This window comes from Pyrus communis, chromosome 3 (genome assembly GCF_041283825.1).
Source record: "Pyrus communis isolate YQ-2024b chromosome 3, ASM4128382v1, whole genome shotgun sequence".
Taxonomy (NCBI): domain Eukaryota; kingdom Viridiplantae; phylum Streptophyta; class Magnoliopsida; order Rosales; family Rosaceae; genus Pyrus; species Pyrus communis.
Window position 1 is genome coordinate 18,688,689 of NC_142567.1, and position 72,089 is coordinate 18,760,777.

Here is a 72,089-nt window from a genome sequence, read left to right on the forward strand (position 1 = left end):
CAATCACCGCCAACCTTGCTCTCCTATTGCTCTCTATTTGTTGTTCAAATTCAAACCTTAACTTAATTATGGCTTAATCCTTGTTAGTAGCATAGGTGATTGAATGGCTAACGAGATTGAAGAGATAATAAAGTGACAAAGTGAAGGAACGATTGAAGCTTTTGGGTATGTTTATAAGCTCTTTTATTCTGAGGAGAGGTGTGCGGAGGACATGGAATTGTGACAAATTGGATTTGCTTTACTAAAAATTTTATTTTAAAGTAAACTCGAATTTTATTGTAGTTTTCTCACATGTTATTCAAAAGCAAAACTTACGTTTTATTTGACCCATCACTAAATTTTCCCTTCCCCACTTCTCTAAACTTTTTGTTTTCGTTCAATTAACTCTTTGCCTTACTTTTCTATTGGGAATGTGGTGTTCTAACGTTGCGTTGTGACATTATAACATTACGTTGTTAATAAGACGTGACAATGTTACGTGCTGTTTTTAAGACATGACATTCACCATACAAACATTTAATTGGAATTGTTTATTCCTTTTATATCATCAAACAAATGAACAGTTCATCATGATCAAAACTGTTCGTTTGTTTGATGCATATTAATGGCTAAATGATCTTCAAATTGAATTATTTTTCCAAAGATGATCTTTAAATGATGATGATAAAGAAAATAAACAGTTACAATTATGATGTTTGTCCAATTCATATACGAGATATACATGTTTTTTTATATAAAAAAAAAGAAGCCATATTCGTTCCTCTAGAGGGAAACCCAAGTATTATCCTCTTTCAAATTGAAAACCAGATTCCCTTTTCCCATATAGAGAATAGCTTTACACATTTGATATTTCCATGTGGGATAATTGAGGCTCAAAACTAAATTTTGGTAATTAACCATATCAAAGAGAAAGTATTAAGTAGATTACTAGATCTTAAGGCCATCTCCAACTGAGGGCTGACCAGGGGGCTCGTTTTAGCCCTCTAGCCCTCCAAGATATTAATATTTTAATGAACAGTATAGGGCCATATTTGTCTCCATCTCCAACCGAGGGCCAAAGGGCCATAGGGCTCGTTTTAGCCCTGTCACAAAAAACCGTCTCCAACCGAGGGCCAAAGGGCCATAGAGTCGAACATAATTTATTATTTAAAAACTACAACTTAAATTCAAATCCAACGGCTAAGTGACGTCAGCTAGCCGTTGGATTTGAATTTTTTTTTGCTATAAATAGTGTGGATATTAGGCTATAATTCACACAACTTTGAATTCAATTTATTTCAATTCAATCTCTTTCGATTCAAGTTTGCAATGAATGCCAACTTTGAATCTTCTTCGGATTCCAACTGGGGGTCCTCATCCAATTCCAAATTGGAAGAAAAATGGGCGCAAATGAGACGAGAAGATAAAGAGTCTGATGAAAAAGTTCAAGTAAGGTGTAATAAACAAAATAGAGCAGTAGTCATGGCTGCGGCCATGGTGTGTCAGCCAACTGAGGAACAACCTCAATGGGGTGGCTCTGTTGCTAGTCGCTCTTACAAACCATGAAACAGAGCAATGACGCATGCCAATCTGATGAACAACTACTTCAACCCTAACTCAGTGTACACAGAAGAGGATTTCAGACGTCGCTTTCGGATGAGGCGTCATGTCTTCGAGCGTTTACTTCGTGATGTCCAGTATGTCAATCTATACTTTCGACAGAAGCGGGACAGATCAGGCTGCCCTGGTTTCTCACCTCATTAGAAGGTTACTGTTGCACTTCGAATGATGACCTATGGCTCCGCAACTTATTTGATGGATAAAACCTATGATATGTCTGAGTCTACATGCCTTGATATTCTTGAGCAATTCTGTGACATAATTGTTCAGGTTTACAAAGACGAGTACCTCCATGAGCCAAATCAAGAAGATCTGAATCAGCTCATTCACAAAGCCGAAGATTGTGGGTTTCCGGGCATGATAGGGTCATTAGATTGCATGCCTTGGGATTGGAAGAACTGTCCTATCGGATGGCAATAGGCTTTAGCGGAAGGTCGAGAAAGCCAATTGTTGTGCTAGAGGATGTTGCCTCAGATGACACATGGATTTGGCATGCTTTCTTTGGAGTCCCTGGATCCCAAAATGACATTACAGTTCTTGGGCGTTCACCCCTCTTCAGTCGCCTGACAGAAGGTGAAGTACCTTAACTTGACTACTACATCAACGATCGTCAATACAATATGGGATATTACTTGGTAGATGGCATCTACCCAAAGTGGGCGACACTTGTCCAAGCAATTCAACTGTTTAGATTGCGTTACCATAGATGAACCTTGATGGGTGCATTTATACCATAGGGAGAGAGACTTTTTTAGGATAAAATCCTCATTCTAAGCCGGGAGAATCCTAGAGGATATCTAGAAGTAGATATTGCATTTTCTTATGAGTTATGATTACTTGCAGCACATGTCAATCCCTAGGTTATGGGAACCCCAAGACTTATACTATTTGATTGTGTCCATATCTGGATTAAATCGCATTGCATCCTCTTAGGAGTTATGATTACTTGCGGTGCACCCTAATCCCTAAGTTGTAGGAACTTCAAGACTTATAAGATTTGGTTGTGTTAATATCTGGATCAAATTGCATGTCTTGCGAAACAAGTATGGCAATCCAGCGGAGTCACTAGGACTCTGCCTAGTGCCCTTGAGTAGAGTGATGGTTGCATCGCTATTCCGTCTAATATAGCTCTGCTCGGAGCTCTGAAACCATTATCGGACTTCTAAGGTAACTATATTTGGATCAGACTTACTTCGGCCTTGAACAATCATTGTCCCACATATTACTATATCTTAAATATAAGCAATATTTAAAAGCATCTTCAATGGGCTCGTTAAATGAGCTACTAACTAAAATTTAGGGAAGAATAGAAAAAGTCCAAACTGCAATCACATTTGTTATCATGCTCTTAGGATAGCAAAATTGCTAGGAGCTTCTAAATCTAGGAAGTGAGAAAGGAGAAATTATTGTGTATCCGACATGTTAGCCCACTATCGAATTAACCCTATGGGTATGTTTGGATGAACCTTTTTCCAAGTTCCAAGGAATTGAGGTTAAGCTATGTATGAATGTACAACAGAATGTAACATAGAGTGGATTAGAAAAGCCCTTCATGAGCATTACATAAGCATGTGGGAGAGTTTTGTAGATGACACCTCCCAAGTAGGGTTTTGTAAATCTCTTTGACATGCCTTTATAATGCTCATGAAAGGCTTTCTGAATCGCCTCTATTTTATATTTTATAGTCGGGTAATTTTATTTGAACCCATGTAACTTGTTTCTACACCTAACTTACTCTCTAACCCCATCTTACTTTTTATTAAAGAATCAATATCTCTTTTAACCCAAATTTATTACCTAAACTAACCTTCAAAGCCCAATTTAAAATGTAAAATTATCACTGCCCCCATTTATAAAATAAAATCTCTAATTGAATAGTTTTGTTTTCAAAGAGACTTGAAAGTCAAAAAACATCATGGTCCTTTGTCCCCCCTCCGACCGTGAGCTCTATAGTTGCGTATGTCACTATAGCATTTTTTTATGGCTGCAACAACAACCTCCTTTATGTTTCCATGGTCGCTATCCCCGACACCTACACATATACATACGCATACATATACGCATACATATACGCATGCACATACACATACACATACACATACACATACACATACACATACACATACATATGGTCTCTCTCTCTCTCTCTCTCTCTCATCACCAACACCAAGTAGTTACAGTAGTTATGCATCAAATTCAAGTTGTTGTTTGATGTTTCAAGGATGTTCAGTCCACGAACGGAGTTTTCAAGATATGGGTTGTGTAATGGCGTGAAGGACAAGCAAGCAAGACCAAGATGGCGGCCAATAGGTCCAACAGTACCAGTGGCTATTGGAAGTATTAACAGATGAAGATTAACACAGCTGAAGAAAGATGAAGCTTCAAGAATGAAGATTTAGAGAGAAATATAAGACTGAAGAGAGAGAAATGAATCATAACAACTTTAGTCAATCTAACAGCTTTAGCTGACATGGACACTGTCCAATACAATTGTGACATCTGTACACTTATATTCTTTCATTTATCATCCCTCCTCAATCTTAACGAGGGAAACCAAGTTTGATATCGCAACAATGTTTGACAAACTTTGGTCCATTTAATGCTTTTGTTAACATATCTGTTTTCTACTCCTCTATTAGAATGTACTGAACAATTAGATATTTTCTTTGTACTTTCCCTCTTACAAAGTGAAAATCTGTGTCAAGATGCTTAATCCTAGTGTGAAACACTGGATTTGAACACAAAGCTAAAGCTGACAAGTTATCACAATGTAACAATGGTGGATCTGGAATGAATTGATGCATTTGAACAAAAGTCTAATCTACACCACATCTGCAGCACAATGAGCCAATGCTTTGTATTCTGCTTCAGTAGAACTTCGAGATACTGATGCTTGCTTCTTTGATTGCCAAGAAATTGGATTGTTTCCTATATATAATACAAAACCAATGATTGACCGCTTTGTATTTGGATTAGCTGTCCAATTAGAATCTGAGAAAACAGTGAATGATTGATCTGTTAATGCTAAAATGTCACACCACATTGAATGGTACCTTAAACATATCTTAAGATCTTTTCAACAAGACCAAAACTTAAATCTATGGGAGTAGTCATGTATTGACAAGCTAGATTGATAGCATAAGCCAAATCCAGTCTAGTTAAGGTTAAGTATTCAAGTGCACCAACTAAACTTTTATACATGGTTGAATCTGATAAGGGTGTTCCTTCAGATGCTAATACTTGAGTGTGTGGCTTACATGGAGTTCTAGTTGGTTTACAGCTATCCATTCCAACTTTATGTATTAAGTCATTTGCATACTTGGACTGATTGATGAATATATCTCTATTCTCCTTGTATTGTATTTACAATCCCAAAAAATAGATAATCTTCCTATATCTTTGAGTTCAAAGACTTCATTGAGTTCTTGAATAAAAATTTGAACTTTCACAGAATTAGAGCCTGTCAAGATAATGTCATCCACATATAATAGAAGGGCAATCATATCTACTCCATCATGTTTCACGAACAAATTATTATCAGATTATGACATTTGAAATCCAATGGCAGGTAAATAGCCTGTGAATTTTGCATTCCAGGCTCTTGGTGCCTGCTTCAATCCATATGAGGACTTTACTAACTTGCAAACATAATCTAGATGTATGGGATCCACAAAACCCTGGGGTTGCTTCATGTAAACCTTTTATTCTAACTCTCCAAGCCTAGTTTAAAATGTAAAGTTATCTCTACCCCATTTATAAAAGAAAATCTCAAATTGAATATTTTGCCTTCAAAGAGACTTGAAAGTCAAAAAGCATCATGGGTCCTTTGTCCCCCCTCCTACTGTGAGCTTTATAGTTGCGTAGAGAACTGTAGCATTTTTCATGGCAGCAATTGCAACCTCCTTTATGTTTCCATGGTTGCTATCTCCGACATATACACATACACATACACATACGTATACAAATATACATACACATACATAGATGCATAAATGCACATATGCCTACGCATATGCATACAAATGTGCATACCCATGGTCTCTCTCTCTCTATCTCTCTCTCATCACCAACACCAAGTAGTTACAGTAGTTGTGCATCAAAGTCAAGTTCTTAAGTGTTGGATGCTTTAGGGATGTTCAGTCAACGAATGGAGTTTTCAAAAAATGGGTTGTGTAAAGGTGTGAAGGATAAGCAAGCAAGACCAAGATGGCGGCTAATAGGTCCAACAGGACCAGTGGCTGTTGGTGAAGCTCAAGTAGGTGTTTTAGTTAGTGAAGAGCTACTTTATCTCAGAATGGAATTGGGAACTTCCAGAGCAAGGTTTGCGCTAATCGACAAGCTAGGGACTATTCCTGCTAACAAAAAGAGAGAGTACCATCTCTTTTTTTGGCTTTGAAAAGTTCCACAAACACCATCGATAAAAAACTTGAAAATTATTATCCATCGATAAAAAAAAGACTTGTTTTCCTCTATAAAAGCTATTAGGGTTACAGCTGGAATGAACATAGAATAAACAAGGAGTCATGGTAGGGTTTAATTATAGTGTGTGGGTTTATTGATAAATTTTAGTTTTATTATTAATTTCATCTTGTACTTGATGGTAATCATGCAATATCATAAAAAAGATAATTAAAATTTAAGTTGGGTGTACAAAGAGATTACATGGGTTTAAATAAAATTTCCCTTCATAGAATTTGACTTCAATCCCTGAGACTTGGAAAACCCTCATCCAAACATAGCACATATATGTATTCTATGCAGTGAATACTAAATTGAAGATGATGAAAAACATCCATAAAAATGGAGGATGTCAAAGAGCCATGGATGTGTGGTTTGGAAATTGTGTCGGAGATAGAGGTGTTTCTGTGACTTTTATTATATTTTTTACTTTTATTTTAAGGATGTGAATGGGGTCTAATCCAGTTGTAGGGTGATGTGGCTTATTTTGAGTGTAATGATACCCGGTTGGCATGGCGTATCGGATTCACACAATAATTTTTCTTAAGGAAAAAAAATGAGCTCTTAAAGGCGGATGGGGATTCTCTCCCCTCTCTTTTTCCCTCCCCTCCTTTCACAGTTCTTTTTCCTTCTTTCTTTCTCTATAAAGATGAAAAAAAAAGATGAAATCTTGAGAGTTCAAACACGATGGGAGGAAAAAGAGGGGAGAGAATCCTTGTCCCTTAAAGGCTCCTAGCTGTAATTACTATTTTCTAAATAACTTTTTAAATAAATATAAAAAAAAAACTCCATTTCTATTGGTTCTTATTTATTACGGCTCCCTAAATTAGAAATGTTTAAGGGAGCTATTAAAATCGCCTTCACCCTTTTTTTTCTTGAAGTTTAACTAAAATAACTTTCTACCCCTTTATACTTACTTAAAATCTATGCAACATCAACTATAGAACAAAATCAAATAATAAATTAATGTATTTCTTTTGATACATCCTAGTGGGATTTGTTTTTAGCAGCACTCACCTATTTTCACAATATAATAATGCTTACTGAACTTAAGAAATTATAATGTCCATATTCTAACCTTGAAAAGAAATATTTTTATCCACTATTTAGTACAAAGATCTTTCAAGTTTGTAAATATAAGTTTGAAACTTTGCGTTTTTATGTCCACCTGTATTATGTATATACCCATAGTTGCCAACAAATTAATCAATAATTCAATTATATAGTATATAATTCTTCACTTTTTGCCCCAAATTTCTTCTTGTTCCTCCTAGAGCACTATGAGTATTTGGCAGATTCGAGCCTCACCACTTTGAGAATATGATTGGAGCGACGAAGATTTCATCTTGTCCCAGTCAACTTAAATATGGTAAATACCAAAATATATGTGACAATATTTGGGAATTTCATATATATGTTCATTAATCTCGAAAGTGGAGTATGTATAGGAGTTACAATTGGTGTTACATATACACTTCATCAATGTGGGACAACAAACTACTATTTACACTTTAACTAATGTATAATTCGCAACACTCCCTGAAGTTGGAGCCAAGATGTCAGGCATGCCCAACTTGTTAAGCGAGTTGGAAAACACATTATTAGACACAGCCATAGTAAGCACATCAATGAGTTGATCTTCAGATCCCAAAAATGGAAACATAATAATTCCAACATCCAATTTTTCCTTGATGAAATGTCGATCAATCTCTACATGTTTGTTTGATCATGTTGCACTGGATTATAAGCAATCTCAATAGCAGCCTTGTTATCAAAATGGAGTTTCATAGCACCCTTGGGTTTAAATCCAAGGTCTCTCAACAATTTTTTCAACCACAACAACTTACATACACCATGAGACATACCACGAACTTCAACTTTAGCACTTGACCTAGCCACCACTTTTTGTTTCTTGCTTCTCTAAGTAACTAGATTACCACCCATAAATGTAAAGTATTCAGGTGTAGATCGCCGGTCAATGATAGAACCTACCCAATCTGCATTTGTATACCCTTCAACATTCAAATGATCATTGTTGGAGAAAAACAAGCATTTTCCAAGAGCCATCTTCAAGTACCTCAAAATATGGATTACTACATGCATATGAGTTTCACTAGCTGAGTACATAAATTAACTTACCACACTAACTGCATAAGCAATGTCAGGGCAAGTGTGAGACACATAAATTAATCTCCCCACAAGCCTTTGATACCGTTCCTTATGAGCATTGTTCTAAAAATCCCCGTCTAGTGTCGCCTAGGCCCCGCCTAGGTTCTAGGCAATTGGCCACCGCCCCAATTAATGTCTAGGCGTTTGAAAATTAAGAAAGGGCACCTCGACCTACTGAGGCACTTACCTAGACCGCCTAGGCACCCACCTAGCCAGCCCAAACCTACCTAGGTTGCAACTCACTTAGACAAAAAACATATAACTTTCATTTGGCATTTTATTTTTCAATAAATTGTAAGAGACTTGTTGAATACTTAAAGGAACACACATTATATAGTTGTTCCCCATGTTTTCATTATGTTCCAATAGCTCATAATACATATGTCATTCCATCTTGTAGTTTATGATGAAATCATACATATTTTAAGTATAAACAGACACTTATTTACACGAAATATAATAGATTTAATTAAATCCGCCTAGTCTGCCTAGGCGCCCACTTAGACCCCACCTTGTCGCTAGGCCCTAGCCCGCTGCCGGACTAGCGCCTAGCATCTTTTAGAACCTTGCTTATGAGTAGGAACTTGATCCGAAAATAAGCCTAGACGATGATTTTGCTCAATCGGAGTGAACTGGTTCGTAATCTAACATACCTGTTTCAGCTAACAAATCGAGAACATACTTTTGTTGAGACAGAAAAATGCCATGCTGAGATCGTGCAACCTCGATTCCAAGAAAATACTTCAATTCACCCAATTCTTTCATCTTAAATTCAGTAGCTAGGTACTTTTAAAGCCATTGTATCTTCTTTTGATCATCACCAGTCACTATCATGTCATCAACATAAATAATCAATGCAGTTAGCTTACCATTTTTTTTGTTTAGAAACAAAGTATGATTTGAATGACTCTGGAAATACCTGAACTTCTTCATTGAACTTGTAAACCTCTTAAACCATTCTCTAGGAGATTGTTTCAAACCATACAAAGCTTTTTGCAATCTGCACACAACATCTTTTTTAGGAGATACTCCTATACTAGGTGGGAGATCCATATAAACTTCCTCATTGAGATCACCATGAAGGAAAACGTTCTTAACATCAAACTGCAATAAGGGCTAATCTTGGTTTGCTGCTAAAGCCAAAAGAACATGCATAGTATTAAGTTTGGCAGCAGGAGCAAAAGTCTCCTGATAGTCTACCTCATATATTTTGAGTGTAGCCTTTATCAAAATCTGGCTTTGCATTGGTCAATAGAACCATTTGCTTTATGCTGAATAGTGTACACCCATCTACATCCAATAACTTTCTTCTTGTTTGGCAAAGGAACCAAATCCTAAGTGGAATTCTTTTCTAAAGCTTCTATCTCAACATTCATGGCATTAACCCACTTAGGGTTAGACAAAGCATCCTCTAATTTTATTGGAACTGACACACTAGATAGCCGACATATGTAAGATGCATATGGTTTTGACAAACGATGAGTGGATACATAATTGTTGATATGATACTTGGCTTTGGCTTGAATATCAAACTCATATTGTACTTTAGGTTTTCCATGATTAGCTCGTAGAAGCAACTGATAAGTAGAAGAAATCATCATAATTTATCTTATGTGTGTCACCACCTAGTACCAAACCGTTAGAAGAATAATCACTCAACGAACCATCATCAGGCAACTCATTAGACATACCAGTAGCAGGAAACTGGTCATCATAAGGCAATTCATTAGACATACCAATAACAGGCAACTCGTTGGGCATATCCGACCGGTCGTCAGTTGAAATAGTCACGGGAATAACATCCGACCGATCACTATCTATAGCTGACTGGTTAATGTTTTGTAGCATAACAGGTTTTATCCCCAACTGTGCATGTAACACATCATCCATACCATCTCTTCAAATATGTACTTCACTCCCCCTCTCCTCCTAAAGTGGAGAGCCCGAAGAGGGATTCACAAAATACAGAACTTCCTAGTGGAAGGTGACATCCATGGTAATATAAGTTTTCTGAGTTGGAGGATGATAACACTTATAGCCTTTCTGATTGTTAGTATACTCAATAAACAAACATCGGAGAGCACATGCATCAAGTTTACTTCACTGATGAGAGTAGACATGCACATACGCCATACACCCAAACACATTTAGTGGAAGTTTGGATACAGAAATAGGAGAAACATGTTTATGTAACACATCAAGCGGTGTCTGAAAATCAAGAACCCTACTTGGAACACAATGTATCAAATACATAGTAGCCAAAACAACATGAACCCATAAATGATTAGTAACACATTTATCCAACACCAAGGAGTGAGCAACCTCCATTATTTGACGATTCTTCTGTTCAGACATACCATTTTTGTTGCGGTGTAAACGGAGTAGTTGTTTGGTGAATAATACCCTGATCACAAAAAAAAGCATGCCAAAGTGTGATTCACATATTCTCCTCCATTATCAGACTTGAAGACTTTACCTTTGGTCTGAAATTGAGTAGAAATCATTACACAAAATTCTTGAAGAAGCAAAGGGACATCACTTTTATTATTCATCAAGAACACCCAAGTTAATCGAGTACAATCATCAATAAAATAACAAACCAATGAAATCCATAAGACGTAACCTTCACTGGACCTTACAATCAAAATGTATCAAATCAAATGGCAAAGTAGCTTTAGAATCATTTATGGGAAATGAAGCACGATGACTCTTAGCCATGACTCATCAAACATAGTCACATAACTCATCATTTATGGCAAAGTAGCTTCACAGGGAAATGTGCTCCATTTGCACTAGTTATATACGGATCACGAACATAGTCACATAACTCATCAAACACTCTGGGCCACCAGTCACATGATCAGTGGCCCTAGTACCAATTATCCATATATTTGTTCCACTAAGATGCATAACAATACTATGATTATATTAAGCCATCTAGCTAAACCACGAACAATAAAGGCACAAAAGATACGTAGCGGAATTAAGACAATTTATCAGACATTGTAGCAGAATCACTGTTCACAACACTGTAGCAAGGACTATTTGCGACACTGTAGCATGGTATTGTTCACCTTTTTATTTTATTTTATTTTTTTTTTGAATGAAGAAATCACGACAAAAGTGGGCACAAAATTAAAGCACACAGGTCACCAAGAGCGAACTGCTCTGATGCCAAGTCAAATTAAATATGGTAAATACCAAAAATATATATGACAATTTTTGGGAATTTCTTATATATATAGGAGCTACAATTAGTATTACATATGCACTTCGTCAATGTGGGACAACAAACTACCATTTACACTTTAAGTAATATATAACTCGCAACTGTCCCTTCCTAAAGCACCCTGGGCATTTGGCAAATACGAGCCTCCACCACTCTGAAAAGATGACTGGGATGACAAAGAATTCCTTTTGGGCCTTCCTAGAACACCTTGAGCATCTGGCGGATCTGAGTCAGAAGACATAGTTGCTAAAAATCTGCTTAATTGGAAAGAGATCCTCTCCGGATCTCTCCCACCAAAGCCCAGGGATCAAGTGATCCAGGCCTTTGAAATTTGATCCAACGGCCAAAAATTATTATAGCTTTTAAGGGATCAAAATAGGTGGGCCGTTGTATTAAATTTCAAAGGCCCCGATCACTTGATCCTTGGGCTTTGGTGGGGGATATCCGGAGAGGATCTCTTTCCCACTTAATTAAACTTGTACACAGAAGGTGTATAAAGGAGATCAAGTTATCGATTTTGCATTTAAGTTGGAAATATTTATAGGAGCCGATTGGGAGGGACGTTAGGGTTCGTATCGTGCAGTTTGGTTTCCACAGAATTACCAAGAAATTAGAGTAACCTAGCCAAATAAGTAAACACGATTTATTTATTTAATTTCAATTCCTTTTTCTCTATTTCCTACTGAATGCGAGTGGTCGGATGATCTGAAATTTGTCTTTGGGCCGCGTGTGCAATGCAGTTAAGAAGAAATCTTTGACGGTGTTTTGATTGCACATGAATGTGATTGCTTGGGGGATTTCTCCTCCTATATCATACACACATTCCTGGAAAATGAGAATAAGTTTTTTAATAGGTTCTTTGTCATATTAATTAAGTTAATACATAGATATTTACATTATGTATGGGAAATTTCTCTTAAAATTTCTCTCCATTGTTAATTTCTGATGTTACTCTGTGATATAATTTTCTTTTCTATGTGTGTGTGTATATATATCTATTAACTTTCAATCATTTAAGAAAATGAAGAGAAGGGCTTGCACATGTTGAAAAACATTAATGGATCGAAACCCACAAAAGAATTGTAATATTATATGTGGCTCCAGGCATGCATATGTGTGTTCATCCACATCAGTTTCCTTGTTAACAAAGAAAGAACGAATCTTCAAAGGCCTACATGCTGTAAGTTGCTGCACAAGTCCTCAGATTTTTCCCAAAAACACAAATAAGGGATTGATCGGTGGGTAAGGTTGAAGGACCATTTCCAAATCAGAAATACGTGTTCGTGATCAGAAGGGGAGGTGTCTGCCGAGTGAAGAAGAAGTACATATATGTCAACACGTTAATGGCACACGAAATCCAGTATGTAGATTATATATACATGTACACATACATATGTCAAAATCTGTCAACACGTTTTGACACTAACCATGTAATTTCCACTTAAATCTCATAACAAATTAATCCTCGTAGCAGCACCGGATTGGGTGGCATGCCTCCATATGGGTCATATATCCTCCATTTTATTTCTTATTTGTTCCTCTTCACTCGGCATACGCCTCCCGTTCTAATCACAACCACATATCTATGATTTATTAATGGTCCGTCGGTCTTATCTACCGATCATCCTTTATTTGTGTTTTTGAAAAAAAATGGGAGAAATTGTGCAACAATTTACTGCATGCAGGCCTTTGACGATTTCTTACTTTCTTTGTTAACAAGGAAACTGATCTGGATGAATACACACACATATGCATGCATGGAGAGCCTGTAGATTAAGATCTGAGCCCTTCATCCGATGACATAAAGAGGGACACATAGGCTTCATACGCTGGTTATCCCATGTAATTTGGGGGAAAGGGTTAAAATATTTGTTGACAAATACAAAATAAAAATCCTAAATTATTTGGATACATCAAAATCCTGTCAAGTAGAGATTTCACAACAAAATTCAAACAGCCAACGGATAAAGATGTTGCGTATGCAGGTAGACAGCCACCTCAAAAAATGAGGAGGGTACAAACGAGACGTCACAACTCAATGTATTTACATAAAGTGGATATCAACTCAAACAATATACACACCTACACAAAGGCCCAAAACTAGCCACAAACACAGACCTAACAGAAATACTAGAAAGGTTGCCCACTGTCACTGTCACAAATCTGGTGAAGAAGGCCATCCACAAGAAAAACGAAAAAGACCATTGTAAACACAATACTTCCGATGAAATGGACCCAAACCTGATGATCCAGAGAAGCCTTAAATCTTCAAGTTGTCATAATTCTGGTCCTCACCTGAAAGCAAGCACACACGAGGCAACTTAATAACGGACAATTTATTAAGATTACGCAGATGTAGGTAGAAAACTACCCCAAAATATGGGGATCGTGCAAATGGGACGTCACGTGTGCATATATATTACGAATAAAGGCTGTCACATTTACATTAAATTACATATAAAATGTGTCCAAACTCAAGTAATGAGGAGCCTATACAAAAAGGGCCGAAAGTGTTGCAAATATTTGGCGATTGGATGCTACTTCTCCTATAACAATCACATAAGATAAATATTAGTATATCACAATTTTATTTTAGTTAAAATGGTCCCTGAGATTGTCCACCATCAATCATTTTGGTCATTTGGTGAAAAATTATGTTAAATAAGGATCCAAATGACAAAATTACCATCAATATAATAAACAATAGGCCAAAATGATTTGACAAAAATTAAGGGTATTGTTGTCAGTTTCTCCTTGTTTTATGGAAATTTAAAAAAATGACCAAAATGATTGATTGTGGACAAAATCAGGGACCAATTTTATGGAAATCTTTTGTACGGTAGAAATCGTTCTTCATCGATACTTGATTAGAACAATATTTTAGGTTGAGGCATGCAATCATTGTCCTTAAAAGTAGTTTTCATCCCTTTAAGACAATGTCTCAGTGTAATAGGTTATGGTGCTCTACCCTCCAAGATAGATCCTCATAAGCATACACTCGCAATACTTGGATCAAGTGAACAACTCGATTCTTTCTTTGGTATGAATACATGAAATGAATATAACACTTGAGAAACGATGGATTAAGAAAGAAGTGAGTTTTGAAGATCAATATGAAGGGGTAGTGAAAGAAAAATATAATACAGATACACATAAGCAATTGTTATTCAAATATTTTTGTCCATGTTATCTCACGGAGTGAAGGGTGTTTATATAGGACATGGAAAAGTTACAAAATGATCATTGGTAGATTAAGGACGGTATAAAAAACGTTAGACCCTCTAATGGCCCAATTAATGGGATAATCAAGATGACATATTCAAGGTGAAAAATGTAATTTAAACAACATTATCGCACAATCAAATGCCAAAATTATGAATCACTTTAATGAGTTAGTTTTGTTTGCAATATAAAACCGAAATTAAGATTAAAAGAAATCATTAAGAATGATATTATATGATCAATGAGGAGTTGTATTTTGAAATACCCAATAAAAATTTCCAACAACCCCCCACACATTTTAAAATACGATTTGAATCACCAGAAGGGAATTTGAGTAACACAAGCTTAAGGAGAACAATGTAGTACCAAAGGTAAGTGACAATCCAACGCATCAGAATTGGTGTCTTTTGGACTGTGAACCAACTTTAGGACAAGCTAGCCATAACTCACAGATTTTTGGTGAAAATTAAATTTTCTATGAACCAAGATTTCCTTGTGTGAATCATAGGACTAACCATCCACATTGAATCCTTAGAATCGAGCTTGTTCAAGTAGGTTGACGCGAATAAGCCATATGCCCACCCGGATATTCATGAGTGCTCTAGAGAACCTGCCTAAGCTCTCATCAGAAGTGGCCCCACTCCCACACTAATAGGTGAATCCATCAAGTGTGAATTGCAGTCAAGCACACCACCATATATAGGCTATGGTATTCATTAAGAGCATAAGTTCAATCTTGGATGCTCCAGGCATTATCTACACCATAGGGATAAACTCACAACATTATATATTTGATAGTGCACGCCCGATCAACAAGTGACTTGTTTTTACCCATATGAACCTACTTCCTGGGATCCCCGTTCCCATAGGTTGGGTGACTATCACTCTTGATTGATGCTATAGGCATAAGTCTCATCTACCTCAATGTAATAATCATCACTAGCATTTAGCATTGTGGATTTGTCAGAGGATATGCTAGCTCCAATTCTGACCTCAAAATAATTATATCAAATATATATATGCAGAAGTCATTTAGCTTGAGCTCTTATAGGTATGATGTCACACACGATGAACCAATTGCTTTCTTCCACAAATAGTGTGATATCTCAAACCAAACACATTGGTCTTTTCCACAAATAGTGAGGTATCTGAAACCAAACACAATTAATGGTCTCTTCCATATAAGGATATCACAATAATGGACTCAAACAAAGTTGGTCTCCTCCATACAAAATGGGATATAACAAAGACGTTGGTAAGCCTCAAATAAATATCTTTTTTCAAAGATCATGTTCAAATCCAAAGTCAACCTGCATATCTATTTAAGATATCTCCAAAATATGATATTAGTACATATAATATTCACCACAAGCATCATTGTACTGTAAACATTAAACGTTAGTTGATGCTATCTTAAATTTAATTAGTGCTTAGAATATACCTTTTGTTGTAATCCATGAGGGTGCGTTTGTTGCACCGGACTATTTTGGACTAAACTAGCTTCAGGAACTAAGCTGGACTAGCTTAGAGTAGACTAAGTTGGACTAACTTAATGAAGTGTTTGGTGTAGTGTGGGACTCAGAAGGTGGACTAACAATAAATTATTATTATATTTTAATTTATTATTATCAAAATTAATATATGAATAAAAAAAGGGCATATCCCTCTTCTTCTTCTCGAATTGTAGGTAGACTCTGCAACTTCGACCCCATTCAAACCCCAGAAAACATCAGAATTTAATCCAACCCAACAAAAAAGAAATGGACTTTTAATAAAAAAAAAAAAAAAAAAAGGGAAAGTACGATCTGCTTAAGAAGCTAAACTGGCAAAATTCGAAAAAAAAAAAAAACAACAGATTGGCAGTGATTGATTGCAGCCGCTTGGTGAACATCGCGAATTCAAATTTGTAGCCAAAAGGATGCAGTCGAGAGGTCGGAGACGACAAGGAGTCATCGTTGGAGATGGTGCAGTCGAGAGGAAATAAGGGAACGGTCTTAGCAATCCCATGGTTCTTGGGGGGTTTCGCTAAGACTGTTTAGTGAGCTTGTTAGTCTAGGTGAGTGAGACTTTATCCCATTAAAGTTAGTCATGGTGAGAAACAAACACTGGACTACCTTAACCGGACTACCTTAACCTTTAATCCAGTCTAATCTAGTGAGAGCTAAAGAAGCCAAACAAACACACCCTGAGAGTATATTTTCTTAAGCCTTTGATTTTGTTGATATACCTGATTAAGCCCTTTGTTTTCCCTAATTAAATTTTAGTATGTCCTCATATGCTTATATTTGAGTATACATGCCCAATATGGTATCTGAAAAACATCTTGCATGCAAACACATTAGATAAATTAAAAAGACATTTCACATGATTGTTAACACCACAAGACGCGCGTAATATTAAGATTATCACATAAAACTTTATTGTAAAGTCTTTTCGGGTGAGAGGGTGCGCGAGTTAGGGTCAGAGGCGTGGTTTGATGGTTGCTGGGTTTGCTCTTCCACATCATGGAGAGTTTCCTACGGTTGTTTTGGTCGAAGTTATCTGGACGAATAAGAGGGGGTGGAAATAGAGATTAGCGATATGGCGACGGAGCGTTTCCATTGCTCCACGTTCTTTTTGTTTGGCAAAGTTTTGTCAAGAAAGGTTCCTCGGGCCAGTGTGGTGATGAGGATGTTCAAGGATCTATGGCATCCCAAGGCTAATGTGGAGGCTATGTCAATCGAGGATAATCGAATTTTGTTATGATTTAATATGGAGGTTGAAGTGCAATGTGTTTTGCGTGGTTTTTCGATAAGTGCAATGTGTTTGGAGGTGAAGGGTTTAGAGATGCCGGTGGCGGTTCCCCTACGGGTACAAGTGTTTGGGATGAAAGTACATGGGCTGCTTCCGACCTTTACGTATGGGGAAGGAATTAGGGGCTGTTTTAGGGAGACTAGAGGCAGCGGATTGCGATAATGATGGTGCATGCCTGAGTGAGTTTATGCGGATTAAGGTGGCCATTGATGTTTTCCAGCTGTTGCAGAGGGGATACTAGTTCAATTACCAGAATCTAAAGGGGGTGGGTTAATTGGGGTTCATCCCTAGCATGAGTGTCTACTGGCGTGTTGTTACTTGTGTGACATATTAGATCACAAAGAAGTGCACTGCTCACATTACTCAGGTGGTCATATTGATGAAATTCTGTCATCGTATGACGGTGGTTGAGGGCAGGGCAAGATGTGTTAGGGGTGGGTGGTAGCGGGTAAGGTAGGAGGGATGAAAGGATGGAGGGGTAGTGAATGGCGGGTGCAGGTGCTGAAATTCACGTTGGCGGATAAAGTAGAACTCGTGGGGAAGGAAAACAGTTATGGGTGGGGGAACGGTTAGCTGGCTGGATTTGGGAGTTGACCGGTCCACACAAATTTTGCTAAGGGAAGATATTGATGAGGATTTCTTGGTATCGTTTGAGGAAACGAATCAGGAGACAATGATAATGTCGAGGCGAAAGGCTCTATTATGTTCAAATTCAATTAGTGATTTTGGCGGGGAACCTAATGATGTAGTGATGGGGGAGTGTGGGATGACTGGTAGGGGGACTTTGAGTAAGGATGGGGCTTTGGGCTTGGGTTGTGGGCCACAGTTATTATTAAGGGGTTCGTTTCCTATTAGGGATGGGCTATCTGATTTGGTTTGTGGGCCTATGTCTACATTGGGGTCTAGTCATTTTAGCCTTAACTCATTTATCTATGGGGTATATGTGAACAAATTTCGAGATCAGGTGCAGGAAGAAAGAGAGGTCAGGGTGCAGAGAGGAATAGCATTTGGAGTCTAGTAACAGAAAACCAACACTTTCTTCGATTTCCCAGGTTGATGAGGGTGCAGTTTCCTTGAGGGCTGGCGAGCATGTCCACTGCTCACAATGAATGCGTTGAGTTGGAACTGTCGAGGGCTTGGGGACTCTTGTGCAGTTAAAGCTTTGATAGAAATCATCCAACACCAACGTCACCGTTTAGTTTTTCTATGTGAAACCAAGTGTAGTGTGAAGGTTATGGAGGCAAAAATTATGATCTTGGGGTTTACATATAGTTTTGTTGTTCTGAGCAATGGTAGGTCTGGTGGTTTATTTTTGTTATGGGCTGATGATGTGGAGTTAGAGATTCGATTGTCGTCTCTAAATCATATTGACATGGCGTGTATGGAGGTCAGGATTGAGCATTGGTGGAGGTTGATCGGGTTTTATGGTCATCTGACGACGGTGAATCAGCATTTATCATGGTTTTTGTTATCTTCTCTTAGGCAACAAGGGTCTTTACCTTAGCTTTGCCTTGGGAATTTTAAAGAAATTCTAAGTGTGCAGGAGCAACTTGATGGCAATGTGAGAAGGGAGAGTCAGATGGATGGGTTCGAGCGGCGATCCAAAACTGTAAGTTTGTTGACTTAGGTTATGTTAGATGTGATTTTACTTGGATGGATAATAGGGAGGATAAGGTAAGGTGCATATTGGATCATGCGTTGGCCAATAATTCATGGTTGGCTCAGTTTCCCTTGTCTTGGGTGTGTCACTTGAATTCGTCCAAGTCTGATCATTTACCTGTGTTGGTGGAGATTTGGAGTTCTTTGGTGGTGTGGGTTAGGAAATGAAGGAGGTTTTGGTTTGAGGAAATGTGGTTACAAGGGGAAGGTTGCGAGAATGTCATTCAGTGTGCTTGGGCCATTCCGAGTAAAGGTGTGCCATTATTCTAGGTTTGTGAGAAGATATGTGCCTCGCGGGTCACGTTGTTGGAGTGGTAGCGTAATATGTTTGGTTCAACGAGATTGGAAATTGCGAAGGTGAGAGAAAAGTTAGGTGTTTTATTTAAGCATCCACCGTCGATGGAGTTGAGGGCGTGTAAGGGGAATTAATTGGTACTTTGGATTCATTGCTAAGTAGAAAGAAGATGTTTTGGTGGCAACGGTTTTGAACATAATGGTTGAAGGATCTTTCACCAATGTGCTTTGAATCGGGGAAAGAAGAATACCAATAAAGGGTTGCAGGATGAGGCCAAGGTTTGGTAGGATTCACCTGATGGTATTGAGCATGCAATGATGGATTATTTTAGGAAGCTTTTTTGGTCCCAAGGGGTTCTGCCAAGTGCCATGAGTGAAGTGACAGAAGCAGTGGTTCCAAAAGTCATTCTGGAGATAAATGCGGAATTATTGAAACCTTATATGGAAGAGGAAATTAAGGTGGCTTTCTTTCAAATGCATCCTTGTAAGTCTCTGGGATTGGATGGGATGTCTCCATTTTTCTATCAGAAATTTTGGCATATTGTGGGGGCAGATGTGGTGGAGGCCGTTTGGTCTTTCTTGATGTCGAACCGTTTGTTGCATGAAGCTTGCTTTACGCATGTCATACTTATTCCAAAAGTTGTCGAACCCCAGGATATGACCCAACTAAGGCCGATTAGTTTATGCAATGTTGTGTATAAGATTGGGGCGAAAGTGTTTGCTAATCGGCTTAAAGGGATTTTGTCTATTATTATATCTCCACATCAAAGTGCATTTGTCCCTAGTAGATTGATCTTCAATAATTCGTTAGTGGTTGTGGAGATTGGTCATTTTCTCCATAATAAATGACATGGTCAAGATAGGTATTTGGCTTTGAAATTGGACCTTAGCAAAGCATATGACCGTGTCAAATGGAAATTCCTAGAAACTATGATGATCAGGTTAGGTTTTGCTAGGGAATGGATTAGAGTGATTATGGCTTGTGTGTCATCGGTTTACTATTCTTTCCTAAATAATGGGGAGCCTAAGGGGTATGTTGTGCCATCCCGTGGTCTTCGGCAAGCGGACCCAATCTCGCCGTATCTTTTCCTACTATATGTGGAAGGTCTTTAGGCTCTCATTGCGAAAAAGGAGCAGTGTGGGATTCTTAGTGGTATTAGTATTTGTGAGGGTGTTCTGAATATTCACCACTTACTCTTACTCTTTGTTGATCATAGCTTTCTAGTCAGGAAAGCTAGTCTTGATGATTGTGCGGTTATTCAGCATATATTAGATGTATACTCTCAAGCGTCGGGGAAGGCGGTAAATTTTTCAAAGAGTAGTGTTGCTTTCAGTGCAAATGTTTGCTCGAGGGAGCAGGCTTCTATGGTTGGGTTTCTTGGTGTCCAAGTGGTGGAGCAGCATGAACGCTACTTGAGGCTGCCTACCTTTGTGAGTAAAAATAAGAAACAAACATTTTCCTACATCAAGGAACGAGTCCTGAATAGGCTATGTGGGTGGAAAGGAAAATGTTTGAGTAGTGTGGGGCGTGAGCTTCTTATTAAAGTGGTTGCTTAGGCTTTTTCGGCTTATGTTATGAATTGTTTCTTGCTTCCCAGGACCTTCTGTGATGATCTTCATAAGTTGATGGCTCGGTTCTGGTGGGGAAGTGATCCGAATGCAAGGAAGATACATTGGTAGTCTTGGGAAAAGCTTTGCAAATCGAAGGAGAAAAGGTAATAGTCGTTGGTGCACCAGTCTCTAATCGAAACCTAATTGCAGCAACACTTCATGGCTGACCTGATGAATTTGAGTCCTTCATTAACTCTATCATGCTGACTTGTCTTCTAGCTCCTTTGATGAATTGCATGGTCTATTGCTTACTAAAGAACTGTCTATGGCTCGTAGCAAGCAAATTGTTTCTTCTTCTGTCACTAAGCCATTTCAGGCCTTTTCTATTTAGTCTCAGGCACCATTGTTGCCAACGCCTTCTACACAGGTCTTTGCTACATACAATCAACCATTTTAGTCTTCCTTTTGTTATAATTCTAATCGTGGGAGACAAAATCGCACTTCAACAGAAGGAATCGAAATCACAATACCAATCGTGGTTCTTTCAATGACAATCAATGTGGTACTCAAAATCGTCATCCTCAAGGTTCTAAGTCCAATTATCATGATTTTTCATCCTCATCTGGTACCAAGACTCCATGTCAAATATGTGGTTCTACTAGCCACAAAGCCATTGACTATTTCGACAAGATGAATCTCGAGACCTTTGGAAGAGTACCACCAACCAAGCCTGCTGCTTTGTGTGCTCAATACTCTTCCAAATCCTCTCCATCTTGGCTACTGGACTCTGGAGCTCCATCCCATATTACGAATGACATTGCCAATCTTTCTATCTCATCTCCCTACACAAGTGAAGAAAAGGTCTACATAGGAGATGGTAAAGGTCTGTCTATCCAAAATATTGGTTCTTCTTCTTTACATACTCCTTATACTTCTTTTAAGTTAAGTAATGTACTGCATGTTCCACATATGAAGCACAATTTACTATCTACTTGTCAATTTCTCAAAGATAATAATTGCTCTTTGACCATTGACCATGATGGATCCACTGTAAAGGATTATGCTTCGGGGAAGATGCTTTTGCGGGGCCAAGTTAAAGACAGGTTTTATCCACTGCAAGGTTCCAATCACACCATCCCTTCATCACCATCACCTTTAATAAGTGTCAAAGCTCATGTGAAGATTTGGCATCGAAGATTGGGTCATCCATCTTCCTCACTTTTTCGAAAGGTTCTCCTTAGCAATAACCTTGCTATACAAGGCAAGACCACTGTTGATTTCTTTTGTTCAGATTGTGCTCTTGCTAAAAACCATAAGCTTCCATTTGGATCTGCGAGCTCCACTACTACTCACAGCCTTCAATTGCTTCACTATGATCTTTGGGGCCCTAGATCTGTTACTTCACCTAGTGGTTTTAAATACTATATGTTGTTAGTTGATGACTACAGTAGATATAGTTGGTTGTTTCCATTAAAGGCAAAGTCTGATGCCTATTCTACTTTTGTTGTATTCAAACATTATGTTGAGCACTTACTTGGCAATAAAATCAAAATTGTGCGCTCAGATTCAGGGGATGAAGTCATTAGTACTGTGTTTCAGTCATTTCTTTGTTCTCGTGGCATTTTACATCAATTAAGTTGCCCCCATACCCCTGAACGGAATGGTTGTGCAGAAAGAAAGCATAGACACCTTGTGGAGACTGCCACAACTTTACTTGTTTCTTCCAATGTTCCTCATCTCTATTGGCTGGAGGCATTCTCCACGGCTGTGTATCTCATTAACCAGTTGCCAATATCTAGGATATCTCAGTCTCTTTGGGAATTGTTTTTTCACAAACCCCCAGATTACTCCAGATTGAAAGTATTTAGCTGCAGTTGTTTCCCATGGCTCAAGCCTTATGTTCATTCAAAGTTGGATGCCAAAAGCAAAAGTTGTGTTTTTTTGGGGTATAGTTTACAACACAAAGGTTATAGGTGTTTTGGCCCACAAACTGGCAGAATTTATATTTCAAGACATGTGCAGTTTAATGAAACTGCATATCCCTTTCAATCTCTTCCTAAGGCAACAGCTGCTATTCAAGAATCTATTTCACCTTCTATAGATCTCCAACTCTCTATTCCACTTTCGAGGTCCTCTTCAGGGTCTCCTTTTTCAGGTTCAGATATTGGCGAAGCACAGAATCATGAATCTTCAAGTTCTATCCACAATTCTGATCATATTTCCCTCACAAAACCTCTCTCTTCAAGTGATCCATCTCCTCCAGTGCCTACGGGTGAAATTCATCCCATGCTCACTCGTTCCAAAGTTGGAATCTACAAGCCTAAAGTCTATGTGGCTACTAAGCATCTCCTTCCTTTAGATATTGATGATGTACCAACTACATATCTGCAAGCATCTAAACATGCTCATTGGAGGTCTGCTATGCAAGATGAATTTAATGCCTTGCAATCCATGGGTATTTTGACCTTAGTACCTCCATCTTCCTCTCAAAATGTTGTTGGCTGCAAGTGGGTCTTTAGAGTCAAGAAAAAGCCTAATGGTAATGTTGAAAGATTTTAAGCTTGCCTGGTTGCAAAGGGATATCACCAGCAGGAAGGCATTGATTTCCAAGAGACTTCCATTCTGAGAAGCTTCGGAGTACCCACGGCTTCTTACTACTGGAAGAGTATTGTGAAGGCTAGATTTGTGTTGGAAGAAGGCTCACGGTGGGCTATTGGAGATGGGCCCTCGGTTTCTGTTTGGCGAGATCGTTGGGTTCCTCATCCGCTGACTTTCAGAATTCTCACACCGCCCCCTCGGTCTATGGAGAATCTTTTGGTTAGCGACTTGATTTCTCATGAAAATAAACTATGGAGAGTTGATCTGCTCCACAGCCTTTTTGACGCAGAGGAGGTCCGTTTAATTAGTTCCATTCCGTTGAGCTTTCGAGGGGTACCAGATAGGATCATGTGGCATTATGATCGTACGGGCCAATTCTCAGCGAAGAGTGCTTACAAAATAGCTTTGGATAGTGGTGCGCTAGCGTCTCTTACGGCGTCATCTTCATCCAATACTGGCGGGGCCTATCGTGGCCTGTGGCAAGCCATCCGGAGGGCTCAGGTTCCACCGAAGGTCAAGGTTTGTGGGTGGCGCATTTGCAGTGATATACTTCCGACTAGAGTTAATCTGGGTAAGAAAGGGGTTCGGATTGATGCTTCGTACCCTCATTGTGATGCCCTGTGGGAGACTAAGATACGTGACTGGAGAATGCAGTTTTTCTCGAGCTGTGTGGTGTGCTGCTCATGTTGGGCTGAGTGGGGAGGACTCTGGTTTAGACACGGTGAAGGAATGGGTAATGCACTTGTTGGAGAAAGACGGTGTCAATTTCGATGCCGTTTTGATGCTTATGTGGTCCTTATGGACGGAACGTAATAAATTTCTTTGGAAAGGTACAGTTTTTTATCCCATAGAAGTTGCCCAGTGTACTCTCAGCGGTTGCATGAGTTTAGGCAAGCTAATCTACACCCCAGTTGTGTGAAGGTGCCCAAACAACTGAGATGGGTGGCCCCCAGAGACAATTGGTCAAATTGAACGTCGATGGGGCTGCGAAGTTGGAGAGGGTGTCGGTGGAGCTGGAGCGGTGATTGGCGGGGTGAATGGGGAGTTTATGGTGGCAGGTAGCTGGCGTTCTCAAGGATGCTGCTCCATAAAACAGGTCGAGCTACTAGCAATTCGCGAAGGAATCAGACTGGCGCTGCGTTTTGGTTTGTTGAGGTTGCAGGTGGAGACCGATTCCATTGAAGCTAAGGAGGCTTGTAAGGGTGACCTTGCTGACCTCTAATTTGGGGTTCATAGTCTCTTACATTCAAGTCCTGTTATCAGAATTGGTGGAAAGTACAGTTTCGTATGTTCCCCGGGAATGTAATAGTGGGGCTCATTGCCTTGCTATGTCTAGTTTATTTGAAGGTACCTCAGTACATTGGTTCAAAGAACCTCCTGATGTTATTAGGGAGCTTCTTGACCATGATATGTATCCTCATTCAGTACCTCTCTCAATAAAATTATCGTATTCTCTCAAAAAAAATAAAAATAAATAAAGCACAAGCGTGAGCCTCGTACTTGATTTTCGTTTTCAAAGAATATAAGAATGACCTACTATGTTTTATGAATCAAAGCCATTACACATAAAACATATGCCTTGCTCCTTAGCTTTAGATTCACAAAATCACTGGGAATTAGCCTCCTTGATGGCATACAAACACAAGCTCATGTAACGAACTATTAGAAATGTGTGAGTTAAGGAAATAATTCAATGACTCAAATAATTTGCGGTATTTATGTGAAAGCTCCAAATATATTGCAATCACGCTTCACTTTTTAAATTATCCATGTAGCTAACGTGGATAAAAATTTGTCATGGAGGAATATATGTGATTGAGAAGTAGTAGGAGCAGCAGCCAAAATTTACTCTTAAGATTGTTGGAAATATTCGGCGATATGAATGCTACTTCTCCTACAACTAATCACATAAGATAAATATTGGTATATCACAATTTTATTATCTTTTGTAGGGTAGAAACCATTCTTCATCGATACTTGATTAGAACAATATTTTAGGTTGATGCGTGTAATCATTGTCCTTAAAAGTAGTTTTTGCCCCTCTAAGACAATGTCTCGGTGTAACAGGTTACAGTGCCCTACCCTCCAGGATACAACAACCTATAAGGTACACCCGCAATACTTAAAGCAAGTGAACAACTCGATTCTTCCTTTGGTATGACTACAGGAAATGGATGTAACACTTGAAGAACAATGGATTAAGAGAGAAGTGAGTTTTGAAGATTGATATCAAAAAAGGGTAGTCAAGGAAAATCTTGAGAAATTATGCAGCAACTTACTGCATGCAGGCATTTGACGATTTCTTTCTTTCTTTGTTAACAAGGAAACGGATATGGATGAACACACACACATATGCATGCATGGAGAGCCTGTAGATTAAGACCTGAGCTCTTCATCCATTGGCATAAAGAGGGACACGTAGGCTTCATATGCTGGTTATCCCATGCAATTTGGGGGAAAGGGTTCAATTATTTGTTGACATATACAAAAAAATCCTAAATTATTTGGATACATCAAAACATATAATTTTTTTTTCTTGTCAATTAGAGATTTCACAACTCGATGTTTTTACATAAAGCAGACATCAACTTGAATAATATACAGGCCAACACAAAAAGGCTCAAAACTAGCCACAAAAAAAGACCTAAGAGAAATACTAGAAAGGTCGCCCAACCGTCACCGTCGCAAATCTAGGGAAGAAGGCCATTCACCAAAAAAATGAAAAAGACCACTGCAAACACAACACCTCCGATGAAATGGACCCAATCCCATAGATCCAGAAAAGGCTCGGATCTTCAAGTTGTCATAATTCTGGTCCTCAACCGAAAGCAAGCACGCACGAGGCAATTTAACAAAGTCCAAACGGACAATTTATAAAGATTATGTAGGTAGAAAACTACCCCAATATATGGGGATCGTGCAAATGGGATGTCACATGTGCATATATATTACGAATAGAGGCTATTGTTGGTGCCCAAAACAATAATTACATATAAAATGTGTCTAAACCCAAACAATGAGGAGCCCATACAAAAAGTGCTAAAAATGTTGGAAATATTCGGCGATATGGATGCGACTTCTCTTGCAACAAATCACATAAAATAAATATTAGTATATTACAAATTTTTATCCCAATTTATCAAATAAAATAAACCAATAAGATAAAATACTTACCTTCTATAGGGTAGAAATGGTTCTTTGTTGATACTTGATTAGAACGATATTTTTGGTAGAGGCGTGTAATCATTGTCCTTAAGTGTAGTTTTCGCCCCTCTAAGACAATGTCTCAGTGTAACAGGTTATGGCGCCTTACCCTCCAAGATACAACACCCTATGATCCTCGTAAGCGTAGACTCACAATACTTTGATCGAGTGAACAACTCGATTCTTTCTTTGGTATGAATACAGGAAATGAATATAACACTTAAAGAACGATGGATTAAGAGAGAGGTTAGTTTTGAAGATCGATATCAAAAAGGGGTTAGTCAAGGGAAAAACATAATAAAGATGCATATAATTTTTTTGTTTTTTTTTTTTTAACAAACAATATTATCTACACTAAGGAGAGGGGGTTGGCTTAGCTTCACAATGGGCCAACAATAATGTAGTTCAAATATGATCCTCATAATTATCTACACTAATAGAGATATATATAATTAACCAATTGTTATTCTTATTGCTTTGTCCATGTTATCTCACGGAGTGAAGGGTGCTTATATAGGACATGGAAAAGCTACAAAATGGTCATTGATAGATTAAGGACGGCATAAAAAACGTTAGACTCTATAATGGCCCAATTAATGGGTTAACCAAGATGACATATTCAAAGTGAAAAATGTAATTCAAAGAGCATTAGTGCACAATCAAATGCCAACATTATGAATCGCTTTAATGCATTAAGAATGATATTAACACGATCAATGAGGAGTTGTATTTTTTTTTTTTTTTTTTTTTTTTTATGTTTGAGAAAAGTATGATATTCATTAAGTAGAATATAAAACGTACAACCATTGAGGATAGGGTGCATAAAATGGGTCTCGATAAAAATCTTGCCGGGGATTTCAACCCGAACAAAGGGGAAAAAAAATGTCCCACATCAAAACTAATACTACGAATTACTATCCTCAAAGAGGAGGTTAATTATTACATCAGGGTTCCTCAAACGAAGTTACAGAATTGTCACGAAATAAGCTCAAACGAGCCAACCGATGGGCTACCTTATTCGTTGCATGCCCACTAAAACTCATCTTCCTCTCTGAAAATGTCTGCAGAACCTGTGAATATCTGCAATCACATTCCCAAATTGTGAGGCATTCAGCTAGCCATCTCTTTGTAGCGCAATGATAACCATAAGTGCATCCCCCTCTACCTCTACCTTCTCGTACATCTGCTGTTCTGTAAAGAACACGACATCTTTGGCAGCCATGAATTCCGCCAACAACGGGGACGTCATGCCTTCGTGTTTCTGTGCAAGGGCCCCCAGAAAAACACAATTTTTATCCCTTATCACTACTCCCTTTCCTCCCCATTCTCGGTTTTCATCCTAGGCCGCATCGAAATTACACTTAATCCACCCACCATCAGGAGGTTTCCATCTCTATACCTCTTGTTCGGGCAAGGATTCGGCCCTGGCTTAGCTCCCCTGGAGTGTTGGCACTTGGCGTTGATGTTGGTTATTGGTCGAGTTCTTGTTGCTTGGTGTGCTACAAGAAGATTACAAAATTAGTTTTGAAAGGTGCCTTTGTGGGGCCTTCACAATCAAAATTAAGAAAGAGCTAGGTGTGCCACTATTATCCCAATATAATAGATGTTGAACAGATTTGATTTAAGTCGATTACTTGTGCCCCAAGATACTTAAACTTCTCGTTATCAAAGGATTGTCACAGATGGGTTAAGTTTGCGTTAAGTCTTTTTCTTGCCTTATGACCAAGGAGTTTTACTTATAATTTTGTATGTTCAAATGAAGGGAGTCCAGAGCCATCTTAATCATTCGATTGGTTATAGTGAAACGTTTAAAGAAGTGAAGTTAACTTGCTTAGCTAGATTTGATCATAAATGGGTCTTAAAGTGAGAAACCATTGCAAGTGAGTTAAAACATAACATAATATGCATTTAAACAACAGATGTACAAACTATAAGTACAAACACAAGGAAGTTGAACAAGATTTCACCTTGTCGGGCAAGGTTCAAACGTCTTACAACCACTTCTCTTTGAGTTTGTAGAAGGGTTGTGGGTACTAGGAAATGGAAATGTAAGCAGGAAATACAAACAGGGTTTCTTAAAGGGAATCGCTACTAGAAATCCGGGATAAGGTATCAGATCTTCTAATCTTGCCAAAAGATGGCTTTCTACGGGGAATCTATGGCTAAAAGATGCAGAATCTGGATGAAGTGTAGCTTTCTGGGTATTTGCTTGTCTGAGAGGCAAGTTTGTATGTCTTTTGTTTGATTGGTTAAGTGTCTTTTTCTATGTTGTCTCTCTTGGCTTTTATAAGCAATTTGGCCCGAATGCTTTGGCTTTACTCTTGGCCAAAGGCTCTTAGGGGTAGTGAGTCATCTTGTATTAACACCTTGATGCTATCAGAAAGTGCTTTTTGGTTGGTAATGAGCTGGAAAGGTCTTGTCACTTCCATCATAGACATCTGGCCTATGCCTTGGCTGAGAAAGCTTCAATTTGTTTTAGGATTGATTGTTGGGCTTCAGGCAAGTTCAATTTGTTTTGGCGCCTTTGGGCTTCCTTTATTCTAAGCCCAATATTCAAATATTAACCCAAACACCTTTATTCCATGTTTTATTTTTTTCCCACCCATGCCCATTTTCTATACTCAGTGAGCCAAGCTTGCACCTTAGGGACCATATTCAGTGGGTGAAGGGCACACCTCTCCATATAAGGGGATTTTGTTCCTTCCAAATGCTCTAAATTAAAATCAGGAAAAGATCGAAGCTTTCTCTTGATAAAGAGCTTGCTCTCTCCACCATCCAATCCATAAAACCTCCACGTTTATCATCGCGATTTCCGACCCTCAAAGGACTAGCAAACCACAACGCGACTGTTGTTGTGCAGTCCCTAAACAAATGGTTAACTATTTCAAAATCTCCATCACAATACAAACAAGAAGTTTCTGTAATTACTGTCTTTTTCCTCAAGCTTGATTGTGTTGGTAACACATCAAGACAACACCTCCAAACATAAATCTTCCCCTTCCCTGGAACGCACGCTTGCCAAATAGCTTTCCAAAGAAACTGTACTCCTGTAGTAATGGTTGAGGAGTTGTATTTTGAAATACCCAAAAAAATTCCAATAAAAAGTGGCCACAAAAAAAGGCTTTTACTAAAAAGGTCATTATCTAAAGATGACCAGCTACTGGAAAACCCAAAAAGACCACCGTAACAATATTTCAAACCACTCTTCATAATCCTCTCCTTCAATGAATTGGAACCAAGCTCATAGATCCAAAGAAGCCTTTCATCTTCCAAGTTGCCATAATTTCGGTCCTTAATCGAAAGCAAGCACACACAATGCAACGTAATGCCTCACATAATTTAGAATTTTACGAGCTGTACGAGGAGAAAACTTCTTGAATCAAGATGAATAGAAAAAGGCCAAGTGATGTAAACACAACGTCCAAATAACCTGTATTGATTTTAGAGAAGAGGACTCGACTTCCCATCCTCTTTTTCCTATTAGCGCCAAAGTAGACATAGTTTATAGACGTTTAGCTCCAGATGAGTAATGAAAGGGAAGAAGATCGATCTAGTACCCTTAGGGTGCGTTTGTTGCACCGGACTGTCTCAGATTAGACTAGCCTCAAGGACTAAGTTGGACTGGCTTAGACTAGACTAAGCTGGACTAGCTTAGTGAAGCGTTTGGTGCAGTGTCGGACTAACAAGCAGGATAATTAACAAACTGTAATATTAACTTTAATATTATACTATTTAATCCATAATTATTAATATTTTATTTTTATCCTATTTTTTTATCCCTCTATTCCTCCCTTTTACCATCCCATTCTGTCCCTCTTTTTCTCCCTCTTTTCCTTCTTTTTCCATTCCAATCTTTTCCTCCCCAGATTAAATATCTCGATTCCAACCTCTCTCTCCTCCCTCCTTCTCGATTTCAGTCTGTATCTCTGTCTCTCCTCCCTTTCTCTCTCTCCAGCTCTGTGCTAGTCAAATAGAACCCTCACAGGTCCATTTTTTTCGATGAGTTGTAGGTTTCCCGATGAGTTTTCTGACTAAACCTCGTAGGATTAGATGAGGTTTGCAACACTAACAAACTCTTCCCCATCTCTGGTCCCAGATTAAGCTTTGCATGCTCAAATTTGTCATGGATTCGATAAAACCCAAACCGATCGAGACTTCCAGGCCATTTTTAGGCCACCTCCGACCACCTTTTGGCATCGATTCAGGTAGAATTGTAATCCCCTCACTCCCATCTTCAATTTGGTATTTTATATGAAAATTGGTTGTGAAAAGCATCTAGTCCAATGGTTTTCGAGGGTGAGTGGTCCAGGAGCAAGGCGAGGAGGAGAGATGGGACAGTCTTAGCTAGTCCCATGGTTTTGGAGGGGTCTCACTAAGACCAGCTAGTCCCTAATTTAGTCTAGGCGAGTGAGACTTAGTCTCATTAAACATAGTCCCTGTCAAGAACAAACATGGGATTGGACTAACCCTTAGTCCAGTCCAATACACTTTAGTGAGGGCAAACAAACGCCCCCTTAGTCGATATGATTCCTCATTTTTTGGTATTTGATTACGAATTTTAAGAAAAAACTTGTACTATACTAATTTCTTGCATGTAAGTAAATGGAGCAGGATTCTCTCCCTTCTTAATCTCTCTCCCCTTCCCTTCCCTCCTATTTGAACGGTTACAGTTTAGCCACACCAACATCTTATATTGATTTTTTTATAGAGACAATAAGACAAAAAGCAATATGTGAGAGGAGGGGAGGGAAGGGGATGCAAATAAGAGGGGAGAGAATCCTACTCCGTAAGTAAACACATGAAAAGTTAAAGAGCGAAATGACTTCCTTACTCATTTTTTAATAAAGACCAGAAACTCAAGAATCAAAATGATTATAGTTCTTATTCTTTGTAAGTAAGCATATCCTTAAATTTATCAAGAGATGACGAACAAAGGCGAATTTGAACTATATTATTGCTAGCCTATTGTGAGGCTAAGCCCACTCCCTCTCCCTTAGTGTAAGATAATATCGTTTGTTAATATATATATATATATATATATATATATATTTAGAATTAAATGATAAAGCTTATCTTAAAGCATTTAAAAGCTTCCTTCCTTAACACTGGCTTTTAGTTTAAGATAATCAACCACAACACTGGTTGTCTAACTTTACACGTACACCACCCTCCACAATTTTGATAGAAACTTACAAGTGAACTCAAAAACTAAACCCTCAATTTTTTGTTATCATTTCATGCATGACTCAATTATTTTTGCCACGAGGAGTACCAAGTACAAGAGTTGCATAGAAAAATAGAAAACATAATTTTAGGTCATGTAAGCATATTAGACTAGGCAATTTTTTATACGATTCGTTAATATGACACAAAAATGACTCAAAAATAACAGGTTTTGGGTCAACACGATAACTAATTGGGTCGTTATCGGGTCACACAATTAAAACCTGTTAATAACAAGTCCTTAATAGGTTTACAACAGGGTGACACGCGAGTAAACTATTTTGACACGTTAAGGAAAAAGTTCTTTTGATGATTTTAATTTTTTAAACAACTAAAAACACTTACTATAAAATACAATAGACATAGTGTATATGTATATATTGTGTATGAAATATGTATTATTGTATTATTATTCTATATAAATTTTAAAAATTTAGGTTTTATTTATTTATTTAGTATACTATAGGCATAGAGTGAGATTAAAAAATTACACATTAAAAATAAAAATATCAAGTAATTTAAAAATACCAAACACATCTTGCTCAAAAATACCAAATACATTAAAACAATTATAATAATTAATTTACAAGTGCAAAAAATGTGAAAAAATAGGTAAACGTTCGTGATTGCATCCTCTACGATTTGAGGATGCGTACGTCGGCATTTGAATTTTTAAAACCATACAAACCATCATGAATAGTTTTCTTTAATGAGTAATGGTTTGGATCATATTACCTGATAATATTAACGGGTCTATTTCGGATAGGTCATATTACCCGTTTACTTTAATGAGCGTTACACAACACGACCTGTTAAGATATCGGGTATGCCACGAAAATGATACGAACACGAAAAACACGACACGGATCCTAAGTCTAAAGCATATATGGTGAGCAAACACACCATAGTTATGGTGATGAGTAAACATGCTTCCGCGACAAAAAGTGCCAAGATTTATAGAATCCCAATAGGCAATATTATAAGCTAGGCCTGGCCAACTCAAAATTTTGAAGTTGGATCGGTGCGGACATGCCTTTATAATGCCCATCAAGGTCTTTTCAAATCGCCTTTATGTTATATTATGTGGTCCATTCCTTCATAGTTTGATTTCAATCCCTTGGAACTTGGAAAACCCTCATCCAAACATAGCACATATATATTTTATGAAGGGAATAATAAATTGAAGGAGATGATAAACATCCACATAAAGGGAGGATGTCAAAGAGCCATGGATGTGTGGTTTGGGAATTGTGTTTGAGATGGAGGTGTTTCTGTGACCTTTGTTATATTTTTTTACTTTTATTTTTAAGTATGTGAATGATGTCTAATTTAGTTGTAATTTTAATTTTAAGCTCTTAAAGGCGGATAGGGATTCTCTCCCCTCCCTTTTACCCTCCATCATTCCTCTCCCCTCACAAATTTTTTTCCTCTCTCCCTATGAAGATGAAAAAACAAGATGAAAATATTGAAAGTTCAAACAAGACGGAAGAGTAAAAAAAAATAAAAAATAGAATCGTTGTCCTTTAAAGACTACAACCTTTCATTACTATTTTTTAAATAACTTTTTAAATAAAAAAAACTCCATTTCTATTGGTTCCTATTTATTATGACTCCCTAAATTAAATGGTATGGTTGGAGTATAAATGTTTTAGGGAGGAATTAAAATAGTTTTCCACCCCTTTTTACTTAATTTAACTAAAATATCTTTCTACCCTTTTTTACTTAATCTATGCACATCAACGGTAGAACAAAATCAAATAATATATTAATGCATTTCTTTTGATACATCCTAATGGGATTTGTTCTTAGCAGCACCCACCCATTTTTACAATAAAATAATGCTAATTGAACTGAAGAAATTATAATGTACATGTTCTAACCTTGAAAAGAAATATGCAACTGTGCTTATTTATGTCCAACTGCATTATGTATACTACATAGTTGCCAACAAATTAATCAATAATTCAATTATACAGTATACAACCCGACTGCAGCAGTCTGCACATATAATTCTTCATTGTTTTTTCCCAGTTTTTTCCTTGTCCCTTCCTAAAGCAATAAGATTATTTGGCTGATAGGAGCCTCCACCATTCTGAAAAGACGACTGGGATAACGAAGACTTCATATTGTCCTTTCCTAGAGCACCCTGAGTGTTTGGCAGATACGAGCCTCCAGCCCTCTGGAAAGATGACTGGGATGACGAAGAATTCGTTTTGGGCCTTCCTAAAACACTTTGAGCATCTGGCAGATCCGAATCAGAAGACATAGTTGCTAATGATCAGCTTAATTAAACTTGTACACAGAATGTGTATAAAGGAGATCAAGTTCTGGATTTTGCATTGAAGTTGGAAATATTTATAGTTGCCGATTGGGAGGGACGTTAATGTTCGTATCATGCAGTTTGGTTTCCACAGAACTACCAAGAAATTAGAATAACCTAACCGCATAAGTAAACACAATTTATTTGTTTAATTTGAATTCCTTTTTCTATGTTTCCAGCTGAATGTGAGTGGTCGGCTGAGCTGAGAATAATTGGTTCTTAGGCCGCGTGTGCAACGCAGTTAAGAAGAAATCTTTGACGGTGTTTTATTTGCGCAGGCATGTGATTGCTAGGGGGATTTCTCCTCCTATATCATACAAACATATTCCTGGAAAATGAGAACAAATTTCTGACAAGGTTCTTTGTTAGATTAATTGAGTTTATACATGGAAATTTACATTATATATGGGAAATTTCTCTTAAAATTTCTCTCCATTAATAATTTCTGATGTTTCTCTGTGATATTTTTTTTTTCTCTCTGTGACCCCGTGTGTGTATATCTTGTGTGTGTATATATATATCTGTTGACTTCAACCACTTAAGAAAATGAAGAGAAAGGCTTACTCATATAGAAAAACATTAGTGGATCGAAACCCACAAAAGAATTGTAATATTATATGTGGCTTTCCAGGCATGCATATGTGTGTTCATCCATATCAGTTTCCTTGTTAACAAAGAAGGAAAGAAATCTTCAAAGGCTTACATGCTGTAAGTTGCTGCACAAGTTCTCAGATTTTTCCCAAAAACACAAATAAGGGATTGATCGGTGGGTATGACTGACGGACCGTTTCCAAATCAGAAATATGTGTTCGTGATCAGAAGGGGAGGCGTTTGCCGAGTGAAGAAGAACAAGTAAGAAATCAAATGGAGGATTTACGAGTCTAACGATATTTTAGACCATTCTTCGTATCATCACCTTCAATGAATTGGAACCAAGCTCATAGATCCAAAGAAGCCTCCCATCATCCAAGTTGCAATAATTCGGTCCTTAGTCGAAAGCAAGCACACACAATGCAACTTAATGCCCCACATAATTAAGAATTTTTATGAGCTGTACGAGAAGAAAACTTCTTGAATCAAGATGAACTGAAAAAGGTCAAGTGACGTAATCACCACGTCCAAGTAGCCCGTACTGATTTTTGAGAAGAGGACTCGGTTTCCCATCCTCTTCATATGATAGGCTTGGCTACTCTGAATTGTGAAGTTGGATCGGCCGGGACAAACCTTTTAATGCTCATGAAGGGCTTTTCAAATTGCCTCTATGTTATATTTTGTGGTCCATTCCTTCATAGTTTGACTTCAATCCTTTAGGACTTGGAAAACAACCCTCATCCAAGCATAGCACATATATATATTCTATGAAGTGAACAATAAATTGAAAGAGAAGAAAATCATCCAAAAAAAGAAGTGAATAATAAATTGAAAGAGATGAAAACATCCATAAAAAGGGAGGATGTCGAAGAACCACGGATGTATGGTTTGGGAATTGTGTCGGACATGGAGGTGTTTGTGTGACTTTTGTTATATTTTTTCCTTTTAATTTTTAGAGTGTGATGATGTCTAATTCAGTTGTAATTTTATTTTTCGTATTTTTAAATTAAAAATTATGTAACGAATTTTGAGTAGGATGATACATAATTGGCGTGTCGTATTCACACAATAATTCCCTTGTCCCCTCCCCTCTCCCCCACCCCCCCTTCCTCTCTCTCACAGTTTTATTTTTCTTCTCTCCCCTCCTTTAAAGACAACTAGCTTTAATTACAATTTTTTTAATAACTTTTTAAATAAAAAAACTCCATTTCTATTGGTTCTTATTTATTATGGCTCCCTAAATTAAGCGGTATGGTTGAAGTATAAATGTTTTAGGGAGCTCTTTTTTTTTTTTTTTTTTTTTTTTTTTTGATCAAACGATAGTATCTACACTAAGCGGGTGGAGGAGTGGGCTACGCCTTACAATAGGCTTACCATAATAATATGGTTCAACTTCGGTTTTGGCGAGAATCGAACCTAAGACCTCTCACTCACAAGTGAAGAGAAATACCACTAAACCGTAGTACTAAGTAGCTTTTTTTTTTTTTTTTTTTTTTTTTTTTTTTTTTTGTTGAACAAACGATAGTATCTACACTAAAGGGGTAAAAGAGCTATTAAAATAGTTTTCTACCCCTTTTTACGTGAAGTTTAACTAAAATAGCTTTCTATCCCTTTATACTTGCTTAAAATCTGTGCAAACATCAACTATATATAGAACAAAATCAAATAATATATTAGTGCATTTCTTTTGATACATTCTAGTGGGATTTGTTCTTAGCAGCACCCACCCTTTTTTTACAATACAATAATGCTCACTGAACTTAAGAAATTATAACGTACATGTTTCTAACCTTGAAAACAAATATTTGTACCAAATAATGGAGACAAATATTTTTCAAGTTTGAAAATATAAATATGCAACTGTGCTTATTTATGTCCAACTGTATTTTGTATACCTCCATAGTTACCAACAAATTAATCAATAATTCAATTATTAGTATACAACCCTAATGTAACAGTCTGCATATATAATTCTTTACTTGTTTTTCCCAGATTTCTTCTTGTCCCTTCCTAGAGCGCTAAGAGTATTTGGCGGATATGAGCCTCCACCACTCTGTGAAGATGATTGGAACGACGAAGATTTCATCTTGTCGCTTCCTAGAGCACCCTGAGTGTTTCGCAAATACGACCCTCCACCACTCTGAAAAGATGACTGGGAGGAGGAAGAATTCCTTTTAGACCTTCCTATAACACTTTTAGCATCTGGCGGATCTTTGTCAGACATAGTTGCTAATGATCAGCTTAATTAAATTTGAGCAGATAAGGTGTATAATTTGTGGATTTTGCATTGAAGTTGGAATATTTATAGTAGCCGACCGGTAGGGACGTTAGGGTTCGTATCGTGATGTTTGGTTTCCACAGAACTACCAGGAAATTAGAGTAACCTGACCGCATAAGTAAACACAATTTATTTGTTTAATTTGAATTCCTTTTTCGATATTCCCAGCTGAATGCGAGTGGTCGGATGAGCTGAAATTTGTTTTTATGCCGCCTATGCAATGCTGTTAAGAAGACAACTTTGACGGTGTTTTGATTGCGCATGCATGTGATTGCTTGGGGGATTTCTCCTCCTGTATCATACACACATATTCCTGGAAAATGAGAAGTTTTCTTACTAGGTTGTTTGTTATATTAAGTTAATACATGGGCTGGATATTTACATTATATATGGGAAATCTCTCTTAAAATATTTTCTCTCCATTTTTAATTTCTGATGTTTCTCTGTGATATAATTTTCTTTTCTGTGTGTGTATATCTTTATGCCAATGGATGGAGGGCTCAGATCTTAATCTACGGGCTCTTCATGCGTTCATATGTGTGTGTATTCATCCAATTAAGTTTCCTTGTTAACAAAGAAAAAAGAAATCTTCAAAGGCCTGCATGCAGTAAGTTGCTGCACAATTTCTCAGATTTTTCCCAGAAACACAAATAAGGGATTGATCGGTTGGTAAGACCAACAGACCATTTACAAATCAGAAATCCATGTTCGTAAGGGGAGGCGTCTGCCGAGTGAAGAAGAACAAATAAGAAATCAAATGGAGGATTTATGACCCATGCATGTTAATGGCACACGAAGTCCAGTATATAGTTTCCTAGCTACAACAGTGGGAAATGAAAACGTACAGCTAGTACAAACACGTTTTTGTATACACACACACACACGCACACGCACACGCGCACACACATATCTACATCTGTCAACACGTTTTGACATTAATCATGTAATTTCCACTTAAATCTCATAGAACCTCGTAGCTCCACAGGAATGGGTGGCATGCCTCCATGGATCATAAATCCTCCATTTTATTTCTTATTTGTTCTTCTTCTTCCCTCGGCAGACGCCTCCCCTTCTGATCACGAACATGCATTTCTGATTTATTAATTGTCCATCGGTCTTGCCTACCGATCAATCCCTTATTTGTGTTTCTGGTAAAAATTTGAGAAACTGTGCAGCAACTTACTGCATGTAGGTCTTTGACGATTTTTTTCTTTCTTTGTTAAAAAGGAAACTGATATGGATGAATGCACACATATGCATGCATGGAGAGTCTGGAGATAACATCTAAGCCCTTCATCCTCTGGCATAAAGAGGGACACGTAGACTTCATACGGTGGTTATCCGATGTAATTTGGGGAAAAGGGTTAAATTATTTGTTGACCTATAATAAAAAAAATCCTAAATTATTTGGATACATCATACATATAACCTCTTTTTTATTTTCTTGTCAATTAGAGATTTTACAACAAAGTCTAAACAGACAATGGATAAACATTTTGAATTTGGTAGACCAGCCACCTCAAAAATGTGGAGAATACTAATGAGATGTCACAACTTAAGGTGTTTACATAAAGCGGACATCAACCCAAATGATATAAAGACCTACACAAAAAGGCCCAAAAGTGACCGCACACAAAGACCTAAGAGAAATACCACAAAGGTCGCCCACCATCATTGCTTGAAATCTAATGAAGCAGGCCATCCACGGGAAAACCCAAAAAGACCACCCAAACACAACCATAGCCCATTATGTATCATCACCTCCGGTGAATTGGACCCAAACCCGCCGATCTAGAGAAGCCTCAAAATCTCTAAGTTGTCATAATTTTGGTCCTGAACCGAAAGCAAGCACACACGAGGCTATTAACTGCATTAGGAAAAATCAAAGAACAATGAAGAATTGAGAAGACGAAGAACTGGAGAGAAACTTTGAAGAGAAATGAGACTTCTATATTTCTTAGAAAATCACTAACACATTACATTTTTAAGTTGCAATTCTTAATATACCAAGCACAGTAGAAGCTTACTTGTAAGTTGTAACTAATTAACCAACTAACAAATCACTTAACAGCTTAGCAATATTCTAACAATTTTGACAGACGTGGCAGTGATTACATGACAACCAGTGATCATAAGGCATCTGTCTTCAGATGCAACTTAACAAAGTTCACAGAGAAAAGAATTTTGTGGTGGACAATTTAGCGACTTATAGTCTTGATTTACATTAGGTAATTATTTTTATTTTGATACTACTCCTTCTTGTTGAGTTAGTTTTATTCGTGGGGATCGACTTGAGATGCCCCCGTCTAGATTTATTATTGAGTAGGTTTATTTGGGCTCTTGCTTTTAGCCCCTTTTTCGACCAAAAAAAAAAAACTTAACAAAGTCCAAACAGACAATTTGTAAAGATTACACAGATGCAGGTAGAAACCTGCCCAATATATGGAGAGTGTGCAAATGGGATGTCACGTGTGCATATGGATATTACGAATAATGGTTTATTGTTTGTACCCAAAACAAAAAATTACATAAAATGTGTCTAAACCCAAAATAATGAGGAGGTCAATACATAAAGGCCCAAGAGTGGCTACAAACGGAGGCTTTTACTACAAAGGTCACTAGATGTCACCGCCATAGATCTGGTGGAGATGACATGCTATTGAAGAAACTTAAAAAGACCATTGTAACCTTACGTTAGGGGCCATTCTTCATATTATCACCATCGATGAATTGGAACCAAACTCATAGATTAAGAGAAGCCTCGCATCTTCCAAGTTGCCATAATTTCGTTCCTTAATCGAAAGCAAGCACACACAATGCAACTTAATGCCCCACATAATTTAGGCTTTTTTTATGAGTTGTACGAGGAGAAAACTTCTTGACCAAAATGAACAAAAAAAAGTCAAGTGATGTAAACACCACGTCCTAGTAACCTGTATTGATTTTAGAGAAAAGGACTCAGTTTCCCATCCTCTTTTTCCTATTTAGGCCAAAGTAGACATAGTTAAAAGATGTTTAGCTCTACATAGGAGAAGTAATGAAAGGGAATAAGATCAACCAGTCCCTTTAGTTGGTATGATTTCTCATTTTTAGGTATTTGATTACAGGTTTTAAGAAAATTTTTTTGCACTTTTCTAATTTCTTGCATGTAAATAAACACAGGAAAAAAAATTAAGGAGTGAAATGATTCCCTTGCTCACATTTTAGTAAAGGCAGAAAACTCACGAATCAAAATAATAGTTCTTATTCTTTGTAAATAAACATGCCCTTAAATTTATCAAGAGATCATGATGAAAGAGAATGAAATGATATGCTTATCTTAAGAGCATCCCCAAAGAGGGGCTTTATACAATGCTGAAAAAGTGATGGATATAGCCCAATTTAGAGTTCTGAAGTATCTTTCGCTCTAAAAAAGAATCTCTCCAATGAGGGGCAATATACCTTTCAACCTCTATATAAGGCTATATATTTATTTTTGTAGTAATTTGATTACGCGGTAAATTTATTTTTGTCTTAACTTTTCTTAAGTTGATTTTTGGATGTGTTATTTTAAATTTTTATTTATGAACTTATTTGATTAACATATTCTCCGAAATCAAACAAGATAAATTTTCATTTCATAACAACCAATGGATTGGATTATTTCTTTCAATTTAGTTATGTTGTTTGTTTATGTTTTCAGTTTAGGTCTCTAAACTACCATTGTTAAATTTCATCACTTTTTTATGAACTTATCAACCTAGAAAATTAATCACAAAGCACAATATTTTTCTCTTAGACAATCACATACACAAAATAGTCGTTGTTTATTTATGTTTTTCCCAACTGACGTCAAGAACGTTGCGAAAGACAAACGTTAATCAGTTGCGCCATGACATCGTCCAAGTCCTATGCAAGTTTGAGATGATATTTACTCCAACTTTCTTCACAAGTATGATCCATGTGATGATTCACTTGCCAAAAGAGGCATTGCTTACTAGTCTTGTAAACTATCGTTGGATGTATCCAAGAGAAAGGTATATAATCCTCATCATTTGTTTATTCATTATTAGTTGAGGCTTACTAATTTGTATTGTATAGTTTTATTTTGGCAAGCTTCTCGGGGAGCTGAAAAAAAAGTTTACGCAACAAGGCGAAGCCCGAAGGATAAATTATAGAGGCTTGGGTTCAATATGAGCCTCTAACATTTTGTGGAATGTATTTAAAAGATGTGGAAATGATTTTTAATTGTCCTTAGCGCAATAATGATGAGGGTGTGAGAAAGGAGAAACTTTCTGCTTTTGCCTAAAGCGCACGACCCTTTCGAGATCCTGTACGAGGCGCGTCATTTTCCAAAAATGACATGGAGGTAGCGCATTGGTTTGTACTGGACAATGGCATACCCAAATGAGCATGAAGAGATGATGAAGCGAGAACATCCATCATATTTGTAAACACTGTGAATCATTTCCACAGTGGTTTCTCAAATATTTAAGTATTTAATTTTCTCAAACTAATAGGTGTATGTTTTTGTATAATGTTAGGTGAATCAATTGAAAGCATTGAATTCCTCCACTCATAGTGAAGAGTTATATAACTTGGCGTTTGGACCGATTCGGGCTGAATTGTTCTTAGGTTGCCATGTTAACAGTGTTAAGTTTTTGGGGGCTGACAAGATGACGAGTTGTGTACGCAAAATAGCAAGGTTCATGTCCCAGGTGGAGGCGAAAGTACATACATTGATTTCTATGGCAAACTAACAAGTGTCGTGCAATTTCTTTACAAAGAACAATGCCAAGTGATTATGTTTAAGTGTCAATGGTTTGACACAAACCCAAATAGGCAGGGAAGTGTTAAAATTGATCATGGCTTACTATCTGTGAACATTAACAGAACTTGGTACGATGGCGACCCTTACAATTGGGCAAACATGGAAAAACTGATTGTGTATCTAGATGATCATAAAGCTAGGAGAGGCTGAAAAGTTGCTTAGAAGATGGATCAAAGGAATGTGTATGCTATACCAGAACAAGACCTACTGACGACGACATCGACAACGTCACTGACCAGCATTTAGAATCTTCAATGAAAAATGATGCAGAAACACTTCGAGATACAAATCTTATCCAAGAACCATTTTATATACAAGGAGTGGCTTCTATCGAAATACCGATTCATTCAATTACAATGGACCTCAGTAATCTTCTGCAATACGATGTTGTAGTGGGCCCGAACGATAACGGTGACATACCTATCGAGGAGGAGGAATGGGAGACTGAAAATGATGTTAGTGACGATAGTGAAAGTTATTATAGTTCGGATGATGAATAATGCAATTTATTTGTGACTTGCTTTGTAAAACATATTAAATGACATTTTTTGTAATTTATTTATCTTAGAGAAGTATTATTGAGACTCCAAAAATCTCATTCTACACTCCTCACAAATGTATTTTTCTTTCTAAATATAGAAAGTTTGGAGTGTAGAATGAGAATTTTGGAGTGCTAATAACAATTCCCTTTATCTTATGTTATAAATAAATTGTTTTTATTTGAATAAATTTAAATTAAAAAATTTTTGACCCAGGTATTGGAACTGGATTGAATTTATTTATTATTTTAGCTTACCTAAACAAGTATATGCACTATTTGAAGTTATATATACCATAGAGTAGTTTTCGTTTATGGCAACACTAAGACACCAAGTGCACTTATATTGCAGCAAAGAGTTTTTCCTTCAAGCTAATTGACATTATATTTTTGAAAGAAAAAAAATCTTCTATGCATCGGTATTTTGAGCAACACTGAAACCATATCATTTATGAATTAGATTGAATGTCGCATCTTATTAGAAGTCGTAAGGTGGTGACGATTGCACCCCGTTCGATATCCCCGCCACCTACTTTAGCCACCATTGCTCCAGCCGAAATGGACCCCAGGTCGGTTAATCCAGTTGATCTAATTGGTATTGGGTCTCCCATGCGCTGACGTCACCTGTTACCGTCAAGCGTGGTCACCGCCGTCCCTGTACGCCTGACACAACATCGGCATCCACTACTGATGCCTTGGGGTCACATCAAGCCCTTTATTTCCTTGTGAATTTAGTTATTCGTACATTACATTCAATCAAAATTGTTACATACTGCAATTGTGCATTTGGTCGAAATTTGGCTTATTCAACTATTGTGATTATTGTTGGATATCATATATTATTCATTACAATGTCCAGGGTTTGGAAAATGTTATAACTTTAGGGGAGGATCTGCCGAAATTTTGATATAATTTGTAGTGTTTGTTTGACTTTTTTTTCAGTAAAGAAAAATATTCGGGAACTTTGTCGCCAGTTGAAGACAGCTAACGTATCATGGTCAGATACGATGACCAGCGTCGAGCTACACCAACGGCGGAGCAGCATAGTGCATTGGCCCATGACATTGGTCACGTCGTTCGGACTTATTGCCCTATGCGATGGAAGTCTTGGAAGACGATGCCAGACAAGGTAAAGATGAAGATGCGCGATTATTTGTCAATAAGTATCCAAATCCTTTTATTACTTTTCCTTTAAAGTTTATATATTTATATTAATTAATGTATGTAATTAAATTGTTACATTGCAGAAAAACTACAATTTCGACGACATCAACTACAACATGTTGGTGTACGTCAACAAGCTCTTCGCTGAGCGGTACAAGCACTCAGAGAGTGACCTGCACCAATATTTTCAGACATTTGATGATCCGCAAGTCGCTCTTAAGGAGGGTTGCCCGAAGGAGGTTGAGGACCAGAAAGAAAATTGGGTGTGGCTTTGCTATCATTTTCAGGAGTCCCACAATGTGGTATGTTTTCTATATTAAGTCTAAAAGTATTATACGTTTCTTACTAATGTTTATTATATTTTTATATTTCATTTAAATTACAACTAATATGTTTATTTTGTGTATAACAGAAGCCAAAAGCCAACAAGATCAGTTGGGAGAAGAAGACTCTTATCCACCATTTAGGTTCGAAGCCTTTCTCATATAGGATGGAGGCGCGGCCGGAAGTAATAATAAAGCTTTTCATATTCAATTTTTAATATGTCAGTAATATTAAATTTTTTTGTCGTACTAACATTTTTCTTATCTTGTTCTATTCAGGGGGGGTTCAAAATTCTTGGAGATCGATATCTTTGCAGACGTTTATGTTCGACCCAGGGATAAGTTGGCCGAGTCCCTTCATGTAAGTATTCTTCAATTGTAATTACTATCTTACGCATTCAAGTATCATGGTTATTATTTCAATGTTATTATTAATATTTCATGTTACATTACACAGGTGACAATGATGGAGAAGAGGCAGTCGATTCTTTAGGAGTCCGACTCCCAGCTTCCTCCCGAAACTCCGATCGAGTAAGTAAACGGAGGAGGATTCTCTTCCCTCCTAATCTCTCTCCCCTTCCCTCCCCTTCTATTTGAACGATTACAGTTTAGCCACGTCAACATCTTATATTGATTTTTTTTATAGAGACAACAAGACAAAAAGCAATATGTGAGAGGAGGAGAGGGAAGGAGATGCAAATAGGAGTGAGAAAACCCTACTCCCTAAGTAAACACATGAAAAGTTAAAGAGTGAAATGATTTCCTTACTCATATTTTAATAAAATAGAAAACTCACGAATCAAAATGATTATAGCTCTTATTCTTTGTAAGTAAACATGTCCTTAAATTTATCAAGAGATGACGAATAAAGGCGAATTTAAACCACATTATTGCTAGTTTATTGTGAGGCTAAGCCTAACCCCTCTCCTTTAGTGTAAGATAATATTGTCTGTTAAAGAAAAAATTAGAATGAAATGATAAAGCTTATCTTAAAGCATTTAAAAGCTTCCTTCCTTAACACTGGCTTCAGTTTAAAATACTTGACCAAAACACTGGCTATCTAACTTTACACGTACGCCTTCCACAATTTTGATAGAAACTAACGAGTGGGCTCAAAAACGAACCCCTCAATTTTTTGTTATCATTTCATGCATGACTCAATTATTTTTGCCACGGGGAGTACCAAGTACGAGTGTTGCATAGAAAAATAGAAAACATAATTTTAGTTCATGTAAGCATATACTAGACAATTTTTTACACGACTCGTTAATACGACATAAAAATGACCCGAAAATAACGGGTTTCAGGTTAGAAAACATAATTTTAGGCAATTTAAGCATATTAAACCAAGCAATTTTTTACACGACTCGTTAATACAACACAATAATGATCCGAAAATAACAGGTTACGGATCACCACAATAACTAATTGGGTCGTTATCGGGTCACACGATAAAAACCCGTTAATAACAGGTCCTTAATAGGTTTACACAAGGGTAACACGCGAGTAACCTGTTTTGACACGTTAAGAAAAAAGTTCTCTTGATGATTTTAATTTTTTAAACTACTAAAAAAACTTACTATAAAATACAATAGACATAGTCTATATGTATATATTGTTTATGAATTATGTATTATTGAATTATTATTCTATATAAATTTTAAAAATTTAGGATTTATTTATTTATTTAGTATACTATAGGCATAGAGTGAGATTAAAAAATTATACAGTAAAAATAAAAATATCAAGTAATTTAAAAATACCAAAGACATCTTGCTCAAAAATACCAAATACATTAAAACAATTATAATAATTAATTTACAAGTGCAAAAAATGTGAAAAAATAGGTAAACGCTCGTGATTGCATCCTCTACGCTTTGAGGATGGGTACATTGGCATTTAAATTTTTAAAACCATACAAATCCTCATGAATAGTTTTCTTTAACGAGTAACGATTTGGATCATATTATCTGATAATATTAACGGGGTCTATTTTGGGTAGGATCATATTACCCGTTTACTTCAACGGGTGTTACACTACACGACCTGTTAAGATATCAGATATGTCACAAAAACGATACGAACACGAAAAACACGACACGGATGCCAGGTCTAAAGCATATATGGTGAGCATACACACCATAGTTATGGTGATGAGTAAACATGCTTCTGCAACGAAAAGTGCCAAGATTTATAGAATCCCAATAGGCAATATCATAAGCTAGGCCTGGCCAACTTAGAATTTTGAAGGTTGATCAGTGCGGACATGCCTTTATAATGCCCATCAAGGTCTCTTCGAATCGCCTTTATGTTATATTATGTGGTCCGTTCCTTCAAGTTTGACTTCAATCCCTCGGAACTGAAAACCCTCATCCAAACATAGCACATATATATTTTACGAAGGGAATAATAAATTGAAAGATATGCTAAACATCCATAAAAAGGGAGGATGTCAAAGAGCCATGGATGTGTGGTTTGGGAATTGTGTATGAGTTTCTATGACTTTTGTTATATTTTTTTACTTTTATTTTAAGTATAGGAATGATGTCTAATTTAGTTGTAATTTTATTTTTAAGCTCTTAAAGACGGATAGGGATTCTCTCCCCTTCTTTTTCCCCTCCCTCCTTCCTCTCCCCTCACAATTTTTTTTTCCTCTCTCCCTATAAAGATGAAAAAACAAGATGAAATATTAAATGGTATGGTTGGAGTATAAATGTTTGAGGGAGCTATTAAAATGGTTTTCCACCCCTTTTTACATAATTTAACTAAAATATGTTTCTACCCCTTTTTACTTAATCTATGCACAACAACTGTAGAACAAAATCAAATAATATATTAATGCATTTCTTTTGATACATCCTAGTGGGATTTGTTCTTAGCAGCACACACCCATTTTCACAATAAAATAATGCTAACTGAACAAAAGAAATTATAATGTACATGTTCTAACCTTGAAAAGAAATATGCAACTGTGCTTATTTATGTCCAACTGTATTATGTATACCACATAGTTGCCAACAAATTAATCAATAATTCAATTATACAGTATATAACCCTACTGCTGCAGTCTGCATGCATATATAATTCTTCACTTGTTTTTTTCTTTTTTTTTCTTGTCCCTTCCTAGAGCAATATGAGTATTTGGCATATAGGAGCCTCCACCACTTTGAAAAGATGACTGGGATGACGAAGGCTTGATATTGTCCCTTCCTAGAGCATCTTGAGCATTTGGCAGATACGAGCCTTCACCGCTCTGAAAAGATGACTGGGATGATGAAGAATTCGTTTTGGGGCTTCCTAAAACACCTTGAGCACCTGGCAGATCCGAGTCAGAAGACATAGCTGCTAATGTTCAGCTTAATTAAACTTGTACAGAAAAGGTGTATAAAGGAGATCAAGTTCTTGATTTTGCATTGAAGTTGGAAATATTTATAGTTGCCGATTGGGAGGGACGTTAGGGTTCGTATCATGCAGTTTGGTTTCCACAGAACTACCAAGAAATTAGAGTAACCTAACGACATAAGTAAACACAATTTATTTGTTTAATTTGAATTCCTTTTTCTATGTTTCCAGCTGAATGTAAGCGGTCGGCTGAGCTGTGAAGAATTGGTTCTTAGGCCGTGTGTTCAACGCAGTTCAGAAGAAATCTTTGACGTTGTTTTGATTGCGCAGGCATATATGTAATTGCTTGGGGGATTTCTCCTCCTATATCATACAGGCATATTCCTGGAAAATGAGAACAAGTTTTTGACAAGGTTCTTTGTTAGATTAATTGAGTTAATACATGGATATTTACATTATATATGGGAAATTTCTCTTAAAATTTCACTCCATTGATAATTTTCTTTTCTGTCTGTGACCCCGTGTGTGTATATCTTGTGTGTGTGTGTAAATATCTGTTGACTTTCAACCACTTAAGAAAATGAAGAGAAGGGCTTGCTCATAGAAAGGAAGTAATATTATATGTGGCTTTCCAGGCATGCATATGTGTGTTCATCCATATCAGTTTCCTTGTTAACAAAGAAAGAAAGAAATCTTCAAAGGCTTACATGCTGTAAGTTGCTGCACAAGTTCTCAGATTTTTCCCAAAAACACAAATAAGGGATTGATCGGTGGGTATGACTGACGGACCATTTCCAATTCAGAAATATGTGCTCGTGATCAGAAGGGGAGGCGTTTGCCGAGTGAAGAAGAACAAGTAAGAAATCAAATGGAGGATTTATGAGTCTAACGATATTTTAGACCATTCTTCGTATCATCACCTTCAATGAATTGGAACCAAGCTCATAGATCCAAAGAAGCCTCCCATCATCCAAGTTGCCATAATTTCGGTCCTTAGTCGAAAGCAAGCACTCACAATGCAACTTAATGCCCCACATAATTAAGAATTTTTATGAGCTGTACGAGGAGAAAACTTCTTGAATCAAGATGAACTGAAAAAGGTCAAGTGACGTAAACACCACATCCAAGTAGCCCGTATTGATTTTAGAGAAGAGGACTCGGTTTCCCATCCTCTTTTTCCTATTAGTGACAAAGTAGACATAGTTTATAGAAGTTTAGCTCTAGAGGAGTAATGAAAGGGCATAAGATCGATATAGTACCCTTAGTCGATATGATTCCTCATTTTAGGTATTTGATACAGGTTTTAAGAAAAAAACTTGCTCTTTTTTAATTTCTTGCATGTAAGTAAACACATGAAAAAAAAATTAAGGAGTGAATGTATTTCCTTGCTCATGTTTTAGTAAAGGCAAAAAACTCACCAAACAAAATGATTATAATTCTTATTCTTTGTAAGTAAACATGTCCTTAAATTTATCAAGAGACGACAAACAAAAATTAAAATGAAATGATAAAGCTTATCTTAAGGCATTTAAAAGCTTCCCCCCTTGGCTGTGAGGTCGTCATCGACCACAACCGTGGCTTAGTCTAAGTTTACATGTACTACCTCTACAATTTTGACAGAAACTAACAATGAACGCAAGAACTAATCCCTCAATTTTTTTTTATCATTTCATGCATTACTCAATTATTGTTGCTACGAGTACATGATTTTTTTTTATCTTAAGGCATTTAATTACAATTTTTTTATTAACTTTTAAATTAAAAAACTCTATTTCTATTGGTTCTTATTTATTATGGCTCCCTAAATTAAGCGGTATGGCTGGAGTATAAATCATTTAGGGAGCTTTTTTATTTATTTATTTAACAAACGATAGTATCTACACCAAGGGGGTGGAGGAATAGGCTACGCCTTACAATATGCTTACCATAATAATATGGTTCAACATCGGTTTTGGCGAGAATCGAACCTAAGACCTCTTACATACAAGTGAAGAGAAATACCACTAGATTGTAGTACTAAGTGGTTTTTTTTTTTTCCTTTTTTTTTTTTCTGTTGAACAAACTATAGTATCTACACTCAGGGGGTAGAGGAGCTATTAAAATAGTTTTCTACCCCTTTTTACTTGAAGTTTAACTAAAATAGCTTTTTACCCCTTATACTTGCTTAAAATCTATGCAAACATCAACTATATATAGAACAAAATCAAATAATATATTAATGCATTTCTTTTGATACATTCAAGTGGGATTTGTTCTTAGCAGCACCCACCGTTTTTTACAATATAATAATGCTAACTGAACTTAAGAAATTATAATGTACATGTTTCTAACCTTGAAAACAAATATTTGTACCAAATAATGGAGACAAATATTTTTCAAGTTTGAAAATATAAATATGCAACTGTACTTTGTATACCTCCACAATTGCCAACAAATTAATCAATAATTCAATTATATAGTATATAACCCTAAGGTAACAGTCTGCATATATAATTCTTCACAACAGTCTGCATATATAATTCTTCACTTTTTTTTCCCAGATTTCTTCTTGTCCCTTCCTAGAGTGCTAAGAGCATTTGGTGGATACGAACCTCCACCACTTTGAGAAGATGATTGGAACAATGAAGATTTCATCTTGTCCCTTCTTAGAGCACCTTGAGTGTTTGGCAGATACGACCCTCCACCACTCTGAAAAATGACTGGGAGGAGGAAGAATTCGTTTTGGGCCTCCCTAGAACACTTTTAGCATCTGGCGGATCTGAGTCAGACATAGTTGCTAATGATCAGCTTAATTAAATTTGAGCAGATAAGGTGTATAAGTTGTGGATTTTGCATTGAAGTTGGAATATTTATAGTAGCCGATCGGGAGGGACGTTAGGGTTCGTATCGTGATGTTTGGTTTCCACAGAACTACCAGGAAATTCGAGTAACCTTACGGCATAAGTAAACACAATTTATTTGTTTAATTTGAATTCCTTTTTCTATATTTCCAGCTGAATGCGAGTGCTCGGATGAGCTGAAATTTGTTTTTATGCCGCGTATGCAATGCTGTTAAGAAGACAAGTTTGACGGTGTTTTGATTGCGCATGCATGTGATTGCTTGAGGGATTTCTCCTCCTGTATCATACACACATATTCCTGGAAATGAGAACAAGTTTTTGACTAGGTTGTTTGTTATATTAATTAAGTTAATACATGGGCTGGATATTAACATTATATATGGGAAATCTCTCTTAAAATCTTTTCTCTCCATTTTTAATTTCTGATGTTTCTCTGTGATATAATTTTCTTTTCTGTGTGTGTATATCTTCATGCCAATGGATGGAGGGCTCAGATCTTAATCTACAGGCTCTTCATGCGTTCATATGTGTGTTTATTCATCCATATCAGTTTCCTTGTTAACAAAAAAGAAGAAATCTTCAAAGGCCTGCATGCAGTAAGTTGCTGCACAATTTCTCAGATTTTTCCCAGAAACACAAATAAGGGATTGATCGGTTGGTATGACCAACAGACCATTTACAAATCAGAAATACGTGTTCCTAAGGGGAGGCGTCTGCCGAGTGAAGAAGAACAAATAAGAAATCAAATGGAGGATTTATGACCCATGCTTGTTAATGGCACACGAAGTCCAGTATATAGTTTCGTAGCTACAACAGTGGGAAATGAAAACGTACAGCTAGTACAAACACGTTTGTGTGTGTGCGTGTGTGTCTGTACACATATCTATATATGTCAACACGTTTTGACATTAACCATGTAATTTCCACTTAAATCTCATAGAAAGTCAATCCTCGTAGCTCCAAAGAAATGGGTGGCATGCCTCCCTGGGTCATAAATCCTTCATTTTATTTCTTATTTGTTCTTCTTCTTCACTCGGCAGACGCCTCCCCTTCTGATCACGAACATGTATTTCTGATTTATTAATTGTCCATCGGTCTTGCCTACCGATCAATCCCTTATTTGTGTTTCTGGTAAAATTTTGAGAAACTGTGCAGCAACTTACTGCATGTAGGTCTTTGACGATTTTTTTCTTTCTTTGTTAAAAAGGAAACTGATATGGATGAATGCACACATATGCATGCATGGAGAGTATGTAGATAACATCTAAGCCCTTCATCCTCTGGCATAAAGAGGGACACGTAGACTTCATACGCTGGTTATCCCAATTTGGGGAAAAGGGTTAAACTAATTGTTGACCGATAATAAAAAAAATCCTAAATTATTTGGATACATCATACATATAACGTTTTTTGTTTAATTTCTTGTCAATTAGAGATTTTACAACAGGGTCCAAACAAACAATAGATAAAGATTTTGAATATGGTAGACCAGCCACCTCAAAAATGAGGAGGCTGCAAATGAGACGTCACAACTTAAGGTGTTTATATAAATGGCACATCAACCCAAATGATATAAATACCTACACAAAAAAGCCCAACAGTTACAGCAAACAAAGACCTAAAAGAAATACTACAAAGGTCGCCCACCGTCATAGCTTGAAATCTAATGCAGTAGGCCATCCACCAGAAAACCAAAAGAGACCACCCAAACACAACTATAGCCCATTATGTATCATCACCTCTAGTTAAATGGACCCAAACCCGCCAATCTAGAGAAGCCTCAAATCTCTAAGTTGTCATGATTCTGGTCCTGAACCGAAAGCAAGCGCACACGAGGCTATTAATTGCATTAGGACAAATCAAGGGAGTTTTAACGAAAAGTTCACAATACCGTTTCCTTTAACAAAAAATCACATTTTTACACTAAAAAGTCAAATTTGATACTATTTACTTTACCCTTTATTTTGTCCTTATCGTTAAAACTCAAAATTTTCAAGCCATTTTCATTAGTTTTCCTAAAAATCAAAGTACAATGAAGAATTGAGAAGACGAAGAACTAGAGAGAAACTTTAGAGAGAAATGAGACTTCAGTATTTCTTAGAAAAGTTACTAACACATTACATTTTTAAGTTGCAATTCTTAATATACCAAGCACAGTACAAGCTTACTTGTAAGTTGTAACTAATTAACCAACTAACAAATCACTTAACAGCTTAGCAGTATTCTAACAACACTGATTGATGTGGCAATGATTATATGACAACCATTGATCATAAGACGTCTGTCTTTAGATGCAACTTAACAAAGTTCACAGAGAAAAGCATTTTGTGGCGGACAATTTAGCAACTTATAGTCTTGATTTACATTAGGTAATTATTTTTATTTTGATACTACTCTTTCTTGTTCAGTTAGTTTTATTCGTGGGGATCGACTTGAGATGTCCTGGTCTAGATTTATTATTGAGTAGGTTTATTTGGGCTCTTGCTTTTAGCCCCTTTTTTCAAAAAAAAAAAAAAAAAAAAAAAAAAAAAAAAAAAAACCTTAAAAAAGTCCCAACGGACAATTTGTAAAGATTACGCAGATGCAGGTAGAAAACTGCCCAAAATATGGGGAATGTGCAAATGGGATGTCACGTATGCATATGTATATTACAAATAAAGGTTTATGGTTTGTACCCAAAACAAAAAATTACATAAAATGTGTCTAAACCCAAAATAATGAGAGGCCAATACATAAAAGGGCCAAGAGTGGCTACAAACAGAGGCTTTTACTACAAAGGTCACTAGATGTCACTACCATAGATTTGGTGGAGATGACAAGCTACCGGAGAAACTTAAAAAGACCATTGTAACCTTACATTAGGGGCCATTCTTCGTATCATCACCTTCAATGAATTGGAACCAAACTCATAGGTTAAGAGAAGCCTCGCATCTTCCAAGTTGCCATAATTTCCTTCCTTAATTGAAAGCAAGCACACACAATGCAACTTGATGCCCCACATAATTTAGGTTTTTTTATGTGTTGTACAAGGAGAAAACTTTTTGACCAAAATGAACAGAAAAAAGTCAAGTGATGTAAACACCACGCCCAAGTAGCCTGTATTGATTTTGGAGAAGAGGACTCAGTTTCCCATCCTCTTTTTCCTATTAACGCCAAAGTAGACATAGTTTATAGATGTTTAGCTCTACATAGGAGAAGTAGTGAAAGGGAATAAGATCAACCAGTCCCTTTAGTCGATATGATTTCTCATTTTTAGGTATTTGATTACTAGTTTTAAGAAATTTTTTTTGCACTTTTCTAATTTCTTGCATGTAAGTAAACACAGGAAAAAGTTAAGGAGTAAAATGATTCTCCTGCTCACATTTTAGTAAAGGCAGAAAACTCACGAATCAAAATAATATTTCTTATTCTTTGTAAGTAAACATGCCCTTAAATTTATCAGGAGATCATGATGAAAGAGAATGAAATGATATGCTTATCTTAAGGGCATCCCCAAAGAGGGACTCTATACAAAGCTAAAAAGAGCCCAATTTAGGGTTCTGAAGAATCTTTCACTCTAAAGAAAAATCTCTCCAATAAGGGGCAATATACCTTTCAAGCTCTATATAGGGCTATATATTTATTTTTGTAGTAATTTGATTACGCGGTAAATTTATTTTTGTCTTAACTTTTCTTAAGCTGATTTTTGGACGTGTTATTTTAAATTTTTTTTATGAACGTCTTTGATTGGCAGATTCTCCGAAATCAAACAAGATAAAATTTCATTTCATAACAACCATTGGATTGGATTATCTTTTTCAATTTAGTTATGTTTTTGGTTTATGTTTTCAGTTTAGGTCTCTAAACTACCAATGTTAAATTTCATCACTTTTTTATGAACTTTTCAACCTAGAAACTTAATCACAAAGCACAACATTTTTCTCTTAGCCAATCAGATACAAAAAATAGCCATTCTTTGTTTATGTTTTTATAATTAAACAACCGATTGAAAAATAAACCTTTAAAATCATAAAGAATTAAAAAATAAATCGTTAAAAAACATGTTTTGAAATTAAAAATGAGACCCAGGCATGCCTTTATAATGCTCATGAAGGGCTTTTTGAATCGCCTCTATGTTATATTTTGTGGTCCGTTCCTTCATAGTTTGACTTCAATATATTCTATGAAGTGAATAATAAATTGAAAGAGATGAAAAACATCCACAAAAAGGGAGGATGTCAAAGAGCCATGGATGTATGGTTTGGGAATTGTGTCGGACATGGAGGTGTTTGTGTGACTTTTGTTATATTTTTTACTTTTATTTTTAAGGTGTGAATGGTGTCTAATTCAATTGTAATTTTATTTTTGTATTTTTAAATTAAAAATTATGTGACAAATTTTGAGTAGAATAATACACGCTTGGCATGACATACGGATTCACACAATAATTTTTCGTAAGGAGAAAAACTCATCTCTTAAAGGCGGATGAGGATTCTCTCCTCTCTTTCCCTTCCTCTCACAAATTTTTTTTCCTTCTCTCTCTTTCTATAAAGATGAAATATTGAGAGTTCAAACAGGAGCGGAGGAAAAAGAAAAAGGAAAAAAAAAAAGAAGAGGGAATCGAATTCTTATCCTTTAAAGGCAACTGCCACTCAGTAATATGGTCTGATGGTACTCTTTTTCACTTGGAAGTGAGAGGTTTTAAGTTTGAATCTCGTGGATGGTGAATTCAATACTAAATTAGGTTGCCCATTACTTAGCCAAACTCCCCCTCTCCTTAGTGTAAAAATATCAGTATACTAAAAAAAAGGCAACTAGTTTTAATTACAATTTTTTAAATAAAAAACTTCACTTCTATTGGTAATTATTTGTTATGGCTCTATAAATTAAATGGTATGGTTGGAGTAGAAATGTTTTAGGGAGCTATTAAAATAGATTTCTACCCCCATCAACTATAGAACAAAATCAAATATATATTAATGCATTTCTTTTGATACATCCTAGTGGGATTTGTTCTTAGCAGCACTCACCTATTTTCACAATATAATAATGCTAACTGAACTTAAGAAATTATAATGTACATCTAACCTTGAAAATAAATATTTGTACCAAATAATGGATAAAAATATTTTTCAAGTTTGTAGATATAAATATGCATCTGTGCTTATTTATGTCCAACTGTACAATGTATACACTCATAGCTGCCAACAAATTAATCAATAACTCAATTATATACTATATAACCCTCAAGCAGCTGCATATATGATTCTTCACTTGTTTTTCCCAGATTTCTTCTTGTCCCTTCCTAGAGCACTATGAGTATCTGGCAGATACGAGCCTCCACCACTCTGAGAAGATGATTGGGACGACGAAGATTTCATCTTGTCCCTTCCTAGAGCACCCTGAGCATTTGACAAATACGAACCTCCACCACTCTTAAAAGATGACTGGGAGGACGAAGAATTCCTTTTGGGCCTTCCTAGAACACTTTGAGCATCCGGCGGATCTGAGTCAGACATAGTTGCTAATGATCAGCTTAAACTTGTGCACAGAAGGTGTATAAAGGAGATCAAGTTGTGGATTTTGCAGTGAAGTTGGAATATTTATAGTAGCCGATTGGGAGGGAAGTTAGGGTTCGTATGGTGCAGTTTAGTTTCCACAAAACTACCAAGAAATTAGTGTAACCTAACCGCATAAGTAAACACAATTTATCTGTTTAACATGAATTCCTTTTTCTATATTTCCAGCTGAATGCAAGTCGCCGGATGAGCTGAAATTGGTTTTTATGCCGCGTGTGCAAAATCTTTGACGGTGTTTTGATTGCGCATGCATGTGATTGCATGGGCGATTTCTTCTCCTGTATCATACACACATATTCCTGGAAAATGAGAACAAGTTTTGGCTAGATTCTTCGTTATATTAATTAAGTTAATACATGACCTGATATTTACATTATATGTGGGAAATTTCTCTTAAAATCTTTTATCTCCATTGTTAATTTCTGATGTTTCTTAGTGATATAATTTTCTTTTCTATGTGTTTCTATATCTTTATGCCAATGGATTAAGGGCTCAGATCTTAATCTACAGGCTCTTCATGCATTCATATGTGTGTCTATTCATCCATATCAGTTTCCTTGTTAACAAAGAAAGATTCAAAGGCCTACATGCAATAAGTTGCTGCACAAGTTCTCAGATTTTTCCCAAAAACACAAATAAGGGATTGATCGGTGGGTAAGACTGACGGACCATTTCCAAATCAGAAATATGTTCGTGATCAGAAGGGGAGGCATCTGCCGAGTGAAGAAGAACAAGTATATATATGTCAACACGTTAAAAGAAGTATATATATGTCACGAACGCGTATTTATGATTTATTTAGTGGTCCGTCGGTCTTATCTGCCGAAAAATCCCTCATTTGTGTTTCTGGGAAAATTTTGAGAAATTGTTCAGCAACTTACTGCATGAAAGCCTTTAACGATTTATTTTTTTCTTTGTTAACAAGGAAACTTATATATTTTTTTTCTTGTCAATTAGAGATTTCACAACAAAATGCCAACGGATAAAGATGTTGCGTATGCAAGTAGACCAGCCACCTCAAAAATGAGGAGGGTACAAATGAGACGTCACAACTCTATGTGTATACATAAAGTGGATATCAACTCAAATAACATATAGGCAAACACAAAAGGCTCAAAACTTGCCACAAACAAAGACCTAAGAGAAATACTAGAAATGTCGCCCACCGTTACCGTCACAAATTTGTTGAAGGTCATCCACCAGAAAAACGAAAAAGACCACTGCAAAGACAACAACTCCGATGAAATGGACCTAATCCCTCAGATCCAGAGAAGCCTCCGATCTTCAAGTTGTCATAATTCGGGTCCTCAGCCGAAAGCAAGCACATACGAGGCAATTTAACAAATTCCTAACTGACAATTTATAAAGATTACGCAGACGTAGGTGGAAAACTACCCCAATACATGTGGATCGTGCAAATGGGATGTCACGTGTGTGTGTGTGTGTGTGTGTGTGTATTACGAATAAAGGCTATTATTTGTGCCCAGAACAATAAATTACACATAAAATGTGTCTAAACCCAAATAATGAGGAGCCAATACAAAAAGGGCTAAAAGTGTCGGAAATATTCTGCGATATGGATATGACTTCTCCTACAACAAATCAAATTAGATAAATATTAGTATATCACAACTTTATTATCACAATTTCTCAAATAAAATAAACCAATAAGATAAAATACTTACTTTTTGTAATGTAGAAATGGTTCTTCGTCGATACTTGATTAGAACAATATTTTAGGTAGAGGTATGTAATCACTGTCCTTAAAAGTAGTTTTTACCTCTCTAAGACAATGTCTCAATGTAACAGGTTATGGCGCCCTATCCTTAAGGATACAACAACTTATGATCCTCGTAAACCTACACTCACAATACATAGATCGAGTGAACAACTCGATTCTTCCTTTGGTATGAATACGGGAAATGAATATAACACTTGAAGAATGATGGATTAAGAGAGAAGTGGGTTTTGAAGATCGATATCAAAAAGGGGTAGTCAAGGAAAAATATAATAGAGATACATATTTTTTTATTTTTCTATTTAAACAAATGATATTATCTACACTAAGGGGAAAGGGGTTGATTTAGTCCACAATGGAATAGTAATCATGTGGTTCAAATATGATCCTCGTAATTATCTACACTAATAGAGATACATATAATTAAGCAATTGTTATTCTTATTTTCTTGTCCATTGTAACCTTACGTTAGGGGCCATTCTTTGCATCATCACCTCCGATGAATTGGAACCAAACTCATAGATTAAGAGAAGCCTTGCATCTTCCAAGTTGCCATAATTTCATTCCTTAATCGAAAGCAAGCACACACAATGCAACTTAATGCCCCACATAATTTAGGCTTTTTTTATGAGTTGTACGAGGAGAAAACTTCTTGACCAAAATGAATTGAAAAAAGTCAAGCTATGTAAATAGCATGTCCAAGTAGCCTGTATTGATTTTAGAGAAGAGGACTCAGTTTTCCATCCTCTTTTTCCTATTAATGCCAAAGTAAACATAGTTTGTAGATGTTTAGATGCACATAGGAGAAGTAATGAAAGGGAATAAGATGAACCAGTCCCTTTAGTCGATATGATTTCTCATTTTTAGTTATTTGATTACAGGTTTTAAGAAAAAAACTTTGCACCTTTCTAATTTCTTGCATGTAAGTAAACACAGTAAAAAGTTAAGGAGTGAAATGATTCCCTTGCTCACATTTTAGTAAAGGCAAAAAACTCACGAATCAAAATAGTAGTTCTTATTCTTTGTAAGTAAACATGCCCTTCAATTTATCTAGAGATCATGATGAAAGAGAATGAAATGATATGCTTATCTTAAGAGCATCCCCAAAGAGGGGCTTTATACAAAGCTGAAAAATGGTGGATATAGCCCAATTTAGAGTTCTGAAGAATCCTTCGCTCTAAAAAAGAATCTCTCCAATGAGGGGCAATATACCTTTCAAGCTTTATATAAGGCTATATATTTATTTTTGTAGTAATTTGATTACGTGGTAAATTTATTTTGATCTTAACTTTTCTTAAGTTGATTTTTGGATGTGTTATTTTAATTTTTTTTATGAACTTATTTGATTGATAGATTCTCTTAAGTCAAACAAAATAAACTTTCATTTCATAACAACCAATGGATTGGATTATTTCTTTCAATTTAGTTATGTTGTTTGTTTATGTTTTCAGTTTAGGTCTCTACACTACCAATGTTAAATTTCATCACTTTTTTATGAACTTTTCAACCTAGAAACTTAATCACAAAGCACATCATTTTTCTCTTAGCCAAACACACAAAAAATAGCCGTTGTTTGTTTATGCTTTTCTCAACTAATGTCAAGAACGTTGCAAAAGGCAGATGTTAATCAGTTGCGCCATGACATCGTCCAAGTCCTATGCAAGTTTGAGATGATATTTCCTCTAGCTTTCTTCACAAGTATGATCAGCGTGATGGTTCACTTGCCGGAAGAGGCACTGCCTGCTGATCCTGCCAACTATCATTGGATGTATCCAGGACAAAGGTATATAATCCTCATCATTTGTTTATTCGTCATTAATTGAGGCTTACTAATTTGTATTGTATAGTTTTATTTTGGCAAGCTTCTTGGGGAGTCGAAAAAAAGTGTACGCAACAAGGCGAAGCCCGAAGGATAAATTATAGAGGCTTGGGTTCAATATGAGTCGCTTACATTTTTTGGAATGTATTTAAAACATGTGGAAATGATTTTCAATCATCTCAACGCAATAATGACAAGGGTGTGAGAAAGGAGAAACTTTCTGCTTTTGCCTAAAGCTCATAACCCTTTGGAGATCTTGTACGAGGCTAGTCGTTTTCCAAAAATGACATGGAGGTAGCGCATTGGTTCATACTGGACAATGGCATACCTAGATAAACATGAAGAGATGATGAAGCGAGAACATCCATCATATTTGCATGCCAAGAAACACCGTGAATTGTTTCCACAGTGGTTTCTCGAATATGTAAGTTATAAGTGTTTTTTATTTGACATATATTGTAGTATTTAATTTTCTCAAACTAATAGGTGTCTATTTTTGTATAATGTTAGGTGAATCAATTGAAAGCATCGAATTCCCCCACTTACAGTGAAGAGTTATATAACATGGCGTTCGGACCGATTCACACTGAATTGTTGTTAGGTTACCATGTTAACGGCGTCAAGTTTTTGGGGGCTGTAGGAGATGAGAAGTTGTGTACACAAAATAGTAGGGTTCATGTCCCAGGTGGAGGCGAAAGTACATACATTGATTTTTATGGCAAACTAACAAGTGTCGTGTAATTGCTTTACAAAGACCAATGCCAAGTGATCATGTTTAAGTGTCTATGGTTTGATACAAACTCAAATAGGTAAGGAAGTGTTAAAATCGACCATGGTTTACTATCTGTGAACACTAACAGAACTTGCCCTTACATTTTGGCAAACATGGCAAAACATATCGTGTATGTAGATGACCATAAATCTACGAGAGGTTGGAAAGTTGTTCAGAAGACGGATTAAAGGAATGTGTATACTATACCAGAACAAGGCCTACTGACGATGACGTCGATAATGTTGTTGACCAGCGTTTAGAATCTTCAATGGAAAATGATGTGGAAACACTTCAAGATACAAATCTTATCTAATAACCGTTTCAGATACAAGGTGTGGCTTCTATCGAAATACTGTTTCATTCTATTCCAATTGACCTCGGTAATCTTCCGCAATATGATGTTGTAGTGGGCCTAAACGACGACGGTGACATACCAATCTAGGAAGAGGAATGGGAGACTGAAAATGAGGATAGCGACGATAGTGAAAGTTATTATAGGTTGGATGATGAATAATGCAATTTATTTGTGACTGCTTTGTACAACATATGAAATGATATTTTTTGTAATATATTCATCTTATGTTATAAATAAATTGTTTTTATTTGAATAAATTTAAATTAAAAAAAATTGACCTGGGTAAATTAAATTTTCAGCTTATTGCGCGACGAACATGAAGGTATTTGTCGCGCATATGTTCTTTGTGCGACGACGACATTCATTTTCATCACACAAGGAGCTAAAATTTTGACTTTGTGGGCGGGCGCCAAAATAATTTTGTGAAAATTTGAATATTTTACACGACGAATACCTTTCTATTCATCGCACAAGAATCTCAAGATTTAACTGAAATGCCAAACACTTTCCCCTTAGCTATTCCTCCCTGTAAACTCTCTCTCATGTAACTTTTCTCTCTTCTCTCCCTCCGACAACCCTCTTTCTCACTAAATCTCTGTCACCCTCTCACCGTCTCGCCGTCTCGCCCCCTCGCACTCTTTCTTCCTCCTCCTATAGCCCTCTTTCTCACTCAATCTCTGTCACACTCTTTCTCTGAGGTAATTTTTCAATTTATTTAACTCTAGTAAAGTTAGAAATTAGGGTACTGGAAAATTTTAGGAATTTTTAATTTTAGGAATTAGGGTTCTAGAAAATTTTAGGAATTTTTAATTTTTGTAATTTTAGGATTATTTCATGCTTTGATAATTGCTTTATAATTAGGGTTCTAATATGCTTTGATTTTTATAATTTATTGCTCTCTAGTTGCTCGAAATCTAATGCTTTGATAATTGCTTGTTAGTTGCTTGCAATTTTTATTAATTTCAGCTACTTAATCAGATCATGAACAAGTTCATGATTCGTTCATGGGTTTTCCTTAATAGCTACTTGTCCCAGCTGAGTTTGTGCTGGACTTTGTATGTCAATTGCGTGTTCTATAAAAAAATATTTGTTTTTGTGTTACATCTGTGGATGGGGAGTTGATGATTCATTCATGGGTTTTCCTTAGCAGTCTTGTTTCGTCGAACTTTAGCATTGGCTAGCATTACTAAACTCAATTTCACATTTGGGTTAATTATAACACTTGGTTTTATTTAGTTTTATTTATATAGTATACATATAATCTGTCGAGTGCAAGGTTTTATGTATATAAGGAGCATTTACGTGACGTGTGACGTTACATGTCAGATGGGTTGCTAGTTGTTAAGGTGCAGCTCTCCTTTGTTCTTTTCGCACATATAGTCGCCCAACATTACCTGTTGAGAGTCAAGTGTCAACTATGACATTAGCTTTGATACAAACTTGTTCACAACCACCATTGCAGCCTTGCAGGTGTGGTGTTGTAGAACATGTCTTCTAAGTTAATATAACTTGTTCATGGTAGTGGGGAGAGGGTAGTATTCCAAATTCAGTTATGAAATAAACTCTTGAAATAAAAATAAATAAATAAATAAAATAAAATAAAAAAAGATTATAACATGAAACTTGTACCTCAAGTGGATAGGCATTTATTTTATATATGAGATTGTATGCCCGATTCATCCATCTTGTAGTATCAATCAAATTAAAAGATATAACTATCTAGTATGGATGTACCCAAATTACCAGAAGTGTCAATTTTGTGTTTTTCTTTTTTTTTTTTTCTTTTTTTTTTTTTTTTTTCTTTTTTTGTTGTTGTTTTGTGAAAAGCTTTCTGGTTTGGGTTGCTACTAGAAGGACATCTTGAAGATAGCATATAAAATTTCACATATTTAATCTTACGGTTGATCGGACACAATATATGCTATTTATTTATATACTAAAACACACGATTAAAATTCGTAGGACTCATGTAGATACATCATCATACCTTTGTTCTTCTAAATAGTGTAGAAAAGATGTTACCTTAAATAATGATCTAATTAGCCTTTGTTTGTCGTTTCAGTTACAAAATATATTTGTGTGTGTGTATTATGGATCTTTATGTGGGGCACCATGTATGAACAAAGTGAGCTGAATTGGTGAAATGAGTCCTTAAAGTGGATGGTCTAAAATCCTACCGTATGGCTTGCACTTTTGACCAATTGGATTCGAAATATACCTATATGTGGATTAATTTATTAATCCAAAGTTTTTGCTTTATGCTTTGGTTCCAAATAAAGGCAGTTCTTGATTGTTATTACCATAATCCCCATTTGTACATGGGTGGTGGGAATGTCTTTGATTGAGACTATTAAGTATAAAATTACTGGAGGCTAAGATCTTATTAGTGTATCTCATTTTACTTAATTGGAGCTGTCTTGAATAATTCCTTTTGGAAAGGTGTATTATTGATAGGAGTATATTTAGGCAACTTAGTTAGCTTGTTTTCTTACATTTATGTTGTTAGTTCATAGTTATTTTAGTATTTTGAGCTATTTTCGTGTGTTTGTAGGTCCATATGGCTAAAGTAGCAAGAAAGTGCATTTTGGAGCAGTTTTGGGCTTGGAATGGATAGCATATGCTTGGAGCAAGGTGGATGGATGAAATTGAATCATCATCTCCGAACCCTAATTCCTCTAAAAGATATCCCTCTCCAAATTCGTATTTATCTGTTACAATTCAAAACATTGGTAGTGTGGTGCCAATCAAGCTCAAGCACACCAATTATCTCCCATGGCGAGCCTTGTTTGCTCCAATTCTTCGTCAATACAAGCTTATTAGCCTCATTGATGGTACTGAGCCATGTCCGGCTGCTCTTCTTCCTGATCAATCTATGAATCCAGCGTTTGAGTAGTGGTTTGAGAAAGATCAAAATCTGTTAATCTGGTTAAATTCGACGCTCTCTGAAGATCTAATTCCTTTCACGGTTGGAGTATCCACATCTCGAGAGCTATGGCAGAAACTTGAACAACGTTTTGGTTGAGTTTCTGATGCTCATGTTCATCAGCTTTGCTCTTGTCTTCAGTCCATTCAGAATGGCTCTCAATCAATCTTAGAATATCTTCAACATATTAAGGAAATTTCATATTCTCTCACAATCATTGGTGCACCAGTCTCTAATCGAAACCTAATTGCAGCAACACTTCATGGCCGACATGATGAATTTGAGTCCTTCATTAACTCTATCATGCTGACTTGTCTTCTACCTCCCTTGATGAATTGCATGGTCTACTGCTTACTAAAGAACTGTCTATGGCTCGTAGCAAGCAAACTGTTCTTTTGTCACTAAGCCATTTCATGCCTTTTCTGTTTAGTCTCAGGCACCATTGTTACCAAACCCTTCTGCACAGGCCTTTGCTCTATACAATCAACCACTTTAGTCTTCCTTCTGTCATAATTCTAATCATGGGAGACAAAATCGCACTTCAACAGAAGGAATCGAAATCACAATACCAATCGTGGTTCTTTCAATGGCAATCAATGTGGTACTCAAAATCGTACTCCTCAAGGTTCCAAGTCCAATTATCATGGTTTTTCATAGACTATTTCGCTAGGATGAATCTCGAGACCTTTGAAAGAGTACGATTAGCCAAGCTTGCTGCTTTGTGTGCTCACTACTCTTCCAAATCCTCTCCATCTTGGCTACTGGACTCTAGAGCTCCATCCCATATTACAAATGACATTGTCAATCTCTCTATGTCATCTCCCTACACAGGTGAAGACAAAGTCTACATAGGAGATGGTAAAGGTCTGTCTATCCAAAATATTGGTTCCTCTTCTTTACATACTCCTTATACTTCTTTTAAGTTGAGTAATGTACTGCATGTTCCACATATGAAGCACAATTTACTATCTACTTATCAATTTCTCAAAGATAATAATTGCTCTTTGACTATTAACCCTGATGGATCCACTGTAAAGGATCGTGCTTCGAGGAAAATGCTTTTGCGGGGCCAAGTTAGAGACAGGTTTTATCCACTGCAAGGTTCCATTCACACCATCCCTTTATCACCATCAGCTTTAATAAGTGTCAAAGCTAATGTGAAGATTTGGCATCGAAGATTGGGTCATCCGTCTTCCTCACTTTTTCGAAAGGTTCTTTCTAGCAATAACCTTGCTATACAAGGCAAGACCACTGTTGATTTCTTTTGTTCAGATTGTGCTCTTGCTAAAAACCATAAGCTTCTATTTGGATCTGCGAGCTCCACTACTACTCACAGCCTTTAATTGCTTCACTATGATCTTTGAGGCCCTGGATCTATTACTTCACCTAGTGGTTTTAAATACTATATGTTGTTAGTTGACGACCACAGTAGATATAGTTGGTTGTTTCCATTAAAGGCAAAGTCTGATGCCTATTCTATTTTTGTTGTATTCAAACATTATGTAGAGCACTTACTTGGCAATAAAATCAAAATTTGTGCTCAGATTCAGGGGATGAATTCATTAGTACTGTGTTTCAGTCATTTATTCGTTCTCATGGCATTTTACATCAATTAAGCTGCCCCCATACCCTTGAACAAAATGGTTGTGCAGAAAGAAAGCATAGACACCTTAAGAAGATTGCTACAACTTTACTTGTTGCTTCCAATGTTCCTCGTCTCTATTGGATGGAGGCATTCTCCACGGCTGTGTATCTCATTAACCGGTTGCCAATATCTAGGATATCTCAGTCCCTTTGGGAATTGCTTTTTCACAAACCACCAGATTACTCCAGATTGAAAGTATTTAGCTGCAGTTGTTTCCCATGGCTCACGCCTTATGTTCATTCAAAGTTGGATGCCAAAAGAAAAAGTTGTGTTTTTTTTGGGGGTATAGTTTACAACACAAATGTTATAGGTGTTTTGACCCACAGATTGGCAGAATTTATATTTCAAGACATGTGTAGTTTAATGAAACTGCACATCCCTTTCGATCTCTTCCTAAGGTAGCAGCTGCTGTTCAAGAATCTATTTCACCTTCTATGGATCTCCAGTTCTCTATTCCACTTTCGAGGTCCTCTTCAAGGTCTCCTTTTTCAGGTTCAGATATTGGCGAAGCATAGAATTATGAATCTTCAAGTTCTGTCCACAATTCGGATCATATTTCCCTCACAAAACCTCTCTCTATAAGCCTAAAGCCTATGTGGCTACTAAGCATCCCCTTCCTTTAGATATTGATGATGTACCAACTACATATCTGGAAGCATCTAAACATGCTCATTGGAGGTCTGCTATGCAACATGAATTTAATGCCTTGCAATCCATGGGTACTTTGACCTTAGTACCTCCATCTTCCTCTCAAAATGTTGTTGGCTGCAAGTGGGTCTTTAGAGTCAAGAAAAAGCCTAATGGTAATGTTGAAAGATTTAAAGCTTGCCTGGTTGCAAAGGGATATCACCAGCAGGAAGGCATTGATTTCCAAGAGACTTCCATTCTGAGAAGCTTCGGAGCACCCACGGCTTCTGGAAGAGTATTGTGAAGGCTAGATTTGTGTTGGAAGAAGACTCACGGTGGGCTATTGGAGATGGGCCCTCGGTTTCTGTTTGGCGAGATCGTTGGGTTCCTCGTCCGCTGACTTTCAGAATTCTCACACCGCCCCCTCGGTCTATGGAGAATCTTTTGGTTAGCGACTTGATTTCTCATGAAAATAAACTATGGAGAGTTGATCTGCTCTACAGCCTTTTTGACGCGGAGGAGGTCCGTTTAATTAGTTCCATTCCGTTGAGCTTTCGAGGGGTACCAGATAGGATCATGTGGCATTATGATCGTACGGGCCAATTCTCAGCGAAGAGTGCTTACAAATAGCTTTGGATAGTGGTGCGCTAGCGTCTCTTACGGCGTCATCTTCATCCAATACTGGCGCGGCCTATCGTGACCTGTGGCAAGCCATCTGGAGGGCTCAGGTTCCACCGAAGGTCAAGGTTTGTGGGTGGCGCATTTGCAGCGATATACTTCCGACTAGAGTTAATCTGGGTAAGAAAGGGGTTCGGATTGATGCTTCGTACCCTCGTTGTGATGCCCTGTGGGAGACTAAGATACGTGACTGGAGAATGCAGTTTTTCTCGAGCTATGTGGTGTGCTGTTCAAGTTGGGCTGAGTGGGGAGGACTCTGGTTTAGACACGGTGAAGGAATGGGTAATGCACTTGTTGGAGAAAGACGGTGTCAATTTCGATGCCGTTTTGCTGCTTATGTGGTCCTTATGGACGGAACGTAATAAATTTCTTTGGGAAGGTAAAGTTTTTTATCCCATAGAAGTTGCCCAGCATACTCTCAGCCGGTTGCATGAGTTTAGACAAGCTAATCTACACCCCAGCTGTGTGAAGCTGCCCAAACAACTGAGATGGGTGGCCCCCAGAGACAATTGGTCAAATTGAACGTCGATGGGGCTGCGAAGTTGGGGAGGGTGTCGGTGGAGCTGGAGCGGTGATTCGCTGGGTGAATGGGGAGTTTATGGTGGCAGGTAGCTGGCGTTCTCAAGGATGCTGCTCCATAAAACAGGTCGAGCAACTAGCAATTCGCGAAGGAATCAGACTGGCGCTGCGTTTTGGCTTGTTGAAGTTGCAGGTGGAGACCGATTCCATTGAAGCTAAGGAGGCTTCTAAGGTTCTAAGGGTGACCTTGCTGACCTCTAATTTGGGGTTCATAGTCTCTGACATTCAAGTCCTGTTATCAGAATTGGTGGAAACCACAGTTTCGTATGTTCCCCGGTACATTGGTTCAAAGAACCTCCTGATGTTATTAGGGAGCTTCTTGACCATGATATGTATCCTCTTAATAAAATTATCGTATTCTCTCAAAAAAATAAAATAAATAAATAAAGCACAAGCATGAGACTCGTACTTGATTTTCGTTTTCAAAGTATATAAGAATGACCTACTATGTTTTAACAATCGAAGTTACACATAAAACATATGCCTTGCTCGTTAGCTTTAGATTCACAAAATCACTGGGAATTAGCCTCCTTGATGGCATACAAACACAAGCTCACGTAACGAACTATTAGAAATGTTTAAGTTAAGGAAATAATTCATTGACTCAAATAATTTGCGGTATTTATCTGAAAGCTCCACATATATTGCAATCACACTTCGATTTTTAAATTATCCATGTAGCTAACGTGGATAAAAATTTGTCATGGAGGAATATATGTGATTGAGAAGTAGTAGGAGCAGCAGCCAAAATCTACTCTTAAGATTGTTGGAAATATTCGGCGATATGAATGCTACTTCTCCTACAACTAATCACATAAGATAAATATTGGTATATCACAATTTTATTATCTTTTGTGGGGTAGAAACCGTTCTTCGTCGATACTTGATTAGAACAATATTTTAGGTTGATGCATGTAATCATTGTCCTTAAAAGTAATTTTTGCCCCACTAAGACAATGTCTCGGTGTAACAGGTTACGGTGCCCTACCCTCCAGGATACAACCTATAAGTGTACACCCGCAATACTTAGAGCAAGTGAACAACTCGATTCTTCCTTTGGTATGAACACAGGAAATGAATATAACACTCGAAGAACGATGGATTAAGAGAGAAGTGAGTTTTGAAGATTGATGTCAAAAGGGGTAGTCAAGGAAAATCTTGAGAAATTGTGCAGCAACTTACTGCATGCAGGCATTTGACGATTTCTTTCTTTCTTTGTTAACAAGGAAACGGATATGGATGAATACACACACATATGCATGCATGGAGAGCCTGTAGATTAAGACCTGAGCTCTTCATCCATTGGCATAAAGAGGGACACGTAGGCTTCATATGCTGGTTATCCCATGCAATTTGGGGGAAAGGGTTAAATTATTTGTTGACATATACTAAAAAAATCCTAAATTATTTGGATGCATCAAAACATATAATTTTTTTTCTTGTTAATTAGAGATTTCACAACTCGATGTTTTTACATAAAGTAGACATCAACTTGAATAATATACAGGCCAACACAAAAGGCCCAAAACTAGCCACAAACAAAGACCTAAGAGAAATACTAGAAAGGTCGCCCAACCGTCACCGTCGCAAATCTAGAGAAGAAGGCCATTCACCAGAAAAATGAAAAAGGCCACTGCAAACACAACACCTCCGATGAAATGGACCCAATCCCACAGATCCAGAAAGCCTCGGATCTTCAAGTTGTCATAATTCTGGTCCTCAACCGAAAGCAAGCACACACGAGGCAATTTAACAAAGTCCAAACGGACAATTTATAAAGATTATGTAGGTAGAAAACTACCCCAATATATGGGGATCGTGCAAATGGGATGTCACATGTGCATATATATTACGAATAAAGGCTATTGTTTGTGCCCAAAACAATAATTACATATAAAATGTGCCTAAACCCAAACAATGAGGAGCCCATACAAAAAGGGCTAAAAATGTTGGAAATATTCGGCGATATGGATGCGACTTCTCTTACAACAAAGCACATAAAATAAATATTAGTATATTACAAATTTTTATCCCAATTTATCAAATAAAATAAACCAATAAGATAAAATACTTACCTTCTATAAGGTAGAAATGGTTCTTTGTTGATACTTGATTAGAACGATATTTTTGGTAGAGGCGTGTAATCATTGTCCTTAAGTGTAGTTTTGGTCCCTCTAAGACAATGTCTCAGTGTAACAGGTTATGGCGCCTTACCCTCCAAGATACAACACCCTATGATCCTCGTAAGCGTACACTCACAATACTTTGATCGAGTGAACAACTCAATTTTTTCTTTGGTATGAATACAGGAAATGAATATAACACTTAAAGAACGATGGATTAAGAGAGAAGTTAGTTTTGAAGATCGATATCAAAAAGGGGTTAGTCAAGGGAAAAACATAATAAAGATGCATATAATTTTTTTGTTTTTTTTTTTTTTTTGAACAAACAATATTATCTACACTAAGGAAGAGGGGGTTGACTTAGCTTCACAATGGGCCAACAATAATGTAGTTCAAATATGATCCTCATAATTATCTACACTAATAGAGATATATATAATTAACCAATTGTTATTCTTATTGCTTTGTCCATGTTATCTCACGGAGTGAAGGGTGCTTATATAGGACATGGAAAAGCTACAAAATGGTCATTGATAGATTAAGGACGGCATAAAAAACGTTAGACTCTATAATGGCCCAACTAATGGGTTAACCAAGATGACATATTCAAAGTGAAAAATGTAATTCAAAGAGCATTAGTGCACAATCAAATGCCAACATTATGAATCGCTTTAATGCATTAAGAATGATATTAACACGATCAATGAGGAGTTGTATTTTTTATTTTTATTTTTTATGTTTGAGAAAAGTACGATATTCATTAAGTAGAATATAAAACGTACGACCATTGAGGATAGGGTGCATAAAATGGGTCTCGATAAAAATCTTGCCGGAGATTTCAACCCGAACAAAGGAAAAAAAATGTCCCGCATCAAAACTAATACTACAAATTACTATCCTCAAAGAGGAGGTTAATTATTACATCAGGGTTCCTCAAATGAAGTTACAGAATTGTCACGAAATAAGCTCAAACGAGCCAACCGATGGGCTACCTTATTCGCTGCATGTCCACTAAAACTCATCTTCCTCTCTAAAAATGTCTACAGAACCTGTGAATATCTGCAATCACATTCCCAAATTGTGAGGCCTTCAGCTAGCCATCTCTTTGTAGTGCAGTAATAACCATAAGTGCATCCCCATCTACCTCTACCTTCTCGTACATCTGCTGTTCTGTAAAGAACACGACATCTTTGGCAGCCATGAATTCCGCCAACAACGGGGACTTCATGCCTTCGTGTTTCTGTGCAAGGGCCCCAGAAAAACACAATTTTCATCCCTTATCACTACTCCCTTTCCTCCCTATTCCCGGTGTTCATCCTAGGCCACATCGAAATTACACTTAATCCACCCACCATCGGGAGGTTTCCATCTCTATACCTCTTGTTCGGGCAAGGATTCGGCCCTGGCATAGCTCCCCTGGAGTGTTGGCACTTGGCGTTGATGTTGGTTATTGGTCGAGTTCTTACTGCTTGGTGTGCTACAAGAAGATTACAAAATTAGTTTTGAAAGGTGCCTTTGTGGGGCCTTCACAATCAAAATTAAGAAAGAGCTAGGTGTGCCACTATTATCCCAATATAATAGATGTTGAACAGATTTGATTTAAGTCGATTACTTGTGCCCCAAGATACTTAAACTTCTTGTTATCAAAGGATTGTCACAGATGGGTTAAGTTTGCGTTAAGTCTTTTTCTTGCCTTATGACCAAGGAGGTTTACTTATAATTTTGTATGTTCAAATGAAGGGAGTCCAGAGCCATCTTAATCATTCGATTGGTTATAGTGAAACGTTTAAAGAAGTGAAGTTAACTTGCTTAGCTAGATTTGATCATAAATGGGTCTTAAAGTGAGAAACCATTGCAAGTGAGTTAAAACATAACATAATATGCATTTAAACAACAGATGTACAAACTATAAGTACAAACACAAGGAAGTTGAACAAGATTTCACCTTGTCGGGCAAGGTTCAAACGTCTTACAACCACTTCTCTTTGAGTTTGTAGAAGGGTCGTGGGTACTAGGAAATGGAAATGTAAGCAGGAAATACAAACAGGGTTTCCTAAAGGGAATCGCTACTAGAAATCCAGGATAAGGTACCAGATCTTCTAATCTTACCAAAAGATGGCTTTCTACGGGGAATCTATGGCTAAAAGATGCAAAATCTGGACAAAGTGTAGCTTTCTGGGTATCTGCTTGTCTGAGAGGCAAGTTTGTATGTCTTTTGTTTGATTGGTTAAGTGTCTTTTTCTATGTTGTCTCTCTTGGCTTTTATAGGCAATTTGGCCCGAATGCTTTGGCCTTACTCTTGGCCAAAGGCTCTTAGGGGTAGTGAGTCATCTTGTATTAACACCTTGATGCTATCAGAAAGTGCTTTTTGGTTGGTAATGAGCTAGTCTCTGTCTTGTCACTTCCATCATAGACATCTGGCCTATGCCTTGGCTGAGAAGGCTTCAATTTGTTTCAGGCTTGATTGAGGGGCTTCAGGCAAGTTCAATTTGTTTTGGCGCCTTTGGGCTTCCTTTATTCTAAGCCCAATATTCAAATATTAACCCAAACACCTTTATTCCATGTTTTATTTTTTTCCCACCCATGCCCATTTTCTATACTCAGTGAGCCAAGCTTGTGCCTTAGGGACCATATCCAGTGGGTGAAGGGGCACACCTCTCCATATAAGGGGATTTTGTTCCTTCCATATGCTCTAAATTAAAATCAGGAAAAGATCGAAGCTTTCTCTTGACAAAGAGCTTGCTCTCTCCACCATCCAATCCATAAAACCTCCACGTCTATCACCGCAATTTCCGACCCTCAAAGGACTAGCAAACCACAACGCGACTGTTCTTGTGCAGTCCCTAAACAAATGGTTAACTGTTTCAAAATCTCCATCACAATACAAACAAGAAGTTTCTGTAATTACTGTCTTTTTCCTCAAGCTTGATTGTGTTGGTAACATATCAAGACAACACCTCCAAACATAAATCTTCCCCTTCCCTGGAACGCACGTCTGCCAAATAGCCTTCCAAAGAAACTGCACTCCTGCAGTAATGGTTGAGGAGTTGTATTTTGAAATAACCAA